Source organism: Microtus oregoni, unplaced genomic scaffold, assembly GCF_018167655.1.
Source record: "Microtus oregoni isolate MIOR12 unplaced genomic scaffold, Mior012 000004F_ref0000308, whole genome shotgun sequence".
Taxonomy (NCBI): domain Eukaryota; kingdom Metazoa; phylum Chordata; class Mammalia; order Rodentia; family Cricetidae; genus Microtus; species Microtus oregoni.
Genome location: NW_024543063.1, coordinates 49,564,450 through 49,636,538, shown reverse-complemented (window position 1 = coordinate 49,636,538; position 72,089 = coordinate 49,564,450).

Below are 72,089 nucleotides of genomic sequence, written 5' to 3'. Positions count from 1 at the left end.
GTCTACCGTAGTTTGGTCATGCGCATGACAAAAGGATTCCTACCTACGGTACAAATTTGTCACAAGGAGAATACAGGCTCCCAAATCAAACTTTCTGCAAAAGAGTCTCACTTTTTCTTCAGTTGTCCTCAATTTCCATATTCTCTGTCTCTCTCTGTTTCTCTCTTTCTGTTTCTCTGTTGCTCCCTGAGTCTCTTTATCTCTGTGTCTCTTTCTGACTCACTCTCTATGTATCTCTCTATCCCTCTCTCTGTTTCTCTCTCTGCTTCTCTCTCTCTCTCTCTCTCTCTCTCTCTCTCTCTCTCTCTCTCTCTCTCCTACTTGCAAATCAGGATAAACTACTGCACCAGTGCAGCATCCCTCCCTGCCTGCAGCCATATTCTCCACCATGATGGTCATGGACTCCATAAACTTTTTCTTCTGTAGACTATCTGGGTCATTGTATCTCATCATTGCAACAGAAAAGCAACTAAGACAAGTAAGGAGAGCCCAGAGGGAAGAAAACCAAAGGCAAGCTAGAGATAGATCACCACCTCGATACCAGGCACTCCTGCTGAGAGACTCTTCCTGTGCACAAACCCACGGTGTTCTGACCTATGTCTAGACCGTATGACACGTCATACTTCCAACAGCCTTCTGGGACAGGGTTGTATTATATTTCCTTACACGCGGTAGAACTTCTGCACAAAGCCTGTAAGCAGTGGATCTGGGATTTGAATAAACCTATCCAGATGCAAGGATTTTTCCTTTGGCCAAGACTCTGTTCTTCATTTCCATGGAGAGATTATTTGATCTACTTCTTAATCCTGAGTAAGAGTTGATGAATTGCGGTGCTGTGTATGGGAAAATAAATCAAAGTCCCTGAAGCTCAGCACGTGTATTTTTAGCCATTCAGTATTTTCTTAGAACCTACTGGTATATGTAAACCAAAAGGGACGTTAGAACGACAACAACCCTTCAGGCTGCTCAGACAGCAGTGTGTTGGAAGGCCCAGCCCTGGTGAGTGCGATGAATGGGGAAATGGAGGGGAAGGCAGTATAGCCATCTCATTGCTCTTCCTTTCCACAGTGAACCAGGAGGCAGCTTTTTCATCTCCGTTTTCCAGAAGTAAAAAGTGAGGACAGTGAGGACAGGAGAGCTTGAAGTGACTGGCTAAAGGATGCCTCGAACATTGTCTAAGCACCAGAAGCTAGCTACCAGGTCTATTAATATGCACAGAGAAACTTCTGCCAGGATATCAACACCCAAGCTCGCTGCTAAGACAGCAAATCCTCAAAATCATGTCCAGAAGAAGCCGCTCCTTACTTAATAAAGCCCAATGAGCCTTTAAAAATAGTGCTGCTGTTGATTGTATTTCTGGCGCGCAGGGCAGCTGAGCAGAATATTTTAAGGCGAACTTCCGAGGAAGGTGCAAGCTTTCACCAGCACTGCAATAAGCAAGACTTTAGAACAGGTTTGCCTTGGAATGTTGGGGCATATTCATCCTGCTTTCTTCTTCGGAAATTTTTGGTGTTCCCTCCCTGTGACAAGGGATAGAATAGGTGGGGTTTGCTGCTTGCTTTGTGGAATTTGCATATTATGATTAAAAGGAGTCATTAATTATCAAAGTCAGGACCAGCCAAACCACCCTCAGCCACTCCATCAGTTAATCCTGACCCGATGGAAAGCTCCCCTGCTGACTGCATCTTCCTCAAAGTTCCTCCGGAGCACTACCCCAAGGCTCTTCTTAGGGTGCCTGGGGAGTAAGAGGAAAGCAAAAAACGTTCCCCTTTTCCTCTTAATTCTGTGAGCAAGGTTACAGTCTAGGTCCAGAGAAGAAATAACAAAGGAACACAGATCAGCTAAAAGAGAGCCACAGAGGACCCCGTGGACACAGCCTAAAGTGGACCTTTTGCCTTTCCCATGACTCTCTCCATCGTGAATTAATTCCAAACAGATTCATTCCCAAAACAAAACGGAGCCAGGATCTGATTACAATATAAAGAACAAAGTTATTTTGGACTGTTGCCCATTGCCATTACGCGGCTAATTGATTTGTCCCAGCTTTGCTCCCTTTTTATAATCTGTGGACAATAAAAAATGTCACCGCTGACTTTTAATTTGTACAGTATAAAATGCCTCTTGGTTCCGCTGGTATTAAAAGATGGCCTTTAGAGCCAGAGGTAACTTTTCGGATAGCATTGCTCTTTGTCAAGTCTGTGACACTCTCTTCCCTTCTCTGGCGCGCCCATACTTCCCAACTCCCTTGATCTTCAACCCTGACTGCTCTCACATTCAGGCATAAGATTCTGACATATAATAACATGGGTCTCAAGGTGGGACATGCAGAGGCCAGAGAATCTCAAATTGAAAGCCAGCCATGGTGTGATCCAGAGGTGTGGGGGAGGGGAGCGGCATCCTTCAATTCCCCCAAAGAACTCAAACCCCAACTCTCTCCCAAAAAGCAAAAACTGCAGGGCTTCACCTTCATTAATTAGGATCAAATCGCAATCCCTGATAACCTAAAGAAAAGAAAAGACAGCCAATCATGCTAAGAGGCTGTAAAAGAACTTCCTATAATCCTCCCAAAGCACTCAAGAGAAGACTTTCGGCCAAGTCAGGGTCATTTAATGTAGTCTGCTTTGGAAAAGATATTAAAACCGGTTAAGTTCATTAAAAAAAGAAAGAAAGAAAAGAAACCTTGTCTAAAGCGATGGCCTCTGCCCAGCAGTCTTGTTAAAACAAGTACCTTTTCTCAGGATCTGAAATGTGTTGGAAATTTCAACAAAACTCTGCAGAAAGGCAGGGCACGCCCTCACCAGGGAGCAGATCTGTCTGCCTGGCCAACGGGCAAACACTGCTGTCGGTCCAGTACTGAAGAGGGGTGGGAACGGGGAGGACAGTCTCTGTTTCTCAAATATTGCAGCCTGGGCAGAGATGACATTCAGACAGAACAGAAAGCTGCCTGACAACACAGAGTGACGATCAAGAGCATCCCCCAGAGAAAGGATTCCTGTATGGGGTCTTCACTGAGGATTCAAGTCTAGACAGCACAAAGGAACATTCTTCAGGCAGGAGAGTATCTGCGGTCAATGCAAGTAATTGACAACAGGGACATACACAGTCCAGTGGGAGGGTGGGAAAGTGGGTTGAATCCTTCAAAGCTTAGGCACAGACCAATGAACTGTGAGTTATCCTAAACATCAGTGTGTACATTGGTCACCTTAGCTCTTCTCTGGGACAAAAGCCTTTACAAAACAGCTTACAAAGGGAAGGAGGCTTTATTTTTGGCTCATGGTTTTGGGAGATTCAGGCCATACTTGTTTGGCTTTAAGCTTGAAGAGATCATTACAGCCACAGAAGTTCATGATGAAGGACCTCTGTCATGGTGGAAGGGAAGCAGAGAGAGGAGGGGATTATAGGGAGAAGGCAAGGAAATGACAGCCCATGGGAACACAACCCTGTGACTCACTTCCTCCAATTATGCCCTAATTCCCTATATTTTTTATCATCTTCTTAATTTTTACCACGTCCTAAGAAGTCATCACACTCTGAATGGATCAAGAGATTTATCCATTCATTAGACCAGAGCCTTTATGATTTAATTTTCTCTGGACACCTCACCTACATCCCCAGAAGTGTGCCTCATTGATCTCTTAGGCCCTTCTCCCCCGAAATGGCCGTGTTTCTACTCATATCCTCAGAATTCATTTTAATGTCTCCATTATGCTGTTTCTCTTACTTTCCTCTATACATTATCTCAGGAAGTTGTCAACTAGGGGCAGTATCCATCAACAGAACATTCATTTGGAGTCATAAATACAATTAGGGAACATGGGTAAGAGACAACGGCACAACGTGATTCCATTGGTCAAAGAAGAACTGCCCTAGGTCAGCAGGGACTTGATTATACCCTCTGTAATAATAATTATGACAGTAATAAAACAATAACAATAAAATCATACATCAGTTATATGGATGAAATCTAAACCTATTTGCTCATATCACAGTGACAATGTTTCTAGGGATTTGTGAAGTATCTGGGTTCCTATCATGACTAAATTGTACTCACCATCTTCCTGTCACTCTAATAGGTATATTAACCATCAATATAAGATACCTTTCAAAAAGTGGAAAATAGAAACAAAGAAGATGCTACTGCTTCCTATTCTAGGAGTTCCCAAACTAATGAAATCCCCATGTATTCCAAAGAATGAATCATGGTTTGCTGTCATGGCCCAACAAAGAACCAATATACCTCTTACAAGTATGGACACCCAGTAGCCAAGCACTGTGCATCATGGAAGATACCTGGGTTCACTTGCCCGCCTTGAAAAGCCACTGAAGACCAACATCAAAGATAGAAAATATTTTAGGCATGCTATTGCTATATTGACCATTATATCTCTCAGAACTTCAGATGGCTTCTGGCACAATGTAGCTGAATTTTCCAAAGAAGAAAACAAAGAGGAAATTTCCTTTGTTGTGTGTTGTGAAAATGTGATAGGCTATGTTATTTCTGAAAGAATTTCAAGGACACCTCAGATACCTCATGCAGCTACTAGCATTAGGATAACACAGTTAGTTCTACATGATGCATTTACATGGAGCAAGAGCCTGAAATAATGCTTTGGTTTTGGAAAAGTTTAGCACAACCACGTAGACTTAGGCAATGTTTTGGACTCCCATTAAGAAAATTCAAATTTTGAGCAATGTTACCCTGCATGCACCCACTTAGTATGTACTGCTGAGAATCTACCATAAGACTAGGATCTGAGAAAATGGCTTGATTGGTAAAATGTTTGCTCTACAGTCTTGAATACCTGAGTTCGACCCCTAGAACTCTCATTAAAACCCTAGGCATGGCAACACATACCTATATTCTCACTGTCTGAAGAGGAGAGACAGGAAGATCCTTGAGGACTGCTTAGCAGTTGCTCTACCCAAACATGGTGTATATCATGTTTTGTGAGAGACCTATGGCAAATGACTAGGTGGAGGCCAGTTGAGGATGACATGGGATATGAATGCCTGGCTACACAACTACATTCCCACACAATGCAGACATGCAGACAGAGAGGCACACACACATACATGAAAATGAGAACTAGATCATGATTCTTACATTCTCAGCAGGAGTTTACTAATTTAACCCAAAATCTCAGGCTTCTTTGCAAACCCTTAATAATGATAAGGGCATGTGAGGCTACAATTGAGAAGGTAATAACAATCACTGTACAGTCTTTTCACCAGAACTGACCTAGTACTCAGGTACCAGGCAGTGGGTGGTGCAAGTTGGAGTATGGCAACCTACTGTTTGTGTTTGCAGGGGCGGAAGGTTCTCTGGGCCCATGGCAACGCCCTAGGTAAGTTAACTGCTGTGGGTGAGAAATGCCATCTTTTGAAAGTGGGTAGGGATGAAGTGCGCAGACGTGCGGTGCATGAGCCAGGCCTTGGGTTTTTGTTCCATTCCAACTCCCATCTCTTTCTGCTGGTTTCTGGCATCTCTAGGCCCCCTCTCCCTTTATTCTGGTCTCCACCCCTATAGTCCTTTAGTTCTAATGGTCCGCTACATGAGGATTTTTAGTGTGTGTGTATGTGAGTGCACGTGCATGCAGTGGGAGGTAGACATATTGTTACATGCGTGTGTGGGGATCTGAGGACAACTTTGCAGAGTTGGTTCTTTTCTTCCACTTTTACCTAGTTTCAGGAACTAAACTCAGGTAACCAGGCTTGCTTCTATGGCAAGAGCCTATCTCACCGCTGCAAAGTTCTCTGAGTCTTGTACAGCCATGATTACAATCTGTAAGTACCAATACCAGTACAACCACTGACACACGTTAGCTCTACTCTGTAGATGAAAATTCTCATGGTAGAGATTATAAACTGAGCCGTGGGAGATTCAGTGCCCATGAGACCCATTTCTGATCCCATGTGAAAATAAGAGCTTGGGACCCTGCAGCGCCTACCCACCCAGATCATCCTCCAAGTTCATTTAAAAAAAAATTCACAGCAACACCTAAATAAGGACTTCATGTTAACCCCATGCTCTCCTTAGAAACCAAACCAGACAAGTAACTACATTCTGAAATAGTCCTATGAATACTGACAATGTTCACCTGTTTACAACAACCGTGTGTGTGTGTGTGTGTGTGTGTGTGTGTGTGTATCCCTTAGGAGTCGTATAATCAGTTCTAGTGATTTCTATGGCTTCTGTGGATGTAGCTATTGCTATAGCTTTACCAGAATCTCAACCCTCTGGAACAACATGGAGAATTTCTAAACTACTCTTGTATCTGGTTTTAAGAAGTGACATGGTACAGCCAGCATCTGGCACCTCCTCCTTGAGGGCACCCTAATCCTTATTCTACACCTTTGCCTTTCTGCTGTTCAAAATAAAGTAGAGAGAGAGAGGAAGAGTGTCAGAAAGTTCATATCCTTCACCACTGCCTTGTAAGTAACATTAGCTACTTACAAGTCAGAAGAGGGTTTAGGTACTTACAAGTCAGACGAGGGTTGGCAGGTGGAAACTCGCTGACTAGGGTCCTAAACTAATCATATAAGAAGCTGCTGGACTGGGCATTTAGGTCTCTGATCCAAACTGGTTGCACTGTTTTTCATCCTGACAATCCTGCTTATGGAGAGGGTGGAGGGTGGGAGACAAGAAAATAGGGATGTCTTCATAAATTCTCCAGTCTCAGCTCTGCTGAGGTCCTTCTCCTGGAAGGCTGCCATGATCTGCATTCATTTCACGTCAGAGAACTGTGGACTTTGAAAAGCTTCAATCATGTGTTTGCTAAGGTTGCTTACATTCCCCGTTGGAAACCTGTGCGTGAGACCATTCAGCCTCCCAGGCATTGGGATTCAGGACCGGACTCCATAGATGACTATCTCAGAAGAGCATGACCCCCCTGAGAGACATCAAGCACTAAATGCCCAGTCACAAAAATTTTTCTAGGAGACAGTCCATAATTTTCCTTAGATTCTCCAGCTAATTTCTAACTCAAAACAAATTTGGAGGTACCTCTTTGCAGAAAATGTGTTTCTTATAAAGCAAGAACGTGAGTTCCATCCTTTCCAGCCTCAACGAGCTCGGACACATGCAATTTCAAGTCATTACTCAAGCTGCTCACTAGGCTTGCATTTAAAAGAATGATGTTTCCCTAACTTAATGCAATATGGCTATTGGCAAATAGATCACTTTTAGAGTTATCGAACCTGCCACCTTTTATAACCACCCAGGTAAAAGCGCTCACCAGGTTTTGTCTTTTCATTCTCTCAACTGGCTTTAATAGATTTCTGTCTAGGACCAAAAGGTTGGATGAATACCGGCCATGCATAAAGTTCTGTGGGTTAATTAAGATGGTCATTAGCCACTCAGCTTCATGCTTTGCATCATGATTTGTAGGTAGCCAATTGGCATCTATCAGACACGGTTGCTCCACCAGGAGTTGAGTGTACACAGAGAATGTTGAAGCAGAGACAAGACCCTCGCAGAAAACCCAGCTTCCTGTGCGCCAGCTTTGCTACCTGCCGCCCGAATACTTTGTTCTTGACTTGGCTCCTTATACCACCATGGTAGGGGTTTTCACTTGAACATTTGTGAGCAATGCTTTCACTCTCTGGGTCACTTCCTTCTATTTTCTGCAAGTGTGTTTCTGTATTGTGTACTGCAAGTTGAAGTCATGTATCTATCTCCTCCTTCTGGGCCTTGTATCCCTCATTGAAATACTGCTTGAGTACTTAGTGTGCTCAACTCAGACCGCTGTTTGCAGAATAAAATAAGATGGTATATACAGTCTGTGTCTTCACAGCCCAGTAGAAAGGAAGGGGAAAATTGACACAATGTAACAACAGATTAAGTGGAGGTAAACCACCTTCACAATGTAGCTGTTGTATCTTGAAGGACCAGAAAAACCAGAGATGGGTGACTGGGGAATGATGGGTAAAAGAGGCTATTCCAGGTGGGAGGAATGGATCCTGGGAGAGCAGGAAATAGGGCAGCAATAGGGTGCATCCACAGCAGCTGGAGTCAGCCATTTGAGAGCTCTGTAGGGACCATCATTTCTCTTCTACAGATGTGACCAGTCTCATCAAGGTTAGCTGGTTTCTTGCTGTTCCTATTGGCCAAATGGGAAAGTCATGCTGGAACCCTAACTGCAAATGTCACAATTAGGTTTAGATACCATCATAAAAAATAGCACCCTTGTGGTAGGAGTAAAGCCCTCATAATAAGAGAAAGACAGAGAGAACATGAGCATGCACCCTAGAAGGGTCCTGGGATCTCTACAAAGCCAGGAAGTCCTGCTTCAGTAGGAGTCAAATCTAGGGAATCTTGATTTCTGACGTTACGCATGCAGAGCTACAAGAACTAAATACATGCTCTCAAAGCCGCCCAGATCACGCTGCTTTACTGTATCAGGCTTGCTAACTGAGAGTTGCTGCCTCAGGCAGCCTGAGAATGAACAGTGTCTGAGATCCCAAAGGCCATGAGCCTGGTTGAACTGTCATGCCTAGAACGGAGCCATTTGGAAGCATCCAAGCAGGAGGAGAAGGAAAGAAGAAAGGGGTTTCACATTTCATACGGCCATGCCAGAGAGTCTCCTTGTGCCTTCTTATCTTGGCAGTAAGAACACAAAGCTCAACAGAGTGAAAACCTTATCCAGTCTTACACCATAGTTTATTGGTAACCACTAAAGTCTCTGCACTTTGAAGATTTCATGGGATTAACTCTTTGCTAGCCAAACACAATGCCAATTCATAGTCACTGCCTATGGCAGAAACCTAAGAACTCTGTGCTAAGTAGAACACTCTAGAGACCATGACCATGAATAAACAGAACCAGAATCTTAAGAATGTTAGAAATGAGGATGTGGGGGAGACAGACTGGTTACCATTAACTGCAAGCAAAGTACAATGAGTGTGAGATTTCAAATACAGCACTGTTCATTTTGGTTGCTTTTCTTTATGAAAGGCACTATTGAATGCAAATATATCACTAATAAATAACAACCATCCTCAAGTGCTTTTTATGTGTCAGATGCTCTGCTGGGCACTTCACACACAATGTGTCTAATTATGGCAGTAACCCAGCCAAATACCTGTCACTTCACCCTCAGACAGAATAGTTCAGGGACAACTCCAAGCCTGCAAAATCACATGTGTGGAAATCAGGGCTGAAAATCTGCAAGGGAAAGTTGTTGCAGACGAGAACTTATTTTCTTTAAAGTGCACACACACACACGTGCATGCACACAAGGCACACACACAACAAAAGAGCTTAAATAGTGTATTAAAAACCTAATATTCAAAATACCTTAAACAAATCAGTGGTCTAGATGGATATATCTAAGAACCTGTGTTCAGTGTTTTGTTGTTGGTGGTGGTGATTGTTTTTGTCTTATTTTGTTTTGTCTTAATAAACTACACAAAGATGATTCATACAAGATGGCCAAGGTGCACATGAAGGGAATGTTGAAATGCCCAAAGATCTTAGAGGGACCTCTCAAGTACAACATAAGAAAGAAGATTGTTTTGGTTGCCAATGTGAATCTAGGCCACCCTGGCAGAAGTAGAATGGCACTGGGAAAGAGTGGCCTATTTTGAGGACTTTGGGGTTCCCATTTGCTCATGAATATGGTAGAACCTGTGAGCTTTCAAATTATCTGGAGCTGAGAAAACGATCTCCAATTCCAATTCTTATGCCTGTGAAGTGGAAGCAATAGCAGGCCCAATCATCTGGATGTAAAGAAAGTACAAGATCACAGAGAGAGTGCTCGGCCCAGCATTTATTGATGAAATTGCCTCTCGAAACTGGATCCTTGAGTTTGAAGGGCTGCGAGAGGACTGCGGGTAATTGAGCCTCAGCAAAATGAGACCTGAAATGTTCATGGGGAATTCTTTAGGTGCGGACCCGATGTAGACGTATCCATTGCCCTCTACAGAAACCCAGAGCATCACTGGGATGCACCCAGGCACTGATAGTGTGAACTTTCAGGTATTGTATGGGTCAGAACTTTCATCCATCATGAAGTAGACTTGCAAAAGTAAGATAAGGAATTTTGCAAATGCCCAAGGTGTTTTTCTGCTGAATGAAATCATCACCATAAAGAAAGGACATCCCTAAAGGATAGTTATATTAATGACTAATCATTCCCAAAACTTGACATATCTTCTCCTCCCGCAGCACTTCTACAGATCTTGGTTGGTTACATTTTCTCAAGCAGACCTTATGAACTTTGCCACCTAACAAGACCTTGTCTCAATACAGTAAATCAACGTTTGGGGACACCATTGGGTGGAAAAGAGCTTCCCTACCATATACACAGGCTTAGATTCAATCATGACCACAACAGAGAAGAAAGAGGAAGAGGGAGGGAAAGAGAGAAGAAGGAAAGGAGAAAAGGAAAAGAAAGGAGGGATGGAAGGGGAATGGCAACCAACTCCCATGTCCAGTGTACACTTGTTGGCACACACTCCCATCAGACTCCTAGGAGAAACCTGTTCTCAAGGAAATTGACATCTGGACAGGGAGCAGGAAACAGACTCTCCACTTGTGACCCCATAGGTCAAGGCCACAGAGCATGTGAGGATGACTCTTGAATTTCAAGGGAAAGGTAATAAGGGTAAAATAACCATTTCTTGCTCACTTATTGGATTTTTCAACAAAATAAATTATCTCATTTTTGTAAACCTAACATGAACAACCAAGAGATATGATGGGAGATTTACACCACGGACTACTTTATATACATGGAAAATTCTTTTCAACGCTTGGCCTTTCTCCTAGTAGTTTCCCCTTAAAAGTCTTGGGGCAGAAATGGGGCCCATCAGGAGGCATGGAGTAATTTATCATGGAGCTGTCTTGTTTCATTTCCCTTGCTGTCACTCAACGTAACAGATTGAGTTGTTCGTAAAAGATAAAATCTGATTTGACACCATGCCTGGTGGCTCATCCCTTCAAACTAAGTACTCAGCAGGCTGAAGGAGGGAGATCACAAGTTCAAAGGCAGCCTCGGTTACAAAGTACGTTCAAGTTCAAATAGAGAACTTGGGAGAAACTATCTAAAAATAAAAGTAAAGGTTTGGTAATGCATTTAAGTCATGGAGCACGTGCCAAGCACATGAAGACACTCTAGTCTCAGTCGCTAGCATACCCAGCCCCAAATTTGTTTGTCCTATGTTTCTGGAGACTAGGAGGTCCAGGGCCACATCCGATGTGTTAGCTATCCTGTTGCTATGACGATATACCTTACAAAGGCAGCCAAGGGAAGAATGAGTTGAGTTTAGCTTACAGTTTAAGGGTAAAATACATAAAGGTGGAGAAGTCATGATGACTGGAGCTTGAGACAAAAGGGTCCATAAAGCAGGGGAAAGAGTCAGAGACAGCCCCAGTTCCCACTATTTGGAGCACCACAAAAGGACCAAGCTACACAACAATAACATATATGCTAAGGGCCTAGGTCAGAACCATTTAGACTCTCTGATTGTCAGTTCAGTCTCTGTGATCCCTTAAGAGTCCAGGTTAGTTGTTTCTGTGGGTTTTCTTGTGGTGTCCTTGACCCCTCTGGCTCCGACAGTCCTTGCTCCTTCTCTTCTTCAGGATTTCCAGAACTCTGCCTAGTGTTTGATTGTGAATCTCTACATCTGTTCCCATCAGTTGCTAGATGAAGCCTCTCTGATGACAATTAGGCAAGATTCCTGTCTACAAGTGAAACATAGTATCATTAGGAGTCATTTCATTGACTTTTCTTCTAGTCCTGTTTGGTTCTATTCTAGATCTCTGGGCTACTTAGTCTCTATTCCCTGGCCCTCCAGACAGCGTCAGAGGTGGGCTCCCTCTCATGGCATGGGTCTCAAGCTGGACCAATGGTTGGTTGGCCACACCCCAATTTCTGTGTCATCTTTACCTCAGCACATCTTGCATGTAGGACATTGTAGGTCTAAGGTTTTGTGGCTGGGTTGGAGTTCCAAACCCTCCCCTGGAAACCTTCTCTGGTTACAGATGATAGACAATTCAGGCTCTATATCCTACACTACTAGGAGTCTTGAGGTCACCCTAGAAGATTCCTGAGTTACCATTAAAGTAGGTTTCTACCTCACCCACAAGATGTCCCAGAATTCTGGTTATCTCTCCCAGTACTCTCTCCACCCCCCACCTGATCCCTCCTGTTACCATCCAATTGTTCATAGTCGACCCTCAAAATCTCCCCTTTATCGGGGAAATTCAAGCATTCCCCTGCCCCAAACTCTCCTTGTTACTTAGCCTCTCTGGGTCTGTGGATTGCGGATGTTATCCCCTACTAAACAGCTACTGTCCATTTATAAGTGAGTACTTACCATGGTAGTCTTCCAGGGTCTGGATTATCTCACTTGGGATAATTTTTATAGTTCCATCCATTTGCCTGCGCATTTCATGATATTATTTTATTTAACCATGAAAAATACTCTATTAGGTATCTATACCACATTTTCTCTCTCCATTCTTCAGTCGAGGGACACATAGGTTGTTTCCAGTTTGGGATATTAGGAATGTAGCTGCTATGAACATAGGTGAGCAAGAGTCCTGTTGGTATGATGGAGTGTTCTTTGGGTATATGCCCAGAAGTGCTATAGCTTACACATGAGGTAGATCAGTTCTCAATTTTCTAAGAAACTACCATATTGATTCCCAAAGTGGCCATACAGGTTTGCCCTCCCACCAGCAATGAAAGAGTGTTCCCCTTGCTCCACACGCCTAATCAGCAGGAGCTGTCACTTTGGTTTTGATCATAGACATTCTGACATCTAAGATGCTATCTCAGAGTCATTTTAATTTGCATTTCTCTGATAGCTAAGGATGTTGAACCCTTCTTTAAGAGCTTCTCAGTCATTTGAGATTCCTCTGATTAGAATTCTCTGTTTAGATCAATACATCATTTTTATTTGGATCATTTTATTTGGATCTAGTTTCTTGAGTTCTTTATATATTCTGGATATTAGCCCTCTGTCTAATGTGGAAATGATGAAAATCTTTTCCCATTCTGTAGGCTGCTGTTTTATCCTATCCTATTGATAGTATCTTTTGCCTTAAAGAAACTTCTCCATTTCTTGAGGTCCCATTTATTAATTGTCCATCTTACTTTGGTAACTGGTGTCTATCGAGGAAATTGCCATTTCTTTTAAATTATCCAATTGTGTGGAGCATAGGATTTTTTTAGTATGACCTAATGATTCTTTGAATTTCCTCATTGTCTGTTGTTATATCCCTCTTTTCATTTCTAATTTTATTAATTTGGATATTCTCTCTCTGCAGATAAGAGCTTGTATATCTTGCTGATTTTGTCAAAGAACCAACTCCTTGTTTCATTGATTCTTTGTATTGTTCTCTTTGTTTCTATTTTATTGATTTCAGCCTTCTGTTTGTTTATTTCATGCCATCTACTCCTCTTGGATATGTTTGTTTCTTTTGTTTGAGAGCTTTCAGGTGTGCTGTTAAGTTGCTAGGATGAGATCTCTCTAATGTCTTTATGTAGGCACTTAGTGCAATGAAATTTCCTCTTAGCACTGTTTCCATTGTGTCCCATATGCTTGGGTGTGTCGTGCATTCATTTTCATTGACTTCTAAGACGTCTTTAATTTCTTTATTTCTGCCTTGACCCAGATATCATTCAGTAGGCAGTTGTTCAGTTTCCTTAAGCTTGTAGGCTTTCTGCTATTCCTGTTTTTGTTGACATCCAGATTTAATCCATGGTGGTCTGATACAATGCAGGGGATTATTTCAGTCATCTTGTTTCTCTTGAGAATTGTTTTGTGATCAAATATGTGGTCAATTATAGATAAAGTTCTGTGAGGTGCTGAGAAGAAGGTATATTCTTTTGTGTTTGGGTGAAATGTTCTGTAGATATCTGTTAGTTCCATTATTCTGTTAGTTTTTGTCTGGATGACTGTCCATTGTGAGATTGCAGTTTTGAAGTTTCCCACTATTAATCTTTGGGGTTCAATGTGTGATTTAAGCTTTAGTAATGTTTTCTTTACAAATGTGGATGCCTTTGTGTTTGTGGCATATAGATTCAGAATTGGGTGGTCATCTTGGTTGTTTTTTCCTTTGATGAGTATGAAGTATCCTTCCCCACCTCTTTGGGTTAATTTTGGTTGAAAATCCATTTTGTTAGATAGTATAATGACCAGATTTCTTCTTGGGTCTCTTTCCTTGGGAAATCTTTTTCCAACCATTTACTCTGAGATAATGTCTGTCTTTGATAGTAAGGTGTGTTTTTTGTATGTAGCAAAAGGATGGATCCTTTTTCACATCCATTCTGTTAGCCTGTGTGTATTTATTGGAGAATTAAGTCTATTGATATTGAGAAATATTACTTATCAGTGGTTGTCAATTCCTGTTATTTCATTGTTGTTGGTGGTGGATGGGTGTGTGTGTGTGTGCCCACATGCACGAGTATGTGTGTACTTCCCTTCTTTTTGTTTTGCTGATGTGTAATTATTTATTTTCTGTATTTTCATGAGTATAGCTAGCCTCCTACAGATGGAGCTTTCCTTCTAGTACCTTCTATAGGATTGAATTTATAGACAGATATTGTTTAAATTTGACTTTGTCATGGACTATCTTGTTTTCTTTATCTATGGTGATTGAGAGTTTTGCTGGGCCTAATAGTCAGGCTTAGCACTGGTGGTCTCTTTAAGAAATCTCTCCATGCCTTTCTAACTTTTTGGAGTCTCCATTGAGAAGTCCGGGTTAATTCTATTTGGGCTATCTTTTGTATGTTTTGTTTCTTTTTTTCCCTTGCAGTTTTTAATATTCTTTCTTTTTTATGTATGTTTAGTGTTTTGATTATTATGTGAAGTGGAGATGTCTTTTCTGGCCCAATCTGTTTGGTATTCTGTAAGCTTCTTGTACCTTTATAGATACCTTCTTAAGCTGAGGAAAATTTTCTTTTATAATTTTGTTAAAAATGTTTTCTGGGTCTTTGAGCTGGAATTCTTCTCCTACTATTTCTATTATTCTTAGGTTTGATCTTTTCATAGTGTTCTAGATTTCAAGGATGTTTTATGTCAGGAATTTCTTTTTTACTGATACATCAATTTCTCTCGTTGTATTGTTTGTACTTGAGCTTCTCTCTTTCACCTCTTGAATTCTATTGGTGATGTTTGAGTCTTAGTTCCTGTTTTCTTACCTAGATTTTCCATCTCCAGGATTCCCTCAGTTGTGGATTTTTCTTTTTTTACTGCTATATTCTATTTTCAGGTCTTGTACAATTTTTTCCATTTTCTTCACTGGTGAGTTTGTTTGTTTGTTTTCATGACTTTCTTGGTTTTCTAAAGACTGTGGTTCTTGTTACTACTGAAGGCTGTGGAGATGCCCAGGGACTCTGTTAACACCTGAAGCCATGTTGGTATCCAAGGGTCATGGTGCTGCCCCTGTCATACAGATTGCAGTGGCCTGAGCTGCCATCCAGGGGCATAGTGAAGTCTGGGCCTAAGCTGTGACTGGGCATCACTTTTGGGGCTATGGCCCTACTGCAGCCAAGATCTATGTTTATGTTCATGGCTCCTGTTACCATCAAAGGCTATGTGACTGTTTAGGAACCAGGTCACTACCTGGGACCATGTTGCAGTTCAGAACCATGCTTCCATGGGTCCCATTTGGATCTGAGAGGCCTACACTGTCACCTGGGACCATGGTGGCAACTGGAACCAAGCTGCTGCTTCTGGCCATGTCTGGATTATTGGTCCTGATATAGTTGGGGGTCTGTGTTGACGTCTGTTGCCTATGTTACCACAGGGGCCCATGTGAACCATGTGTTCAACCATGTGTTGAAGTATGAGGGCCATATTGAACTTGTCGCACACCTCACTGGCCCAGAGAGAGCTACACACCCCCTCACCAGAGAATTGACTCTGAACCCCACTGGTCCCACCTTTCCTAGGAGAGCTGCTCCCAGACACACACTTGGGAAATGTGACCCTAACCCTCACCATGGGATTGAGAGAGCTGGCTCCACCCTTCACCCGAGAGGGTTGAATTCAGTAGTCAATACTGACAAACTCAACTACTATCCAGACACACATCCAGGACTTTGGGTGGGTACTCCCCAACATCTACCCTATCTGTGACCTACTGGAGTGCATGGAGGGACTGACCCTGCAGAACCATAGCTACAGGCGCTCCATGACTCGGGACAACAGCAAGATGTCTGAGAGAAGATTCAGTGAGGATCTAACATTGATGGTGTATACTACACAATGAACAATTGCAAGAAAAGTTGTTTGGGCAAAAGAGTACACTGCATGAAACACCACAGCTCCCAGTACCACTAAGACAAATGCAAAGTCAATGGAGAAGCAGGAAAGATGGAGGAGGGAGTGGGTTTTGTTTGCTTATTTGCTTGTTTTGGTTTTTGTTTTGGTTTTTGTGTGTTGAATTATTATTCGTATTTTTATTATTTCCTTCCTTCTAAGTTTTTCTTTGGAAGGCACTATAAGCATGAAGGACAGATGCAGAGAGACTGGAAAATGAGTGGGATTGGAGTACATGATGTAAAATTCCCAAAGACTCAATTAAAAATCCTGTTTAATAAATCAATAAATAAAATGAAAGAATGGAAGCTTAGCAAGAAATAGTTGTTCTAAAGCAAGACTAAACATCACCAAAGAAAGTACCAAACACAAACCTCTATGTTCAGCATCCAAGGATCATGATGGAATCGTTTACATCCCAAATGGCTTAGGTAGACTCACCCTTCTTACTTAGACTGGCTCTATTCTATGCCTAAATCTTTTCTCGTTAGATGTCTGATGGTTCTAACAACTACAATATTCTGTAGTCACAGTTGTAATAGGCGTGACAGTCATGACTTTAAACTGTGTCCCCTGAGAACCTCTCTATGGGGGCTCCAACCCTCCCACCCTGCTCTGGTTCTCTGGAACGATGATGCAAGACTCCATGACCTCCTCAGTCTGCATCCCCTTTCACTGCAAACCTCATTTCCAAGCTCCACTGTGAGCTTGTCTTGCAGCCTGACCCTCTTATTGTACAATTTCAGGATAAATACTTCCTTGGATAATTGCTTTTGAGGAACAAAGAACAATTTTAGTGGTACTCTGTTTTGTCTCTGCTTTCAAATTAATTTGCATTCTTAGCTATGGAGTCTTTAAGGAGTAAGATTTTACTCCCAAGACATCTTTCCTGGTGTCCCAAGGCAGAGTGCCAAGTTTATCATTAATGGCACTAATCTCTTTAACAATTACAGTTGCTTCCAAAGCTAACTTGTCTGTAATATTAAACTTGTTTATAGTTGGTTCCTCTGAAAACTGCACATGTTAGCATCTTTCTGATTCACCTTTTTGTTCCTTCTCACCATAGATTTGATGAGCGCAGAAGCAAGAATCATAGCACAGCCTCAAAGCTTTCCTGTCCTGAAATTACTTCCACCAAACAAATAGTCAGTTATTCTTGTATTCAACCTCACCCAAGTTCTCAAGAAGTGTGAATAATGCCACCAGATTCTTTATCAGAATATTGCATGAGTGTTCTCTAGTCCAGTTTCTAATACAGGCCTCATTCTCCCCTGAAACCTCATGAGCTGGGCCTCCACTGAATACATTTCTCTCAAAATTCTGGTAACTACCAGAATACCCACAAAGAACCTCTGCTTACAGTATGCTAGGGCTTTTCTAGCCCAAAGTGTCAAACTCTACAGTGTCTCTTCCTCAGGCAGTTTCAATTATCTAAGAACCACACAACCAAGTATACTGTATTATTTACTCCACTTCTGATAACAATTTCCAATGTTAGTTATTTGCCTTGTTTCTATAACAGAACTGACAAAATCAACTTAGGAAAGAAAGTTTTTATTTTGGCTCATAGTTCGAGGGTATAGAAGATCACAGTCATAATGGCAAAAGATTGAGGAGTCTGACATATTGTACTACCAGGCAAAGAGCAGAGAGCAATGGATGCTTGTTATCAGCCCACTTTCTCCTTTTTAGTCATTCCTGGACCCCAGCCTATGGAATGTTGTCACCCATATTTAATGTGGGACTTACCATAGGAATTATAGTAGCCAGTATAATTACTCATAGACATCACCAACGAATTGTTTCCATGGTGATTCTAAATCCCATCAAGTTAAAAATCAAGATGAATCATCACAACTAGCAAGGCCATTCTTCTGAGTGGGGACTTTCTGCAGCATCCCTAGTCAAGGTAGATCACCATGTGATAAGGAAAGACACATTCGTGAGACAGGGCCAACTTGTTCCTAGAGATAACCACTCTGAAGATAATCTATTAACCTTCTAATCCACAAACTGATCAATGCATCCATTAGGGGAAAACTCTCATGACCCAATTGCCTCTTACAAGTCTTACCTGGGCCTGCCTCTTAATCTCCCACAAAGAGGATTAACCTTCAGCATGAGTTGTGGTGGGAGTATTTGAACCATGAAACCATAACTGAAGGCATTGAAGAGCCCCCCCCCCCCCTCAGATGCATTTGTTATAATGAGTACCCATGAGAGCCTAAATCCTTTAAATGAATATTATTCAACTTAGCTATGGCATTTTCTGCAGATTTTTACTCTGGATAAGTTTTGCAACATACCCTTTGTATTGCTATTCTTTTGAGCTTTTTTGCTGTTGTTTTTGTTGCAAAAATATATAACTTCACAAAAAACCAAGGTCTAGAAAATAGCTTAAGTTGAGTGCCAAGAGCTAGATGCCAATAGTCACATATTCATTGGTCAAAAATGAGAGAAATGTGACCGTGAACAGCTATTATCTTTATGTAATGCATTTCCATGTTATTTCATATTTATACCTTTTTGGATTTCTAATGTACCCAAATAGAATATTTTACTTTCCTAATTTAGAAGAAATTATTTCTTGGTTTGCAACCAAATGAAGGACTATTTATGGCACCCAGGGACATTCTTTACTCACTGCCATTCCAGATGTAGAAATTAAAATTATTCCTTACAAATATTCGGGAGTATTTTTGAATAGTCTGAAGATGCCGAGATACGAAAATGGACAATTTGTAAGCAGGCTGTCGTTCCTCCTGTACCAGAAGCCTTACAAGTATAATTCCTAGGTCAGTAGCATCACATCAAAACAGAAATATGACATGTGCATTCACAAACCCGGCTACTGACTCAGAGATCCCACGGGTGGGGAGTTTTAGCAAAACCAGACCAAGAGCCAGAAAAACACTCGCCCAAAACTTGGAGACTTGTGGGCGGGCTCTCGATGTCAAAGGTAGGTGGCAGTCCTGATTTCTTCCTTCCAGGTCCACACCCTGTCAATTTATTGTTCTTCTGGTCAGTGGGGAGTGTGGATACAGCCTTATTGCCTACGTATATTCTCCCAGGTGCCTGTAAATCTAGTCTCTTCCTAATCAGCCTTCAGTTGTTACTGTTGTCATTAGTCAAACTGCGTCAATCAGCAAAGGGTCCTACAGCTGGATTCCATGAAGCTCAAGATGAGGAGTCTCCCTACTTTTCCTAGCTGGGCTGATTCTGCTTCTCCTCATCCCTCATAGGGGACTTTGGTCTTGCAGGTGCCTTGCCAGGCTTCACAGTGTACTATGCCTTGTACCTGTGCTACCACAGCAAGTTGAATGACTTACCTGGGGTGTAAACCCGGGATCTTACTTCCTGAACTCTGAAGAACTAAGTATGTGAGAGCAATAGAAGAGAAAGACAGGGCACATGCCACATTGTAATTCTGTGTTTCTGCTCTCTATTCCTACCCCTTGGTACTATACCCTAATGGAAACAGAATATTTTTATGAAATAAATACACATAGCAAGAAATCAATCATCGTCTTGTTACTGCAACAGATATGATGGACATGAGTAGATGTCTGTCCTCTGTCTGTCACCATTTAAAATGAGCCTACCAGGGAGGACAGATTGCAAATTACACACAATGGCTCTAGATGATACTCTTTTTCAGAGCTGTTTGAAGAATCCCAATCTGCCCTTTCTCAAATCATCACAATCAGTAACCATTTTGCTTTTGGTCTTTGCAGCTACTGCCAATCCGTGATTGAGGCAGTGGGAGGTACTGGGGGGAACTGACAGGCCTCCAGCGGTCCCCAACACGCCAGCTCACTCTCAGCCTGACCTTGAACACATTCCTCATGGCCTTGGGCTCCCTCTGTAACACAGAGACTCACTAAGGAATTTCAAGGGTCCTCCCATTACAGGCAATATATAATTCCAATGTATTGCCTTCAGGCAAACAAACATGTCTCCTGCAAGCCCTTTTGAGACAAATCAGTCAAATTTGTGCCTACATTCCCTTAGTCACCCAACCAGCATTTCCATCCAGAGGCTCAATCTGGTTGGAAGTTCCAGGAGTTAGACATCCTGACTAATTTGCCTGACCCCTACAGCCAGTGAGCAGCCTTGGCAGGCCCATTTGGCATTCTGGTGACATTTGGCTTAACTCTGGCTCCAGCAGGACTTGTCCCAGACTCTGTGCACGCCTGTCTTGGGTGTTCTGAAATTAGAGATTAGAAGCCCAAATTGCTGAGACATCCCCAATCCTATCTAGTGAATCTTGAAGACGCTTCTGCCAATTATAACTCCCAGAAGAGTCTGTCCCAACTTGGGCAGCAGGAGTCAGTCTTAAATTACCTAAAGAGCCCAAGGGCTGGGCCTGGGTTCCATTTGTTTACAAAATAGGCACTTTCAAAGGTCCTTTACTAGGGACTGGCAATTCCCAGGTCCCCTGCTATAGGCTGATGCATAATGCATAAGGTGCTGGGAAATGTGTATTCATGAGGGCGGCTTGGCTTTTGTCAAAAAGAACTGTGAAATATTATGATGGAACAATTTTCATTTCTGCCACATTGTTTTTATAGTGCATTCATGACTGGGGATTGAGGGCTTTTTGAGTTTTGTCTGGTGCAGATGTTGCGGTGCGGAGAGCTGCTTCAGACATCGTCTGTATTTTCCAACTTTGTTGCTGACAATTACATGAAGTGGGGAGGGAGGCTCGCCCATGGAGACAAAGGATGTATGTCCTCAAGTGATCTGGCCTTGATTTATTCAGGAAGGTGGGGTGAGCAGTAAATGATGGAAAGAGGAAAAGAAGGCAGGAGGGAGGGAAGAGGACCAGACGAAAGTGCAGGACAAAGAAGCTAATTCTGCTGCCACGTTCTCTGAGTGTCAAGCCTGGGCTGTGGCTTCCAGCTCACCCTTGTCTCCCGCACATTCCTGCTGTTCCTGAGGGAGCATTATTTTCACTTTAGGAGGAAGAAGGAAGCAGAGGCCTGGCAAGAATAAGCTGTGTGTATGAACTTACACAACCATGAATGCACATTTGTATAGGAGCATGTATGCATTCTACCAGAGAACCAGGAGAACTGAAGTCAAGTTCAAGTGCTGTCTACAGCCATGTGAGCAACAGTCACAGACAGAGGGTGAGAGAGAGTGAAGTTACCACCGTGATTGGGCACTAGTGTCCATTGGCAAGCACTCAGGAGCAATCATCACCACTGTAGGCATGCACAGGAACACTGTGAAGCCAGTGTGTGCCCACACACCACACACACACATACAGGCAGTTTATCTCAGGAGACTCAGAAACTTGCCTGAGGTTCAACAGCTCCTTCATTTAAAAGAAAGTGTGTGTGTGTGTGTGTGTGTGTGTGTGTGTGTGTGTGTAACTCACTCTGTAGACCAGGCTGCCTTCAGACTCATAGAGATTCGCCTGCTTCTGCTTCCAAAGGTTGGGTTTAAAGGCATGCTCCCCCATGCACAGCTACTTTTTTGTTTTTGTTTTGTTTTGTTTTGTTTTTTGAGATAGCTTCTCACTAAATCTGGATTAGGAATTGGGCTAGATGAAGCATCTTTATGCCTCAACTTCCCAAGATCTGAGACTAGAGACCCAAACCACCAACCTGGCTTTTACGTTGGCACTGACATCCTAACTTAGTTCTACCTGTGTGTCAAGCAAGAACTTTACAAGCTGAGCCATTTCCGGGAGGCTTGCTCCTATAGTTTTTTGTGCCAGTACTCTAGTTCCAGATTCTCTCTGAATCTGGGGCCTGCTTCCTAGCCTTAGGAATACTAGCTCCTTCCAGCTCCTGATGAGTTCCTGAAGGAAGAAGCTGCCTTTGTTACCCTAAATCTCACTTTCATGAGTTGAGGAAAGCTCAGAATGTAGATAAAATATATTCACCTTAGAGGAACCTCTCGTGAAAGAATGGGTTACAATCTATGTAAACTGGAAGGCAAAGGGGAGGGGCATGCAGTGCAGGACAAAAAGAGAGCAACGCAAAAGGGGAGATGCATAAGAGTCTTCTTCAGGCCAATATAGGCTCATTGCCTTGAATCAAGGTGAGAGCAATGCATATAACAGAAAGGAGACTGTGAGAGCAGCCTACTCATGAATAGGTGGATCAGCTTACACTGGCAGAAGTCAGAAGTGGAGTCTAAAAGCCCAAGCAGTATGGCTAAAAGGCAAGTCCATCGTGACACAGAGCTGGGAAGGAAGGGTCCCTGAGGCAGTGCTTGAAGAAGCTGTTCCAACTCCAGATGTGTACATGTGCATGTACACTTGAAGCCCCCAGTTCCATCCCCAGCACTGTGCAAACCAGGCATGGCTAAGCATGCCTGAAATCCCAGCACTAGGGAAATGGGGGCAGGAGAATGGGAAGTTCAAGGTCATCTTTGACTATAACATAAAATGAAAAGCAAACTGGGTTACAGAAACCATACAGAAAAGAAAAAAAAGGAGGAAGGGAGGAGGGAAGGACTGACAGAGAGACAGGGAAAGAGGAAGGGAGGGAAAAGACAAAGAAAAAAGGAAGTCATGAGATCATCCTCCTTCTTTCCCAGGCTAGAACATTCATTGTACTAAAACTCTGTACATGGAATGAGTGTCTGGAATTTCTGATGATTACCACTTAAGGTTAGGATGGAAAGATCTCTACAAATCCAGCCCCAACACACCTTCACCTTCCTAAACAGACCCAAGCTTCTTCTCATCTGAGGCTCTTTACACTGGCTCTTCCCTCTTCCTGAAGCATCTCTTCCCTACACAGTCACACAGCCCTGCTCAGTTCACCTCTCCTGTCTCAATTTATCCAGCAATTTCCCCCACTCTGGGTCTCTGGTGTGCTCAGTGCACCTCCATGGCAGCTTTGGTGGTGGTGACCTTGCTGCTGTACTTGCCTGTCTCCAGAGCTGTGGGAGTCGGGGTGTCATCTGTTCACCCTTCTGTCCCCAGGACTGAGGTTCCTGGGCAGAGCATAGACAGTGGATGAGTCTGCTCACAGTTTGAGACACGTGAGTACTCACAGGGCGTGCCTAAAGGGATTAAAATGCAACACTTTGTGCATGTTCTGCACAGGGCACTTCTGTCTGACTGGCTAAAGTGCACCAGCCAAGGGCAAGCAATAATTGGCATGAGGGAATAGATCAAAGCTCTCCCCAACCCAATCCAAGAGGCTTCCCTGGCCCACCAACCCCTGAGCAATAAGGCAGCCTCTTACACAGACGTGGAACAAATGTGATTTCACAACTCCACGTTCACTGCCACCAATGTTGCAACCGTTGGTGCTCCAGTTTCACCACCAGCAGAGCGGACAGCAGAGCCCTGCTGGCAACAACGCCAAGAATATTGAGTTGGAAAAATATTTTAAACAGAGGTGATTTTGCCCCTGAGGTGTGTTTGGTAATGTCTGAAGACTTTGCATTGCTGTTGTCATTTTAGGGTAGAGGATTGCGAATCTTCCGCAATACACAATACATGAGCTAGCACTCACAATGAACGACTCAGCCCAGAATGTCAACAGGGTTGAGGTCCTGAAGTCCTAGGGGGGCGGGCTTTTCAGGAGCTCTGTGTCAGCAACTTGTGCTCTTAAGCATTTGCCAGTGGCTCATCAAATTTCCCAGAAGATTTCTTAAGCTAGCTTGGGCTTGACCCACCCATGTGTCTTACCAGGACATGCGTCCTCTCTGTAATCTTTATGTGTGTGTTCATTGTATGTAGTGTGTGTATGTCTTTGTGAGTATAAGTGTGGTCATGTGTGTGCCACAGTGTCGTGTGAACTGTGTGTGTAGATCCTCGCTTTCTCCCTTGAGACAGGGTATCTTGTTTACCACTCTAGTGAGCCTAGCTGGCCTGGGAGCTTCAAGGATTCTCTACCTCCCAGGTCCCTATAGAAGGGCTTGACTACAGACACACCCTACAAAGTTTCTCCCTCCCTCCTTTCTTCTCTCCCTCCCTCCCTCCCTCCCTCTAGTCTTACACGCCCTTCTATCTCAGCTCCATGAGGTCTTGGTTGTGATGAAGGAAAACACAATGTAGGAGCACTGTTGGCTTACTCTAAAGATCCTGATGATTTGTGCCACTGCCAGCAGAGAGAAGCGTCTAGACTTCAACCTTCAGAGGCGGAGACTTCCAGGGCCAGCTGACAAAGCAGCTAGAAATATTTCATATCAATCATTCAGAATTTGGGCACTCTCAAAAGGTTAGTCACAGCTAATTCTGACCAGACTATCTGTAAAGTGTGTCCCAGAAGGTATTACACACAAACAGAAGCCATCGCCACAAGGTTGAGTGATGTCAGAGATGACAGCGTACACCAAAAATGGGGTTCTATTGACTGCCCTCTCTTGGCCTCTCTGGGCTTCACTGTCCACATCTGTCACATGGGATCAGTCATGTCTTCCCCTGCACATCTGCTGTGGAGACCAGAGGACAGGAGAAAAACGAATCTGTGAGACACTGAGGAAGCCCAAAGATTATTCTTTGCCAGTAAAAAAACCCTATTATAAATTATTTCAGTAGCCTCCCCAGACATTACCCTGGCCAAGTCACAATTCTACAATATTTTAGTGGCAAGTTAACTATTGTTCCAAATACCACGTGCCATCTTAGACTTTCTTATGTGGTCCTTGAGTGTTTTCTTGAACATTAAACTGAAAACACTGCAAAGATAGTGTCCTTTGTTCTGGTTCTGGTTGTCATTTGGTCGCCTATGTTTTCCCAGAATGTGTTGTGATACACACACACACACACACACACAAATAAATAAGTACAAACTTCTAGATGCTGCAAACAAACTGATTCAAACATTTCCCCACCAGCCACTCCTGGTATGTCACAATGAAGGTGCCCCTGGGCTTGATAACTAGCTATACCTCTGGAAGAAGCTGCTCTATCTCCCTGCAATCTAGACAGTTAATAAAGGTGTCCAGCATTTATTCTATTCCTGGGATGACAGAATCCTTCCTTATCTGTAAGTGACTTTTAAGCACAGCTCAGGCATCCTGAAGCATTTAGTGGTTTCATTAAGAGTTTCTCCGAAAGAGAGGCAAAAGCTGGGTTTGCCATTCAGTTTCCAACCACCGCATTTGTGTAAGCAGAACCTGAAGTAGACAGTGCCGGGGATAGTTTAGAAGAAATGCAAACATGGGAAGTTACATGTCACTTGGTGCTGGTGACAACAAGGCATGGCTCTTATTAAACCTTGACGATGCAGAAATCTAACGATCTGCAGACTTCTAATTAAGAGTCCATTGGTGTCCAGCACCATGTGCCCTGCAGCTGTATCACTGGAGAAAATAAGAAAGGGGCACTTGTGTCCCATTGCTGTTGATGCTAGGACCGACTCCGCACCCCTCTCCTCCCAGATTTTGTGAGGCTAAAAACATGCACAAAATAATACTTTTTAAAAATTCAAGTGTCTTGTTTGTTTTTGTTTTTCCCTTTTTGCTCCAGGCTAAGTGTCCCCTCTTTTTATGTGATCTTTGGCTAAGTGCCTCAGTGACTTGATTCCATGCCCGTTTGGCAGGGGAACAGGTGAGCAGTTCCGAGGTAACGGTGCTAGAACGAGAGAGCAGTCACAACTGCATCGCTTGAAGGCCCCGGATGATCCAACAATTACTGTCTTCATCGTTCATATTTTAGAGCAAGTAGCGTTTACCCTAGACTGCGCTTTTCATCTGGGAAACTCATCTGCCTCTGCTGGGGGTGTGTGGGTCCCCCTTCTCCAAGATAAAATTTCATTCCCCTGGTACTCCTTAGTGGACAGAGGCTTCTGGTGACTAGCCAAATGGAAAAAAAAAAGGCTTGTACTTTCTCCCCCCATTATGCATCAATATCTAATTTTCAAACACATCCTCCTTCTCCTGATAGCCCAGTACACTAGTGGCTTCTCTACCCACACTGATCCTGCGGCTAGAACAACTTTGCGTCATAGCATATACTGAGAGAGAAATGAGAGTGGCTCCTCATCTTAATGGATGTTTCCAATTTTCAGAGATCATGTTTTCAGATCCAATGTAGGGAACCTTGGGGCTTTCATATCACAGTGAATACGAAGCACAATACACATGGTTGAAGCCATGTGCTCCAATTCCCTTCTGCTGACAGCTTATGAGTTAAATTCAATTCCACTCTCTAGTTTGCAGCTTGGGTGTTTGAATATGGAAGTGGCTCCCAAGATGCCAAGGGAATCCGGAAGAATGACACTTACCAACATTTTCATGGATGTGAGACCATTAACAATGAAAGCGTAACAATATGTTTTTGTTGAGATACACGGACAAATGCATGGACTAGGGGGTTGCACCTGAAAGCATGAGATGCTGGAAGTGTCAAGTTGGACTAAGTTTAATGTTCCATATAACTAAAAGCTAACCCTTAAATCTAACAAAAACAGATGGTTGGAATTCAACAAAGGTCTGCTACAGAGCCAAGACTTGACTTGGATATGCGGAAGACTGTGTCTCACCCTGGTCCTACTCTAAACAGCTGTTCTCAGCTCCGGCAAGCTTCTCAGAGGATGCAGATAGCTGTTGAGCATGGCCAATTTGAGTCCATGGAGAACTGGACTTTAAACATTGAAAAAGATGTTCTGAAAGAAGAGTGTGACCAGCCACAACAGTGTGACCTGGGACTTAGAAGATACACCATCTTAGCTCTGCTCCTTACTTACTGAATTTGAGTCTGCATCCTAACAAAACCCTTGTTTGAAAGCCAGTATTCCCAGCATAAGCTCTGGAGAGGATGTGGAGTAAAAGGAACTCATCCATTGCTGGTGGACCATGAAGGGTTCATCCACTTAAACAGTTTACCTGAGCTAATGGTAGCTCACCATCCAGCTGGACTGGGAAGGAACAATCATAGGACCAAACTAGTCCCTCTGAATGTGGTTGACAGTTAGGGCAGACTGAGGGGCTATTCACAGTGTCACTGGGATTTATCTCTATTGCATGTACTGGCTTTGGGGGATCCTATTCTCTTTGGATGTACACTTTGCTCGCCTAAATGTAGTAGGGAGGGCCTTGGACCTTCCACAAAGCAAAGTGCCTTACCCTCCCTGAGGACTAGATGGGTTGGATGGGTTGGGGAGGGAGGGTGTGTGGAGGGAATGGGAGAAGGGGAGGGAGTGGGATTTTGGATTGGTATTTCTAAAAATATATATAATAAATTTAAAAAAGAACAGAAAAGAAACCCACTGTTCCTGAGAGCTACAATGGTCATCTCTGCGATACAGCATTCTGACATGCGCACAAGGTAGTCACGCTCACTTGCTGTTCTTTCACCGTTCTGTTCCCTGTCATCCCTGAGTAGACACAAGGGGTCAGAAGATTTCTTGTTTGTCTTCTTTGCCCTACTGAGAGGTACAGAAATCCAACAGGAAAAGCATGGGTTTGGTAATGAGATGCCAGTAATCTGAAATCCCAATCCTATTCTCTGGTTTCCTGATGACTTGAGATGTTTATTTATTTAGCATCTTTCTAACTCAGTTTCATCCTCTTTATAATGTTCCACACTGGGTATTAGAGTTGGCACCGCAGTGTATAGCATTACTGCTCTTCTAGAGGACCTGGGTTCTGTTCCAAGCATCCACACAAGGCAGCTGTCAATCACCTGTAACTCCAGCTTGTCTGGCCTCCATAGGCATTCAGGTAGTGTGTGCATGTGCACACACACAAATAAAAATACATTTTTAAAATTTTAAAAACAATAAAAATGTTCTCTATCAGGTGTTTTTAATGTTTAAAAAGCTAGTTTTGGAGCAGGATGGATCAGGTCAGTGATCTTAATTACAAAATCTGTATATGCTTGATATACGTTTTCCCAATCTCTTTATCCGTATTTGGTTGGATCCACCAATGTGAAACCAACGGGTAAAGAGGGCCGACCTGAGTCTCTGTTTCTTACCGTCTGTAACTCCAGTTCCATGGGATCCAGCTACCTCTGGATACTTTTTGGCCTCTGAGGGTACTAAGTATACATGTGGTACAAAAGCTTACGTGTAGGCAAAACACCTATGTACATACAATAATATGTGTGTGTGTGTGTGTGTGTGTGTGTGTGTGTGTGTGTATACACACACTAGTCCCTATATGGCACATAGGGCGATGATTAGTACATACCAACTGTTTCCCATTTCCCTCCATAGGCCCTTTTCCAGTCCTTTCCATCTCTTCATCACAGAAAGCACACTTGAAAATCAGCCAGTGGAATCAAAAGTCCAAATCAAAAGGAGCAAACATGCAACATTAAGGTGAGGGAGTGCCATTTTTCAAGTCATCTGAGAGCTGAGTCGCACCATTTCTGGGCTATTGTTTCCTCAGCCACGCAGAGGAGATAGCCATGGCTCCATACAGAGTTTGGTAGAGAATGGAAATGACGTGTTAAAACATTGAAAACAGGAGGTGAGTAAGTGGGACAGTCTGTTGTCTCATCTTTTTAAAAAACAAATTCAGAAAGAAGGTTGACATCACTACCTGCTCCCTAAGCAAAAACACAGCCACTCCTAAGCCATCAGCTAGGTGATCAGTTGAGCTCTCATTAGCATAAATATTTCACAACAATGTCATTTTAATACTCCCCAAGAGCGCCTGTTATCTGTCCCACAAATGGGAGCCTCTATGGCATAACTCATCAAGAAGCACTTCCCATGTAGCTTAAGTGAAGGAGTGCCATTCCACCCAATAAAGCAGATGCTAAACAAAACAAAACCCACGCTGTGACTTTAATAGTTGATCAATTTGCAGATAAAGAGCTTTAATTCTTCTCAGCTTTGGCCCGACAGCAGGAGGTGAGTTTCCACTTAGAGATGACTGCTTTGCCAAGAAGCAGAGGTTCAAATTGGCCCTCTTTCCCCTTAGGTTCCAAATCCAGGAATCCAACCAAATATGGATAAAACATGTATCAAACATATATAGACTTTTCTAATGAGTCTTTAAACACCATAGCATATAGCATAGAACTATGTATATTGCACTTATATGACATTAGATATTACAAGTACTTTAAAAAATGCCTTAAACAGTGTGGGTGGATTACAAAGGGTACATGCAAATGTTCTACCTTTATATAACAGGATTTGAGTATCTGTAGGTTGTGGTGTCTGTGGGTGTCCTGGGAGCAAACACTCAGATACTGAAGGGTGACCATAAATATTCAAACTGTGGAACATGCATAGGAAAGCTAGACCATGGTACAAGGCGATACAGAAGAATCTTCAAGTCATCGGGGGAGGTGGCCTGTTTCAGGCACAACTAAACAGCCTGGGGCTTGGTGGAAGAGTTTTGTTATGGCTCCACGTGCTGCACAGTTTGTAGAGACCGGCCTTCTAAGTCAAGTGTGGAGCTGGCCATACACTCTCTGTTAGTAACTTGCATCAGACGAGCAGAGCGAACAAAGCAAGGAGCCGGGGTCTGGGCTCCAGTTCAGCTGCCTGCCTGCCTTTCTGTGCCTTCTGGAGGCAGCTCCCAGGAAGTACGCCTTTGTCATGTTGAGTTTCCCTCAAGAGTCCTTGTGCTAAAACAGTATTGGGAAATGGCAGAACCCTTAAGAAGTGAGGCCATATGTACATCTCACGATTGATGTACGTATGATCATATCTATCTCTCTGCTCCTGGACAGCTTGCCCTGGGAGATAGAAAGGGAGATGACATGAAGGTGGGTATAGATTAAATTGTGTTCTCCTCCACACTCATGAGCTAAAGTCCTCCTCCGTTCTCAGTACTTCAGAAAGTGGTGTGTGTAGAGAGGATTTAAAACAGTTTATGAATTTATAATAAGGCATTGGGCCGACCCTTATCTAATCTGCATCCTTCTAGGGAGAGGCAGTTACCATGCTGGGATGTATAGAAGGAAAGGCAGCTGTCTGCGGACACAGAGAGAAGGGGCTGTGTGCAAACCATGAAAAGATGACTCAGAAAAAACCAACCCTGCCCACACTTTGACCACACTCCAAAAGCCTTTGAAAAGTTTCTCTGCACGAGCCACCCAGGCTGTACTGCTTTATGATGGCATCCACACACATACAAGTGACATGATCTTTATCCATGTTTGCAGCTGACATATTGGAATACTCTCACTTTGCAAATGTCAAGTTTTCTTTGGAAAGAGACAGTCATTTTCCTCTATCTTTGGGGTGGAGAGAGTAGAGTTTACAATGTAGGCTACAAAATACTTTGCTACTTTAATGGTTTCTCTCCCCCTTGTTTAAAATTAGCTCATAAAAAAAAAAATCCTTGCTCATTTGGCCTAAGTAGTTAAATTGTTCATTTGAGCCAATGGCTGTTAATAGTTCATATCAAGAAGTTTGACCTTCAGGACAACAGGGAGGTCCATAAAGTGGTACAGACACACCGTCGTGCCTGCTATCATTGAGCTCAGCTGTCTCTGAGAGCTTGGGACACGTATGACATCTGTGGTATGGCTAGGACAATTCCCTGTGCCCCTCTGTAACCTGATGCCTGTGTCATACTGAAAAGCTCCAGCCAGGAGGAAAGGTACTAATTGAAGGCCTGCGGTTTGCAGGCCTTGAGGGAGTGAACTCTTCCAAGGGCCCTCCCACACCTCCCTGCATCTATCAGTCAATCAACACACAAGTATTGGCAGCCAACTGAGCACAGTGCAGTAGCAAGAGTGGTTGGAGAAAAATATAGAAATCTGAAGAAACAAAGACCCCACTGGAAGCATTACAAATTAACCAAAAGAAACAAGAATGGAGACAAAAAAAGGACCATTCCTTCCAGGGAACCCCACAGTGCCGTTTGACCTGCACTAATACACCCCTTTCCTCCATAATGAGTTTAGGGTTTCCCCTCATTTAGCACACAATACTACCTGCATTCCCTGCTTTCTTGTTGCCAGGGCACTGATTCTGGCGGACGATGTCAGACATTAAACAAAACGCATATGGACACACACAGGCACGCACGCCCACCGAAAGCTAATTTCCCTGCGGTTGCTATAGTCTCAGTTATTTTCTCTAGCCCTCCTTCCAATCTTTTTCTCAATTGCCACAGAGCGTATAGTTGAGGACTTGACATTTCCTTTGAATTAAGGCTGCGAGTTAAGTGGACATTTTCCCTTAGATGGATGGCTATTCTGCGCCTCCCTACCGCTAATCACACCATCGCCTGGATCTCACCTGTTCCTTTCATATGCACACTCTCTGCTTGAAATTCGCCAGCAGGTCCTCAATAACGAAATAGCCCTGATTGCTCATTAAAAGCAAGAGAGAAAGCAATTAAAATACAAAAGGCAGAGCAAAACTTAATGCTCAGTAGTTGAAAGTTGGGCAAATGTTGTTGAATGCTGGGAACCCATATAAAACGTGCGAGGGAAAGCAGGAATTGAAGACCCCAGTCAGCAAAACCAAGTATGCAAACAGACTTGTGCCTCCCTGACTCAGGAGGAGAAGACCAAGGAGGCAGTGGAACCACACAGCGAGCCTGGTGCCCAGCATTTAGTTTTTCAATTTCGTTTCGATTCAATTACATTCATTCAGTTCACTGAAGTGAGCTAAACGGGAAGTATTATTTCCTTTAAAAAAAAATTGTGTCCCTTTTATTTTATTTTTTTTCAGCAAAGCTCATAGTTTCGACAGGGCCAGCTTTCACCAGGATGTAAACTGCAGAGAAACAGGGCCTTGCTTGTAAGGCTCCCAAAACTTGATCTCAAGTTCTATTTATTGCTTTCTTGAAATTAACCTCAGAGCAAGGGGCCCGGCATGTTCGTTTTGCACTGGCCAGCACAAGTTATTGATTTTTAGACCACAGACCCTCTAGATGCCTCAACCCCACTCTCAGGTGTCTAGCCACAACCTCCTTACATGTGTGTTTGCTCTCTTCCTCTCTCTCTGCCCCTCTCCTGCTTCCTCCCCTATCCGGCTCTGGCAAAGAAAACTGAAGTTAAAGGAAGCCATGCTGTGACCTTGCCACCCTTCCCCCTTGCAGTCTCAAGACAAGTCAGTGGTCCTACCTGTTCTGGCCCCCATTCCCATTAGCACACAGGCTGTGCCAAACTAGATTACTTGGTACGAAACTTGCCCACCTTCTGGAAAGCTAAAGGAGTCAGCAACTCCCATTGTTCTTGGGGTTTAGATGAAAGGTCTTCTCCTCCCATGGATGCTCCCTATGGCCATAGTATCCTATCTCTCCTGATAGTCCAGGAATTGTGTCTCTCCCTTCAAGATCTTCATCAGCTATACATGGTAACTACCTCTCTGAATGCAGCTCCATTTGGCCTGATCACCCTCTTCAGGTTCTCCTATCCTCCACAGAGTTCTTCTGGGGCCAATCATATGTCAGCTCCTTTCTGTAAAACCACATGTTAAGTTACAGTATCAAAGGATTCTTGCCTTCAGAAAATTCTGGGTAAACTACAGAATATTCTCCTAGGTCCACCTTTGAAATCTAGTCTCACCCACAATGTTTGCTTAGTCAGCATAGCAAGAGCCATTTACCTGATCATTCTTGGTGTCTGGTCAGGTCTCTAAGCCTATAGCACTGTGTCGGGGATAGAGTAACGGAGCAGCGTATTAGAGAAGACAGTTGACTTCTTTAGAAGGAAATTCTTCTTCATCCAGACTACAGGCAAACAAAACAAACAAGAAACAGCATGGGAGAAGGCAGATGTCGTGTGTATGACTTATACATGGGCATGGAGCTCATGGCCCAGCGCTTTTGAACACAAGCTTTTTCCTCAGCTCACTCCACCCACTCTTGTTCTCAGAGTGGACTGCTTTTTTCTTAGAGAGTTCTCTATTTCTTCACCAAAACATGAATCTTTGGTGCAGTTCTTTGTCCTGGGACCCAAGAACCTCAAAACTCCAGCAGATGCCCTTGGAATTTGGCTGGGCACCTGCAATAGCATCCCTTTGGTTAGTGGCGATTGCCCTGGGCAGTCTTCAGCAGGAATTCTACTAGGAAAATTTAGCTAGAATCCCTCTGTTACAGCTCACTTTGGTTGTCAATTTGACACACCTGGAAAGAGGGAATCTGAATTAAGGAACTGCCTCCATCAGATTGGCCTATGGCTGTGTCTATGGGGACTTCTTTTTTTTTTTTAATACCTAATTGATATGCAAAGTTGGCAGTAGCATCCCTGTGCAGGAGGTGGTTTAGGCTGTGTAAGAAAAGTAGCTAAACATGAGCTTGGGAAGGAGCCAGTATGTAAGTGGCCTTTTCCCATGATCTCTACTTTCTTTCCCTCCTTGAGCTCTTGCTCTGGTTTTCCTAGGTGTTCAAGCTGTAAACTAAAACACTTTCTTCTCCAAGACATTGATTTGATCAATGACTTACCATAACAAGAAAGCAAACCGGGACCTCCTGTTACTCCTCAAATTTCCACCTGGTAATTTTCTAATCAATGACCACTCTATCCCTTGGTTATTAATTCCTTGCTGTCTATGCTGTGTTTGGAATTGTACCCAGTATCTCTCTTATACTGTAAAGCCCCATTGAAGTCATCCCTATCGATACTCCAATAGTTCGGAATAGTCTGTTTTCCTGAGCTATAACAAACACCAGTAGCTAGAAGTTCTTTAGTATTCTAGTCTGGCCTGCTATTAGAATCAGTAAGCATTCCAGCTGAATATATCCTTTCTATACCTTGCTCCAGAACCCAAGATGCAAGAAATGCCTTTGCCCTAGCCCCCTTCTTGGCTCTGTTCTGTGTACAGATAGATCCTCAGTTGGTGCCACTTGCCAATAGGATCAGTTAGCCCAAAGGAAGATGGATGATTGATCAGAATTAAAATAAAAATCCTAGGTGGAACTTCCCAGAAAGATTTTTGCTTGACCCTGAGTAATTGTGCAGAAATGAGTCTCCTTTCAAATCGTTCTGCTCCTGGGTAAGTAGTGAAGAACTACCATCACCACAGAACAATGTACCGAGCAATAAAATTCATCCTAGGTGTTAATTAGCTCAATATTTATCTCATCTAATATGCAAATTAAGACACTGTGGTCTCATTAGCGTCATCTGAATTTCCTTTAAGCAAAACTAAATCTCCTGCCAATGCAAGAAACAGAGAAAAAAGGAGGGGAAAAAAACAAACATCAGTATTTCTTTGAAGCTAATGAGGATGTGATTTGGTTCTCCCTTTGTTATGAGGTAGCAAGTTAGGAAAAATACATTTTAAATATGCAAAGTGTGGCCTGACCTCATCTATCAGAAGCGAGAGCATAACCTTGATGATATGTGGTTATTAGGCTTCTGCACCAAACTTGTCCACTGGATCTGGGTCTCGGGAGCAGACGGTGAGTCTGCAGCGAGGTTGCAATGGGGAGCTTCACAAAGAAGGCCATGCTGCCTTTAAGAACCTCTCCGAGAACAGATGTTACCTCCACGGTGAGAGGAGCAGGAGACTCTTGTTTTTAATGCTATGAATCTTAAGAATAAGAGATTGTGTCTCAAGTTCAGAAAGAGCAGAGACTTAGTCCCCTAAATTCTACCTCCCCATTTTAGGATTTTAAAATTTATACCACAAGAATGAATCATCAGATATCAAATTGTGTCCCTAAAGGGCGGCTACCTGTACCGAAGAAATAGCAATGACACAAACTGATAATTCTAGAAATATCTCCAACATTCTAAGTCTTTGGCGAACTACTAGGAATTCCACAGTAATCAGGCTCAAGATATTACCCCAAGATATTGTTACCAGTATTAAAATTGAGGCTGTTACATCACAGGTGGTGGGGCTCCACAAGCTGGAAGTGCTCTCTATATCTTCTGAACCCTTCTACCTGATGTGAGGAGCTGGCAGAGGACACATGCTATTCCCATGAAGTCTTTCAGCTTTCCCCTGCTCCTGGGAATGAGACTCAGCCTGACCATAGGCTCCGACTATGGGTTATTTGCCAATTTAGCCTGCTGCCCCCAGGCACAGGATCTCTCCTTTCTATTGAAAACCAGTAAGAAGAAGAACAAGCTTCAGTGGTAGAACTGATTCTCCACTACCCATTCTCTCCCTCTCCATATCTTCCTCTGTGTTATAGCTTGCCTTTAAAATTCTAGCCTGAAAGACATTTGCCTCAGCACCCCTTTCTTTCTTCCCCACCCCCCGGCCTAATATAGGGTGTAGACAAGTTAGTAGTAGATAATCGGATTGATTCAAAGGGCCATCAATTTGAGAAGATGGAGGTTGCTCAACCTCCAATCTGCATCTTGGGGGTCTCGGGGCTACAAAGACCTTTAGGAGGAACGGGAAGGGTGTTAGGAATTTTTCCTAACGCAAGCTCTCTGTCGGCGCAAAAAATCCAAATCAAGCCAAATCACAACAATCCAAATTAAAAATTATCCAGGTTTAATGAGATTTCTGCACTCTCAGGTGGCTCCAAAGGGAACCGGGAGGCTACTAATGCCCCGAAGGGGAACCGGGAGGCCGCTAATGAGACCACCAGGAGGAAGGAAAAGAGACCATGAGGAAACTTTCCAGGGAAGCAGTTTAAATAGACTGAGGGCGTGGTCAAGATTTTGGTGGGCTCCTCTTGACCCTCCTCCAGGGAGAGTTCGAGACTTGGCAGGCAAAGGAACAGGGCCTTCAAAGATGGAGGCCAGAGACGGGGCATACAGGGAAGAAGAGGACAGTAGGGCCACTTGCTGATTGAAATCTTAGTTAGTCCAGGACTTGCGTCAGTTTTTTGGGGTTTTTTTTTTTTTGATTGTTGTTTGTTTTTGACAAGATGAAACATTATAATGGACCTTCCCAGCCAGTTCCTATATTTTCTTAAATCAGCGTTCTACAAGTCAAACCTCACAGATTTACAGAACCAAAGACTAAGCAAGGAGTCACAAAAGCCATCGCGTGTTCTAGGTTCCACAAAGCTAAGGGCTACTTAGCAGTTAATGTCTTCCTTAGGCTCTAGCATTCCACCCACGGAGGTGCCAGGGTCACCCTTGCTAAGCACCTATGAAGGGGTGGCAGATGAGGAGACAGACAGAAAGTGAAAGACAACGTTAAAGGCGTGCTCGGTCACAGTATGGCTACAGGAGACTCTCCAAATAAACTCCTGGCAGATACGGATTATTTTGTGCCGCTGTTTTGAAGCACAACAGCCACATAAGAGGTTCTGAGAAAGTTACCCTTTTGTAAGAGATATTTACAGTATAAAGGGCATCACTGTGAGGTTGCTCCCCTCTCTGCACCAGAGAGAAGACCTAGAACACTGGGGACCCTGAAACCATGAGGAGTTACCAACTGATGACTGTCTAACAAACCTCACTTTTCTTTTATAGGGCTTCCCTGGCCAACCCATCTCAATCAGGGCTTGCCCTTTCCTTCTCCCTGCAGTTCAAAGAAAAGTGTATTCAAGCCTGAAGGCTAAGGCAACTCCTTGAGATCTATTCTAGAGTTTTACTTAATTCACTGAGTTATTTCCCATGCATATAGATCACATTCTTGTATTAAGCATGTATTTTCCATATCTTAATCTATCTTTTGTTCAAGAAAGTTTCTGTACAGACACAAGCAAGGTGATGGCTGAAATAGCTTCCCTTCCCTTACAATGTGCCTGACTTAGCTCTTACTTCCCCACGACCTCAAAAGGACCTTAGTGTCTCTCTCTGTCTCTGTCTCTCTCTTTTTCTCACTCTCCCTCTCTTTCTCCCTCTCTCCTTCCCCTCTTCCTATTTGGTTCCAGAGGTGGTAGGTCACTAGTCCAAGGTCATGCAGTTGAAACTTTGCCCAGTTGGAATAGATAGATCAAAGGAAAACAGTAGGCCACAAGGAGGCAATCTAATTGGTGAGGCATCCTGCAGGTGGCAATAGAAAGGCTGAAAGGGTAGCAGACGCCAAAGTCCCTGCTTGCACCTCGTAGAGGCTCCACGTCCTAAGGCCACAAGCCCCAGGTGGTCCTCCTCTCCTGATTTTGACAAGTTATTTGAGATCTGTGTTGTGAACACAGACTGTCTACTCTCCAGGGCCAAGGGAGACCTGTCTGCATTCCGAAACTTCCTGGACCTGAAAACTGAAAACCACTTCTGAGGCAGACAGAAGCTGATTTCCATATGTCGCCAGGCGTGTCAAGTGTCACAGACACGGAACAAGAAGAATTCTCTGCTCTGGTGACCAGGGAGCAGCAAGAGAAGCAGGAAGATTGCCCTCCGAGGCTTTGAGAGGAAGCAGTGGAGAAAGAGGCCACGACCTTCTTGTGACCTTTGGCTCATAAATGACAGACTCCCAAAAGCACTTCTGTCTAGCTGGATTCTCCACCTGTGAGCTCAGTCTTTCCCAATAAGCCAAGCCACAGAGCAAAAGGCAAGGTAACTGGATGTATCTAGGTCACGGTGGGGACCTTGTCACACTTCTCTCACTGCCAATGAATCCAGAACCAAGTGAGTGACACATTAAGCTTCTGTGGAAGGAAGGTCCGAGACTGTGGTCTTTATGTCCCATACTAGACCTTCAAAGATGCTTCCACATTCAGAAAATATAATTACACACTCCCCTCTCCCTTCCCTCCCCCAAGCACTTCCCATGTCCCTTCTCTCCAACCCCTCTCACGTACCCCCACCTCTCAAATTAGCCTCCTTTTTTGGCTTACTTTTGCTTTATATAAATATGATATATACATACAGATATATCTATATAATAAGTATAAACAAACATGCAAATACAAGCTACTGAATTCATTTTTGTTTGTTTGTGTACAAAGGGTTTCAGGACTGAATATTTTGTCTTGAATAACCAGTCAGGGAGCTCATCCCTGGGAGAGGCTAATTCTCCCTCCTCGAGCAGTCATTGGGGGCCTGTAGTTCCTTGTCTAGAGATGAGACGCCTGAGACTGTCACCCTTCTATGTTTATTGGCATTGTCCTTGTTTCGATCTTGTTGGCACATCCATTTCTAAGAGCATCAGTTACACAGAAGCTTTTCCCGTGTTCTTGTGCTTAGAATCCTCCTGCCCCCTCTTTTGCAATGTTCTTAAGGGTGCTTTTCATATGGTCTCGACACTTCCTCATCCACTGAGCTCCACAGCATGAACCAAAGGATATATGGACCCATAGGCTGGGAATCTTGAAGGAACCCAAGGCAGAAATGGCTTCTGAGAGCCAGAGAGTCAAGAAAGCATGGTGGAAGGTATGTGCCACCTCATTGGCTCTCTCCTCACGTTATAACCATTAAACGAGCATTGTCGTTCCCATTTTTAAGGACTGAGGAACTGAGACTAAACATGCCAAATCAAGGAAGAATAATGGAGCATCTGTTGAGTACTTACTGTGGCAGGCAGGCCATGGGGGACACATGTAAGGAGACCCTGAAAAATAGAAACAAAAAGGAGAGAAAGGTTGGTGGCTTGGGAGTTCCACATACAGAAAGGACAGGGTGTTCTTCTTCTCTAGGCAGGAAAAGTAAATATTACATGATGCCTGTGAAAATTACACCCCTGTCACAGGATCGTCCTGGGAACAGAGCAGAGGCAAATTTAAGCTGAACTCAAACCTAAGCCAAGGTGGGAGAGGTGGACACAGAAGCCCCAGCTCATTGCCCGCTCACTTGAGTGTGAATGGAGTGGAGGTAGTTTTTGTTATTATTGGCTGGCCTTGAACTTGTGGTCATCCTGCATCATCCTCCCAAGTTCTGGGATTACAGGTGCATGCCACCACACCTGGTTATAAATGAGTTTTGAAGTCTAATGTTGCATGGAGTTTCTGTGTCTTTTGCTGTTTGTACATCTGCTGATTGATGATATATTTGCTTTCTTTCTCTTTTTTTTCCATTCAATAAACTTGTTAACATAAACTTGCTCTCAGAATGATTGCCTTGGGTTCCTTTAAATTATGTAATAGATTTTATTCTATTACATAAATATACATGAGGAATAGGCAAGATCTAATACAAAATCATAAAACGCAGATCCACATGAAGACCACTTGCCTTGAGAAGTAGATTGTCATTAACTTCCTGGACTCTGAATACTACTCTCTCGGAATCTGACTCCTAGCAATATAGTTCGTGTAACTAATTTTAATGGAATTCATTAAAAGTTATACTTCATTGAATGCTATAGATCTTAGTGATTCATTGACGCCTGTCCCCATTTCACAGGCAGAGATGTCAAACCCAGAGGGATTAAGATGAATCAGTTTGCTAGAAAGTAGTTTGGAGAGCCAGGATGTACCTGGATCATCCTCATGGATCTGGGTCATCCTCACGCCCCCTGGAGGTGATACACTCATTGTACAATTCCAGGACCCCACTGCTTCTACTGGCAGGATGGAGATAGGTGTCCTCTTTCTAGGGTTGTGTGCTCTGGGACCTATCATACTCCTGCTTCTACCTCTTCGCTTTGCACATCACATCTTCAAGTGTGTGCCAGGTCCCAATGCCTACATTATAGGAAATCTGACACTGCTATTTGTTTTATTTCCCATTCTACTAAAAATTCCTCCACACATAGTACCATCCTGGACAAATTCCACTTCACACTACAGGAAAAGTGTCTCTCTTGCTTTATTGTCCCAGTATCCAGAATGAAGCATAAGCACTGAGTGATACAAGAGTTTGGAAGATGATGGTGATGAAGCCAAAAGGAGATTTCAACAGTTAACGAGGGCTGCTGTGTGGCTATATTACATGGAATGGGATTTAAATGTAGCAAGAGTAGGGGAAGGAAGGAATTGTGCTCACTGAGCACTGGAAACAAGCCCATACCCCCCAAAAGGTCTACCATACATGCTTCTGAATTCAGCTGTCATAGCAGCCCTGGAGGCAGTGAATTTATAATCCTCACTTTAGGGATGGACATACTGAGAATTTAAGTACCAAAGGACACAGGTTTAAGGACATGGGCTGGTAAGTTTGTTGGTTGGCAGTTCAAACAATTTTCTTCTGAGCCAAGCTCTTTGCTCTTTCAGAATTATGGGTCAATTACAAATGCCTGCTCAGAGGAGAACCTCATGGAGCATCTTCTGAGTCGAGTGTGAACTTTCCAGGTGAGAGAAGAATCTGAGTCTGAGGACTTCCTACCAGAGCAAACAGTGTCATGCCCAGCCTACTTGTCAGTATATTCCTGAGAAGGGGAGTGTGGATTCAGGAAAGACATAGAGAATAGACAAGAGACAGAAGATAGAGTCATGAGGGCTTCCAGGGAATACTGTACCAAAAGCCCCGAGTTTATCACTCACCGTCCTTATACACCCCAATCAAAACGGGGGGCACAACTGAAAAGCTTCTGTAAAACAAAGGACACAATCAACACAAGAAAACAGCAGCCTACAGATGGGAAAAGATTTTGACAAACTCCACAACAGACAGAGGTTTGACCTCCAAAATATACAAAGAGCTCAAGAAACTTGACATCAAAAGAACAAATAATCCAATAACAAATGGGGTACAGACCTAAATAGAGAACTCTCAACAGACAAATCTAAAATGGCTGAAAGGTACTTAAGGAAATGCTCAACATCCCTAGCCATGAGAGAAATGCAAATCAAAACAACTCTGAGATTCCATCTTACATCTTTTAGAATGACCAAGATCAAAAACACTAATGACAGCTTATGCTGGAGAGGTGGGGTAAAGGGAACACTCTACTATTGCTGATGGGAATGCAAACTTGTACAGCTGTTTTGGAAATCAATACAGTGATTTCTCAGAAAATTAGGAAACAATCTACCTCAAGATCCAGCAATACCATTGTTGAGTATATACCCAAAGAATGCTCGATGATCATACCACAAGGACATGTGCTATCAATAACAAAGGTTCATAGGCTGCCGTGGATCCCTAATCCTAGCCTACCTACAGAGTTAAGATGGTGACTGATAAACCTTTCTTTAACTCTGCATAACCCAGAGACAATAATGACTCCGTAACACCTCTCCTTAGTCTTTGGCACTCTGAAGATGTCTGTTTGAAAACTACAGGACAGAACTTCAAGAGATCAGGCCCCTTCATCATATCCTGGGGAATAAGGAAAAAGGGCCTGTGGCTCAAAGCTGAAGAAGTCCCCCTGATGAAGATCACCCATTCAGTTCACAGCCTTCTAGTCTGTTGTTTAACTATATCTCCTTTCTCTCCCAACCCTTGGGATCATTAAAAAAAAAAAAAAAACCAGAAGCATGAAAGCTTTAGAACCAGATAGGAAGAGGATCTGCATGAATAGGAGGAAGATAAGAAAGTAACAAGAAAGTAATTTGATCAAAATACATTATATATACATAGATAAAATATTAAAACAAATACATCATCTTAATTAATACACACTCTTAAAAAATCCCATCAAACCCCTAAATTACCTTGAACATATCTGATTCCTTTCTATCAATCCTGTCTCTTGAATATTGACCTTCAAGTGGCATATTACCATTTACATATTACTAACAATACAGACTTAGCAAAAATGTGTGATAATCCATGATGCTTAAAAAAAGGCACCAATACTACAGCACAGCCTTCACCAATCCCCTATATACATTTCTGCTATAATTGCATCACTAGAATGGACACACAAAGTCACAAGCTGTGTATTGTGATGTTGTATATACATACTCACACAATCCTTTTATGTAGAAAACACATACAGGAACATATTCCATTACTAAGGATGTGTTTCAAATCAACTCAGAGATGCTAGACAATCCAGTGAATGATTGAGAGCCTCTGGCTATTTGTTTGACATAAGTTCCTGCCTAATACTATTCACAAAGTTCCAGGATTACTAAAGTGCCAAATATTGAACAAGTTAATATATTGAATGGCTAGAAAGAAAGAGGAATGTATTTATAACATTGAATAACATCAGACCTTTAAACACAAATATTATGAAAGGAAAGAACAAAACATTGGATTATAAAATTAGATGAAAAACTGCATTCAAAATACAGCAGTCCAAAGATTGATAATGGAACACCTAAAACAATGCCTGATCGATAATAAAGGTCTAAAACACATCAACAGAAAAATGACCTGAGGATTCTTATTGGCAATTCACACAGAGAGAAGCATAAATAGTCAGTGATAACGAAGCATATTTTTTCCCCACTGGTCATCAGGACAAAAATTTGCAAGCAACCGTGAGATGCTGTTTGCATTTTTGTTGCCATGAATCAAACAAGTATTAATATGCATGAAATTTTGGTAGGGGATGGGGAACAGGGGTCTCTGCCTGGCTTCGAAGAGCTTCAATCGACTAGACTGTCAGAAAGAAGAGCAGAAGAAGCAGGCTGCCCCAATGACAACACCTGCTTAACCTCCAAAGGCAAATGCCACAGCTGCAGACAAGAAAATGTTGGATCACATCCCCCACCCCCGACCATGTATAAAGGCTTAGCCTCCAGCTGGGCACTACTGTGAGGTGGTAAAATCTTCAGAAACATTGGGTTTTGCAGGGGCTCTTCTGATCATTGAAGGTCTGTCCTGTCCTTGAAGAGAATTATGAGAACGAAGGGGTTTTTGTTTGTTTGTTATGGGGGGTTTTGGTTTTTGTTTGTTTGTTTGTTTTTGCTAAGTATTGGATCTGGTATGTTAACTCCATCAAGTGCTCTTGTGTGATAGACTGCTTTCCTCAATGCCAAAGCCTAAAGGCAATGCCTCTGCCTGCTCTGGGATCAGAACCTTTAAAACAGTGTGCCAAACCAATGCTTTCTCCCCAGTCGTTGATTTTGCCGGGACTAACAAAGGAAACAGAAATCTGGCACAGCTGTTACATTCCCGGACTCTAACTGGGTCCATGTGGCACCTGAGAGCTTCAAGGCTCTCTCTCTGTGTCCTGCAAAGCAGTTTGTTCTGGAGTCTAAAGATCCAGACATGGGGGTATTAGGCAAGAAAGCAACTCAGAAGCTGCAGCCCCAGGTCAGAACATTCTCTAGAGCACTGACTAGTTCGATTCAGGAGGAATGAACTGGAAACAGAGGAGGGTCATTAGGATGTTTTCCTGGTGGGTACCCCATCGCTGTGTGCGCACCACTGTGCCCAGGTGTTTGCTGCTTTCCTGTCTTCACTCACTACCATCCCCACATTGAGGACAAACCTCCCAAATGAGCATAGGAGAGATTCAGCAGAGAAGCACTGAGTCTTGCAGCTTTAAGCATGCTGCAGCTGCTACTGCTAGCCCCTCACCTTGCCCGGGTGTCTGGCGATTTATAGTCCAGCCTCAGAGTCCTTGCTGAGAAAAATCTCCCTCGGTGAGTTCCACAGGGCCAGTTGTCAGGTTCTATCCTCAACCTGGAGGAAGTTACCTCTAATGACACTTCCAGGAAGGACCGCCCTCCTTTGCTCTTCTGAACCCTTTTCATTCATTACAGGGCCTGAACACCCAGAGGCCCTGACACAGCACCTGCGGGAGCGGTACTTTGTCTTCTGCAGGAGCCAGTGTTGCTATCCCCGAGAAAGGCCAAGCATTTCAGACTCCGTCAAGGAGCCTCGCATGACTTATGAGGTTTATTTAGAGCCTAGGAGTGCCTTCCCTGTGTGGAGAGAAGCTAGGCCTCCTCCTGGCTAGAGGCCTGGGCAATTATGTGTTGGAAGACTGGCTGGCAAGAAGCTGTGAGGCTCTCTCCAAACTGCAAAGCAATTTGCTCTGGAATCTGAAGGCCTAGGCCAGGAGTAGGGGTGCTGGGCAAAAGGGTACTGAAGACATTTAAGATATTCTTCAGGAAGTAACTTAAATGCCTAAATCTGTGCGGGGTGAGAGGTGGGGGGCCAGAGGGGACATAATGGGGATCACTCAAAGAGGTAGTACAAGAAGAAAATTCTTTGACCTGCAAATGGCAGTAACTTAAGTTAGTCAGAAAGCTTGGTGGCTGAATGTTTAAACCCATTTTAGAGATAAGAACATTCTGTTGTTGCTGTTGCTAAATCCCCTACAGTTACTGTATTCTCTTGTCTGTACTGACAGTAGGTCACTCTGACTGTCCTGTACTGACAGTGGATCACTCTGACTGTCCTGTCCTGACAGCGGGTCACTCTGACTGTCCTGTCCTGACAGCGGGTCACTCTGACTGTCCTGTACTGTATTTCTTCCATTTGAGACTTGCTCTAAAAACAAGATAAAATCCCACTATTGCTGATTCAGTAGCATATGGGGCAAGACTTTGCTGTCCGCTGTTTGACTTGAGTGTCAATGTGATTGGATTGTTGGAGTCATAAGATGGTGGCATTATTGGGAGGTGGTGAAGAGGAAGTCGTGGTTGCCTAGATCGGAGAAGCGATCACTGGGGTTATACGCCCATGGGAGCTGTATCTTACCCTGCCCTCTTCTTGCATTTTCTGTGTTTTCTGTCTGCCTATTCTACCACATGATTCCACTGCCATGATGTCCTACCCAACTATATGGGGCTAAAAACCAGGCATGTCCCATTTCAGGGTAGTCTCAACAATACTCCATAGTTCCAGGAATCCTCTGATGGGGCAGTTGTCTTATGCCAAGTTCTCACTCCTTTCCTGGGCAACTCAGCCCAGCCCACCCTGCAGGAAGAGAAATTGTAGAATCTGTGCCTTTATTCATGCTATTTCCTCAGGCTCTGGCCCTAACCCATCACTCTGGTTTCCTCTACTGTGGCTTTAAATTCAACCCATGCTCCCAAGCCCCAGATACACAATAGTACTGGGCTCCAGAGGTGCAATTCAACCACAATCTCCTGTTTATCTGAGTTGTTTTTACGTCAAATCAGGCCACTAATGTGCATCTCAGGAACCCTTTGTCATCTTCAAACTCCATCTTTATTGTTCCTTTCCTAGAAAGCCTTCCAACCCCATATATATATATGCTCTGGGCATCCCTGCCTCAATGAACTGCTTATATACCTGCCCTACCTGCCCTACTAGATGCCTTACCACCTGGAGATCCCTATGTCTAGATACTTCCTAGGCTCAGGCTCACACTCTGTGAAAGAAAGAAAGAGAAAACCACAGTTTGAGCTTTCTAATTCTTTGGGCAATTAAAGGCATCGGGAAGGTTAAAGACATAGTCAAAGGTAATGATCAGGGCTGATTTGTGGGTGGGATTTAATGAATGACAGAGCAGAGCTTCCAGGGTCTCCGCTCTTGGTTGTGCAAGCACAGAGGGGACCTTCTCTGGAGTGGGAAAGAGTCGAGACTGTCCATGTCTTGGGACTGACAGCAAAATCAAGAGTGGGAACCCAGTACACGGAGGCTAACAGGCAGAAAGCTACAGGGCCATTTTGGTCTGCTGTAGTCTACCTCATTATGCCATGGAAAAAAAGGGTTGGTAACAGAAAACCTGGGCAGAAGCAGAGCAGAAACTTTTCAGGGCCATAGGTGATCTCTACTGTGTGCCGATCCTGAAACCAGACAGCCAGGTGCATGTCTGGGGTCGAAGATTAGAGTTCCTGCTCAGTGTCTGTGGGGATCCTGCTCACACCAGCTCCTTAACTTCCCATCCATACCCGTCTGGACAATACCTCATATGAGAACCTCACCTGAACCAGGTAACTGCAGAACAAACAAACGCACGCATCCTAATTGGTTCCCCATATCATACTCCCCAAGGTGTTTCTTCAAATCATGATCCTACACTTACTTTCTCTGTGGCAGAGTGAAGTTCTTTCATTTTCTTTTCTTTGTTTGTTTTATTTTAAAAGGCATGTGGTGTAGGGGTGAGTCAGTCTTCCAGCATGATTCCCATATATTTCTGCCAGTCTGCCTCCCACCATAGTACGACACCTACCTATGTGGATTCTGAAACTCAAGTGAAGTCGATGGGAAAGGGTGATTGCAAACAAGAGGTAAGCACGCGTTTCCCCAAATGGACTTGGTTGAATGCGTTTTCTGATGTTATTTAAAGGAAAGAGAGGTAGTTCATGTGTTTGTGTAAGATAGCTCAACTTCTCAGAGCCTTTAAGAAACAAATAAATGTTGTTTACACGTTGTCTGTAAATCATCGATTCTGAAGGGCTCACTCTGTACCATATCCTAACCTCTCCCAAACTTGGACTCCCTCATTCCCTCTAGAAGACATCCTAGGACCAAGGTTCATATGAAACACAGCGTCAGAAATCCAGCTAGGCCTGAAAGGACACTGACTCTGGGCCAAATCCTTGCTTGCTGTTTAACACGGGTCTTTGAATAAAAATGTAAACGTTAATCAAATCTAATTTGTGGTAGTTTTTTCTTCCTTACCTTTAATACAGACTTCTTGAATGTATGAGTCAAGTGCTTACAATGTAAAATAAAAATTCAAAACCTCCTGCCAAGCCCCTAGCCTTACCTCTTAAGTGTAACCTTTAAATTTTTCCATGTGTAGACATTTAAAACCTCTTTTTTTTTTTTTTTAAACTGCAGTTTGTTTTGACATCACGGTTTTGGTGACTGCCAGATTTGGTTTTAGCTGGGAAGGGGGTGACAGCAGCCCTATGCATTAATGGCCCAGCCCAGAGCTTGGCACATGATGGACCATAAATATTGGTTAAAATTAACTTCTTGCTTTGGGATTGGCAAGCTCAGGCTGGAGCCCTGTGCCAGTTGCTTCCAGAGACGATGACTTCCAGAAGTTGCTGCTCCATGCAGATTCAGAAAGAAATTTACACCTTCCTGGTTCCTCGGAGCCTCTAAAAGCAAACAACGGAGTAAGATCTGAATCTCTCCTTCAAGAAATCTTAAGGCTCCCAAAGAGTCCCTTTGCCTGTCAAGGGCCAAAGTGCATTCCTGATGGCAATGCCAAGAGAAATATCTCTGTTTAGGGGAGCAACGTTTGCACTTGAAAGAGGAGCGAGAAGAATGGTGTCTCCACATCCCACAGGCAAGTTCCCTTCATCTCTTCCCAGCCAAGCTCAAAAGCTCCTCATGGATTTCCATCATGGTCAAATCGTTCATTTACAAAAAGTGCTGCTGCAGATGGGTAAGACCCTACAAAACCATGCCAGGGACTCTTTAGGGCAGATCCTGCTACTTGGCATGAGGAAGCCCTGCTTACTGCAGCATCAAGGGGTGTCGGGCTTGCCAGAGGCCTGCTTTTAATGAACTTTACCATCCAAAGTTGGCCCAGAGAAGACGAGTTGGATTTTGCCAATCAATTGGAATTGATTGCTTCTCGAAATTTGGGCCTTAGCTTGCAGGAAACATAGACAAAACACACCCAACTTTTGAGGGTTAGTTTGATTTCTTGGAGAAAAAGGAGTGTTCCTTGCAGCCTGAGAGAGTGCTGGAACACATTCCCAGAACACTGTGTGCACATGGTGTTTCTTATGGTAACTTGGGTGGGTAAAGAAAGCTTAGGCAGCCTCAGAGTTCAGAAAATTCTTGGAGTATATTTCACTGATTCATTCTTAACCATCCACCTGCCTATCAAAACTTAACAATACCTACTATGAGTTTAATAGCACCCAGTGGTAGAAACCCTGACTAGTACGTGGTTTGATCCCTGACACTGCAATAAATAAATCATCATCAATGCTTCTGGGCTCAGAGGACTTCTTGAAGAGCTGTGTGCGGTGGGGAAGACAGGGGGTGTTAGTTAATGGGCAGCCATAGACCTAGAAGTTCTCTTCAGAGGCCCATATGTGAGATTTCAGGTAGCAGCTACTACAGGACTTAGAGACCACAGTGAGACAGGCCTGAGGTATGATGGATATGAGCCTGCCAGGGACAGCTGAGTGGAGCCAGCTACCCTGAGCAAAGGAAGAAACAAACTGGACAGGGGTCAATGACAGAAGTGGAGAGTAGAACAGAAAGATGCAAGACAGAGAAAGATGAAGCAAGAGAGTGGGAAAGAAGAGAGGAAAAAGACAGGGAGGGAAAGAAATATAGACGCAATTAGAAGGGAGAAACTCAAAAGCGAACAGAATCAAAAGGGATAAATGAACAAGGAAGGTACAGGCCAGGGGAGAAGAGAAATGAAGGCAGAGAGAAAAGGTGCCAAGAACCATGAAATAATATGGGAAAGCTATACAGCGACCTCAGCCCTTGCTGGGGCTTTGAGCCACACAGCCTTCTTATTCCACTTGGGCTGTGAAGGTTTTCCTTCTCATAGACTCAACCCTGCTGAAATCCTCAGATAGTCTGCTCTCCTATGACACTCCAGGCTATGGTCCAGGGAAGCCAATGTTGAGAAGAACAGATTGGACTGAGGACTTCGAGTTTCAGATGACAACCTCTCTATTACACCTGTGAGATCCTAGCCATTCACCACCTCTTCCTTGGCCAATGAGCACTGAGTGACGAAACACTGGCTGTCCATCATCAGGCTGGCCCATCCCTCTGCCAAGGCACATACAGGGTATCACATGTACTATCCATACTGACAGAAAGGCTCATGGGGGTCTAAGATCCCAGACACTGATGTCATGCCAGGTTCCTCCATTTTCATAAGTAGCTTTTTCCTAACAGTAAACGGAATGCTGTGTCACATGGGCAGCTTAATCCTGAGTGGAACACATGTGTGCTCTCCATGTCTTTCCTTATCCCCAATGTCTCTAGCTCATCTTTCCTATAAAATAAATCCATTCTCACACAGCCTGCTTGCCAAATGTAGCTCCCTGCCTGTATCTTTCCTGACGAGCACACAGAACTGTCCTGAGCAGGATGGCTAGTCTTACTTATTTTTCATTTTCTGAATTACTGTTTTCCTAAGCTAGGGGAAAGCCTGTCATTACTCTCCATTCTATTTAACCTATAGATATCTATACTGTTTCCTCCAGAGCCTGCCGAAAGAGCTCTGTTTCAATTAACTTACATTTCTTTTTTAATGAGCAGTGGCATGAGATAATAGGCAGAGAAAGTTGGAAAGGGCCTTGGAGATCTTCTAATCCAACCAGAACATTCTATAGCCCAGGAGGGACATCAGACCCAGACAGCCAAGGTCAAAAGGTATATAAAGTCGTCTACATTTATAGAGACATGGAGACATAAACTTGATTCTCCCTATCCTCACATTTAGGTTGTTTGCAAAAATCCACAATCATCAATTTGTGTGCTTTTTAATTCATTTATTATGCCATGATTGTGCTCTTGATGTGCAACTTTTGGTTTTAAATTCCCAAGCATTTCTTCCTTTAATTAGTGCTAGCCACTTAAGTCTGTGGAATGTGTCTTTTTTCTGCTTTCTGGAGTTCAAGGGGACTAGTACCCTTTGCCCACACCTACCACCTGCTTAGAGTATCATGGTGGAAACACTGGGAGAAGATACTCTAGTGTGAATTATCTGATCTCCTCCCCACAAAAATCCATGGACTCAAGTACACCAACCAGCCTTCCTTGAAACTAACACACAAACCCCTCATTATCACATGAAGCATGCTCAAAGACCCCAGCAGATGCCTGAAACCATCTGATACCCAAATCTATAGAAAATGTGTTTTCCCCTCCATATGGTGAACTTTAATGTGTAAATTAGACACAGTAAGAGATTAATAACAATAAACAATGAAATAGAGCTGGGCGTGGTGGTGCAAATCTGCTGTCCTAGCATTTGGGGCAATAATGTAAAATGATTATGAATAACCAGCCACTCTGGGATACATGGTGAAAGCTTGCTATGTTATAATAAAAGCTGTATGAATAGACTCTCTCAAACATCACAGAGGCTGTAACACTCTTCAGGGAATGAACAGAGATGATTCAGTGTCCACATGATCAGATGAGGGGAGGTGAGTGGCATTCATTGTTGTATGATTTGACTACCACTGACTATCTGCCATGGTCAGGAGGAAGATCCTCTGCTTGGGTGGTCCTGGATCATGCAAGCCTGACCATGCTAGTCAGGAGTATACATGGTATGGATACAGTCAACAAAGATATGACTCATATGCTAGGTGAACTGATGAGCATATCTCAGACGGGATGGTACTCAGAATGGTAGCAATGTAAAGTTTATATATTGACTGAGTATGGTGATACACACCTTTAATACCAGCACTCGGGACGTAGAGGCAGGCAGGTCTCTTGAATAAGAAAGCCTAGTCTATATAGCCAGGGCTGTCGTAAGACCTTCTCTCAAAACAAAGCAAAACATGCACACACACACACACACACACACACACACACACACACACACAGAGAGAGAGAGAGAGAGAGAGAGAGAGAGAGAGAGAGAGAGAGAGAGACCAAAACCACAATGCTACTTGCTGCATCCTGCTTATTTATTGAAATTTCCATTTGGTGTCTTTATTTAGATCATGATTGTTGGTTGGGGATAAGAGAAACTAGGACAAGCAAGACTGCAGGGAACGGGGTAGGGGACATTTACAGGAGAGACAAATTCCTTCCTTGTACCCAGCTCGTTGAGCCTGAGGATTTGATTCTCCTTCAGAGTTGCCACCTTCCCTCTCCCTAGCCATTAGACAGGGCTGTCTGCAGCAGGGAGTCAGCACTCAGCAGCCAATAATAGAGGCTAGAGTTGGACAGTCTGGGCAGCCAAGTGGGAGAGCTGTATTTAGCTCTGGCTGGCCCCTCAAGAAGCCCCGGCTTCAAAGAAGACAGCCATCAAAAGAACATATGATGCCACTATTAAAAATGCAAACAGCAGCTGAGCATGGTAGCACTCTGCATTGTCCGAACACCAGGAGGTTGAAACAAGAGGCTCCCAAATTTGAGCCAGCCTCAGTTACCTAGCAAAATCATATCTCTAAAACAATGATAATGGTAATTGAAAAAATAATAAAGGATTATGGATTTAGTGTAACACAATGTAAATGACCTAGATCCAATTCTTAGTTCAAACAAACAATACTCATTTATTTTCCTTTATTCTATCGGCTCATTCAACTCAAAAGCAATTCTCAAAATCAAACACACTCATGGCATTTGCCCATTAGATTGGTGAAACAAGTGAGCCTTTAAGAACAAAACTGCCTCACCCCTAATTCTAAGTCACATATTTCAGATAGACTCCTAGGTCAACTTCAAAACCAAGATGTATCACTCCCCTGCGTTTATTTTTCTGGGATAGAAGTTTGGATGTGGGTAGCATATGCCCAAAGGAGACAAATGGAGGAAGAGATGCTTTTTTATGAACAGCAGTGGGCTATTGAGCAGCATCTTGAAGAAGATGCTACAGTGAGCAGGGCCAGAAAAGAAGGCTGTGAAAGAGAGTGGAAAAAGAGATAGATAGATAGATAGATAGATAGATAGATAGATAGATAGATATGTGTGCACATGCGCGTGCGTGCACACACACACGCACATACATACATACATGAAAGAGAAAGGGGGAGGGAAAGAGAGAAGGGGGGAGAGAGAGGTGTAGCTCATAGTACAATGCTTACCTAGCATGCTTGAGGTCCTGGGCTCAGTCCCTAGCATTGCAGACATCCAACCAATCAATCAAAGAGGCCCATGGGTTGCTTTTGATACACGCCTTCCTTATCATTTCCTTTTCCAATCTACAAAGCCTCTCCCATACCCGGAGAGTAGCAGCCATCAAAACTACTCCGAAGTTTCTTTACAAAGCAGCTTCTCTCTTGCTCGCGCCCCTCTCTCTCCTCCTGTTTCTCTTTCTCCCGGATCAATCCCTGCCAGAGGCAGTGAAAGTTTGGAGTCTGAGTCCCTGGGTGATCCGAGGTGACAGGCAAAGGCGGGAAGAATCTATCTGTATTCCGCAGAGTCTCTCGGCAGCATTACTGAAAGGCATTCCGCAACCTTTCACCGGCTTTCTTTAAAGGCTTCAGCAATTTCGATATTTTGGTTCAGTGTCACTATAGAAAAGCTTTACAATTCTAGCTCGGGAATTAGAAGATATATTTGTAATAAGAATTGCTAACCACTGTCAGCTGGCAGGCCCATGTCCATGCATGAAAATGATGCCATTAGCTTTTACGGCTGCGGGCGAAATGTAAAGAACATATAAGAGACCCAGAAGAGGGAGGGGGAGAAATCCACCACCCGGGCTCAGCCGCAGGGGATTTCGGGAAGTCAGGATGTGTGGCTAACATGTGTGCATTTAGCCCCCTTGATGAGGTGGAAAGCTCAATACTACTTGTCTTTGCAAATACTAATCCCCCCTTATTGTGTGTCTAACTGCTCTCTCCAATAATGCTGATGAATCAAGCAACTGCATTCTAATGGGGAGGCTGGAACGTCCAGAGACATTCCGTGGGAAAGAAGAAAAACAGAGCAAAGAAAGGACAGGAACAGCCATCGGCACCAGGTCCCTCCCTGCAGGCCAGCAAGGCCCAGCCAGTCCCGGAAAGGAGAGCAGAGCTACCCACACGCGTGCATGGTGTGCACAGACTGCAAGGGGCAGGCAGGGCCAGGTTTCTGCTCTGTCATTTCCAGTCTCTATGAGCTTTTGGGCGGAGGGTGGTAGTCTCAGACCCATCATTTCCAGTAAGGTCCTTTCCCAGACAGGAGAAGACAGTGCGGCTGCATATCTGCCCATGTCGGGGGCTCGGCGTCCTCCAATGAGCGAAGGAAAGGACGTTCCCGCATTTGTAATGTTTAGATTTTAGTAGGATGAAGCCACCACCAAGAACCCTGATGTCTGGCTTCCATGAAGATCCCATAGGCTAAGAAAGCCGAAGGGCCAGGCAGAGGGGTGTTTAATGGCTGCCTGTTTCTTCTACTTGTTCCCATCTATTGCTATAGCACCTAAGGGCACGTGGTATTCTCTTTAGCACCTTTCTAGGCAAGGAAGAGGATGAAGGTGAGGCTGTGGGGATTTATTGAGGACGGAAACTCTGAAGCGTCAAGCTTTGCTGTCTGCTGTAGAGATGGTGGCCCCGCCTGTCATCAGTTCCTTTAAAATCACAGGCTGTGCCCAAGGCTTGAGTTCCAGAAAAGTGGGCGTCTCCCATCAGAAAGAGTCCTGTGGCAATGGCCCAAGGAAAGGCTGGGAAACACTTCCTGACTCATTCTAGAGGGTAAGCAAAAGAGGAGGGACATGTGTGAAGAGATTGGAGCCTGGGATCCCACACTGGAGACCAGGGTGGAGCACGTAGCAGAAGCAGTGCTGGACAGAATTAAGGAAGCAGAACCCAGAACGCAGACCTCACGTCTGTCACCTGAGAGCTCAAAAGGAGCCTTAGTAGCCTTGCTCCTTTTCAGTGCTGACTTTGCGATTACAGTGGTCCCTGTAGCAGGTCATCTTAATTCAAACCCCCTATAAATTACCTTTTATTTTTAAAAAACTCGTTCTTAAACATTTAATGAGGAGCTTGTTGGAAAAACAAGAGCAATACATTACTTTTGAAATGGAGCATTCAGAAGACATTTCATAGTTTGCAAGGTGCTTCTCAGTTCTTCTCAGTAGCTCAAGACATGCCTAAGCTGCTCCCTTCAAACCTGGATAGAAGGGCTAGGGAGTCAATACAGTGGTGTAGAGCTCTGGCTGATCTTTCAGAAGACCCAGGTTCGATTCCCAGCACTTATAAGACAGCTCCCAGACATCTGTAACTCTGTATCTGACAATCTCTTCTGGCCTCAGAAGGTACCATACTTGCACATGGTTTACAGATATACATGCAGGCAAAACACTTATACATAAAATAAAATTCTCTCTCAAAAAACAAAATCTTCTTTGCAAGCACAGAAAGAAAGAGTGCACCTGGAAGATTGAAGCCATTTTTTTCTAACCTCCTACAGTTGCTTTTGGGGAAATCTAAAGTTCAATCCCAAATTTCTCAACCTCAAATCTAGCAGGTTTTCCCACCACTGACGCCTCCCGGTGGATGAATCAAACATGACTGAAGTCTAGCCATGTGTTTTGCGCACACAGCCAACAAACACAAACAGAGTATTTCTCAAAGTGTATTCCTCAGGACATCTACATAGCATCCAGGCTCCCTGGGAGCTTCTTGGAACATAATTATCAGATCCCATCCCAGACCTGTCGGATGGGAAGCCCTAGGGACAGACATCAGACTATGGTTATTAATCAACAAGCTTCTCAGAGAGTCTCACACTGGGGATCCACAACAGTCAGATGGGTGTCATTGTCCATGCTTACAGATGACAAGAGGGAGGGCCATGGAAGCCCAGCATCTTACCTAGTTTCTCTAGCTAGCTCCGGTTCATGGATTCAGTTTCCAGTCTTTATTTTTTCACAAATCTGTGAGCCAACAAATAGATTTACGCAGGTAAAAATGATATACTTCTAGAGAGCCAAGCATTGTTCCGGCTCATCCCAACAAACCAAGCTGAATTCCACCCCCTCATTTCTCTAGGTACCAATTAGAAGAGGAACCAGAAAGGAAAAAGAAGAAGTTGGGACTGGAGCACAAATAAAGAGCTTATGGAAATGTGTAACATCTGGAGCTCTTTATGGACACAATGGTAGGTATTTCTCAAAAACAATGTGCTAAATTCTATTATCTCGTTTAATCAGCCAAACAGCTGTAAGGGAGCATTATCACTATGCACAGTTCAGAGAACTGAGTACCATGATCAGGAAGTTTAAGGGAACGGGCCAGGCTCTCCCCGTGAGTGAAACATGAGCCAAGTGCCTAATTTCTCATTACTGAGTCCTCTCCTGGGAAAGTCCTTTGTCCCGGTCTAAGCTCATGAAGCAAGCATATACCAAGCACCAAGATACTAAACTTAGTTTCTTCAGCAAGTGTGAGTAGTTGATTAACAACATCCCATAAAACAAGAGTGTGTTAATACCTATAAGCTAATGTTACAAGGTAATGATCGTTAGAACAGCGATTAACATCATCTGAAGATTTTAATGAATTACTGATGACTTTTCATTGCCTTAAAGGAAAATGCATCTCAACAGCCTGTCTCAGGCGGACATAGAAGAGACATATTCTGATTAATAAAGCCCACATTTAAATGGGTTATTGTGCCTGGGAAGCGGTTGTCACCACCCTCTCAGCTCTCTCACCGACTGCAGAATATCCTGTACATGCTACCCATGTCCCGTCTGGCTGACAGTGGAGAATTTCAGAGCTGAGCCAAAATCCAGATCCAGAAGACAGATCGCCAATCTACGCCTTTCCCCAAGGCCCCCTCTGCCCTTTTCCCCCTTCTCAGTAAAGGTCCAGTCTTAAGACAAAGGCCAGATTGGTTTGGTTAGTCAGTTTTCTGTCCTTGAGACAAAATACCTAAAATAATCATCTTGAAAAAAAGAAAAGGGTTGAATGGGTAACAGTCTTTGAATTTCAGTCCATGGTCAATTGCCCTCATTGCTCTGGGTCTTGGTGGCTCCACTTACCACAGCAGAGTGCACCGTGGAGGAGGACAGCATGCTTTATGGCAGCCAGTAAGCCAAGGATGGGTAACCATGAGATGGGGTTACAATATCCTCCCATTCAAAGTCCCCAGTTACCTAACTTCCTTCCACTGGACCCCTGCACCGAAGGTCTCACCACATCCCAGCAGGGCTGGTTGCTGGGCTCCAAGCCTTACACACCTGGGTCAAGAGCTTAGCTGCAACACTGGTTGCTTGGGCTGATAGGATTGGACTCTAGGAACAAAGTTGCTAAGGCACTGAGTCAGCTTCAGAAAGCAGTCGCCACTGGGAGAGAGAAGAGGCAAGCCTGGCTGCTTCAGACTGAAAAGGCCATGCTCACCTGCATGGATAGGCATCTCAGGAGGGCGGGGTGGGAGCATTTCTGCAAATCCTAAAGAAATTGCATGCTGTACAGGGCTTGGGGGGGGGGGAGTGTAGCACGAATAATAAAAACCCAGAGACAGATGTTGGGGTTTGACCAGAAAAGCAAAGCAGCCAGCCACTGGCTCTTACCTCTACCTCAGACAGAAATGGGGATTTTGCTTTCAGAAATCCTCAGAATGAGACTGAGCTGAGAGCTGTCTCCTCCCATCTTATATTCTTCTCTAGTGCTGAGATTAAAGGCATGAACCACTACCACCTGGTTTCTATGGTGAACTGTGTGGCTACTGGGATTAAAGGTGTGTATTACCACTACCTGGTCTGTATGACTGACCAGTGTGGCTGTTTTACTCTCTGACCTTCAGGCAAGCTTTATTTATTAAACTTCAAATGAAATATCACTACAGAGGGGCTGCTGCATCAGGGGAGGATGTAGGACGGGATCAGGGGCAGATAGGAAGCCAGAGGAAGGGGCCACTGGAGTCTCTTCTCCTAAAGCATTGCTAGATTAAATGTTGTCTGTTTCTCTGCAAACAGACTGGGGCACGAGCGAGCACTTGACACTTTGCAATGTGCCAAGTCTGAAATCACAAACAAACAATACTGCTTTCACACATCTGAGTACCTGTTCTATGCTGATGCACCTGTTACCTCATTCAGCTGTTCTCAATGCCCCTGATGATCATTTTCACTCCAGTGTGGGCAACTGGCTTTCCCCTGGTGACGGGGAGGGGGCTAAGACTGCCCAGAGTTATCTCATTCCTGCATGAAACTTCTTTGGGATGCTCTCACCCCAGTTCATACATAGGTCTTGACAGAAGTTGGCGCCTGGCACTTACCAGGGGATGTCTACTGGGCATGATGCTCCAGTGCTCCTGTGTCAGTCACTTGGTCATAACTGTGGCCAAAATAGCTGAAGGAACAGGTTAAAGGAAGAAGCATTCAATTCTGCTCACTGATCAAGGGGCTTTAGTCCACATTTTCTCGGCCCCATATATGTCAGTAAAACACCATGGAGCAGGTAAGAGAGGGAAGCCTTTACCTCATGTCAGATGGAAAATAGGGAGAGAAAGTTCACGGAATGGCCTGCCTCTCTCCTGTTTGCCTTTTGTTCTATTTAGAGTCTCGAGCCTATGGGGTAGACAGGGTGGGTCTTCTTTTCTAGTTAATGCGCTCTGCAAATGCCCTCACTGACACTCTTGGAACCATATATCCAATCAAATGGTTTTACAGAATTGGGCTAAGGAGATGACTCAGGAGTAGATTCAGAGTTCAGATGCCCAGCTACGTGGGCTTGGCAACCTATTAAGATCCCAATGCTTGAGAAATATAGTCAATGGATTCCACAGAGCAAGCTGGGAAGCTCATCTAGTAAATTTGGTGAGTTCAAGGTTTAAATGAGAGACCTTACCTAGATACATAAGGAGAGTAATTGAGGAAGATATCTGACATCATGTTCAGTGTCCACAAGGTTATATATATATATATATATATATATATATATATATATATATATATATATGTGTGTGTGTGTGTGTGTGTGTGTGTGTCCCCATCGGCACATACATGCATCTGCACACACACAATACTCATCCATACACTTCAAACTTGCACACACTACATACGTATAGAAACACGCATATGAAAACACTCAAATTGTCCATCATATCCTGCACGTACAGAAGGCAAAGATAGTCCTCCTCCGCCAAAACACATTCCAGAAAGCACATGAGGCAGCTGTCAATGTGTATCCTTGTTGCACGCTTCACAACAAAATGCCCGAAGCATCTTCTATAGTGATTGCTCCTAAGAGATACTCAAGGGAAAAGTCCTGTCTTGTCAAATGCATCTGGGAGATGCTGTACTGAAGCCATCCCCTCTTGGACTGTCACTTAGCAGGTTGGCATAACAAAGGCTCTAGGAGGAAAACAATGGCCTACAGTGGAAAAAGGTTATTTGATTTGTTTCAGGTAAGTGTTTTACCAACTTATGCCTCCACTTTTGTCTGCCTACAACATTTATTAATATTCTGTATACACAGTGTTTTGTATTGCATACTTGGTGTTATTTCCCTATGGGAGGAGAGGCTTGGGTGGGACAGACAGAGGAAAGGGCACTGTCGTCCTTCTCTTGAGGAGACATAGGCCATGATCTCTGAGCTCAGAGGCAGGGAGGTGGGGGATACTCTGGGATGCTGGAGTTCAGGGGGGAGCACCATCACTGAAGAGGGATGATGTCAGTGTGTAATTGGATGTCCAGATCCGAATGGAGAGAGCAGAGACAAGGAGACAGAAGCACAGTGCATCTGGGAAGGGCTCACTAATTATCTCGGACAACAGCTTTTTAACCTGATGCCCTTTGAAATGCTTGTTGCGTGGCATCTTCAAGTCTCACTCAATGCGTATAACTGATGAAGAATTAATATGCAGGCTTCTTAAAAAGTCATACAAATCAATAAGAAAAGGAAAAGCAACCCAATGCAGCAGTGGGAACAGGAAAGGAGGGAGCAAATGGGAAAAGGGAAAAAAAAACCAACAAACACAAGAAAAATACAAAATAAACTCATCTTGCCTATAATTAGTGAAGTGTAAATTAAAATATATTTAAAAAAATATTTTCATTGGATCATCTGAAAACCTAAATTGGTTCTTTATTGTAAACCTGATTGGATTAAGAAGCAGGAGGAGATGGATAAAGCACACCCCTGCGTGTGTTCGTGCGGGCATTCCCAGAGATGTACTGAAGAGAGCAGCAAACCTGAGTGAAAATAGGCCTTCTCCATGCCTTGGGAGATGGGGGAAATAAATAAGAAGCTTTGTATTTAGAAAACCTGACAATGCTTGCCTTTCTCCTCCCTTCCCTCTTTGTGTTTCCTGGCTGCCATGATGTGAGCTGTCTGGCTCTACCATGCTTCCCACACGGTGTGATGTGAGCTGCCTGGCTCTGCCATGCTTCCCACACGGTGTGATGTGAGCTGCCTGGCTCTGCCATGCTTCCCACACGGTGTGATGTGAGCTGCCTGGCTCTGCCATGCTTCCCACACGGTGTGATGTGAGCTGCCTGGCTCTGCCATGCTTCCCACACAGTGATGTGAGATGTCTGGCTTTACCACATTGTCCATACCAAGATGACCTGGAATCTCTGAAAATCCTACCTTTCTTATTTTATTTTTCCACAGATATTTTGTCACAGCTACAACAATACTGACTAGCACTCTACTGAATAATGGTAATGTTGTAAAATGATGGCCATTTTGGAAACTAATGTGTTCATTAAAATGTAAACTGTGTGTACCACTTCCGTCTCGACAGTTTTCTTTACTCAGTTCTATTATAGATAAATGGACGCTGATATATACGGCTGTTGTGTTAATTTTTCATTACTGTAACAAAATATTTGAGCTAAGTCAAATTTAAAGAAGAAACATTCTGTTGGCATATTCTCTTACAGGTTTTGGGTCATAGTACTTGGTTCTGCTCCCCTTGGTCCATAACCAGTAGGATCATTTCAGGGAACTCATACTGAGGTTAGATACTCATCTTGTAATAGCTGGGAGGCAAAGACTGATGGATAGTTCAGGGTATAAATACGTCCTTTAAATGCACACCTCTGATCGTCTGACTTCTCCTAGGTACCACTTCCTGAAGATCCCACTGCCTCCTATAGCACAGCAGACTGGGGATCAAATCTTTACAATATGACTCTTTGAGAAACATTCACAAGCCAAACAAGAAAAGCTGTTCCCTTAGCATTGCTTGTGATTTTTCTGAGTAAGAAATGACCCAAAGCTCCAATACTATGAAATGTCAAGTTACCATTTAAATGGCTGGATTCCAGGTGTGCATATACTAAGAGTGTAGAGGAACACAATAACCCATCATCACGTTCAAGACACAAACGTGTTTTTACACACAAAATAATGATGGTGTCGTAGTATAAGAAAAAGATTGGAGGGAAAGCCTTGTATGCTGAAGACTGCCTAAGGATGGAGTGGTTTTAGAGTTACAGCATCAAGGAAGACCGACACTTTATCTTTGATATTTGAAGCTCTCTAACGAGTACAACTTTGCATGTGCTAACATTTATAAAGCAAGGAAGTTGTAAGTGAAACAGTAAGTCAGTATATTTTGTAACAGAGTCAGACTTCTTTTTCAGCTAACAGGAACCACAAGAGTAGACATCTGTGGATGGGTAGAGGCCAAGCCTGCATGTGGAAGAAAAACATCTTTACTGATGGATACACTGTCTACCAAACTGAGTGCAGGAGAATTTGTAAATAAACACTCACCTATTCTTCTCCAAGACCTCAGGGTCCAGTATCACTACAGTCTGCTGATGAGGAAGCATCAGTTTGTTTAGGGGAAAAAAATCAACAAACCCTTGTCTGAAATTAAGTTTGCTTGGAGACATACACTAAGATCCAAAAGATACTGACCTAATATTGCAGTTGAAGAATATTAGCTTAAGATGAGCTACATGTGTTTGTTCTGTGGGATATTTGTTTAATGATGCAAAGATGTGTTGCATTCTTTTATGTTGCATTTGTTTAACTCTGTGAAGCTGTGTTATTTTTCCTGCCTAAAACACCTGATTGGTCTAATAAAGAGTTTAACAGCCAATAACTATTGGAGAGGAATAGGTGAGTCTGACAGGCAGAGAGAATAAACAGGAGGAGAAATCTAGGCTCCAGAGAAGGGAGAGGGGCAAAAAGAGGAGAAGTAGAGGAGGACACCAGGGATCAGCTACACAGCCAACAGCTAGCCATGGAGTAGGGATATATATATATATATATATATATATATATATATATATATATATATTAATATGTATAATATATATATATATTAAAGAAAGGTTAAAAAGTCCAGAGACAAAATGTAGTTAAAGAGAAAGGGGATAATTAAAGTTAGAAAAACTGACTAGACACAAGCCAAGCTAATGCCAGGCATTCGTTAATGAGAATAAGTCTCCACATATTTATTTAGGAGCTGGGTGGTGGGGCTCCCAAAGAGTTAAAAGGAAAATCAACTATATTTTTTCCAGGAATATTCTTCTGTAACAATTGTAACATGTTTGTATATAGAAAGTATCAAACACAAGTCAATAAAGAAAAGGAGAATAGTCCTATATGGAAAGAGGCATGAGAAAAGAGGTAGCAAATCTAAAAACAAAAAAATCAGTCAATAAGAATAAGAAAACGTATTCATTTTAACAGTTATCAGTGGGATGCAAATTTAAGCAAGAAAATTGTTGCTTTTCGTTTTATTAGATTAGCCAAAAATAAATTTAGCCTGGTGATACAGAATACTGGAATGCTGTAAAATGGAGAAGAACAAACTGACATTTGTAATTAAAATTCAAAACATATGTGTCTATTTCCTGACCATTTCATTTCTTACAACCAGTTATAAGTAAGTAGACAGTAAAATTTAAGGCTCTCTGATCATGTGCCTACCTAACCAGGCTAGCATCTAACATCTACCACCTTAACTAGTTGTATCTATATGAGTGACTCTTAACTTGAAGTGAGTATGTTCCCTTGGGGGATGTTTAGCAATGTCTGAAGACGTTTTTAGTCATCTAAACTGAAGGCAGAGGGATACTGCTGGCATCTAGTGGGTAGAGGCTAAGGATGCTGTTAATATTCTGTCGAGCAGAGCACAGCCCTTCACGGCCAGGATTTGCCCAGCCCAAATGTAGAAGCACTGATAGTGAGATTCCCTAGACTGTACCTATAGGAATTACAAGAAATCAGATGTCTGGGAAGGCCCTGGCAAGGTCAGCATAAAGTATCCAACTTACGTTTGCTCTCTAAACTCAGATTTGCCCCGTTCATACAGTCAGGTAATATAAGAAGTGAAAAATTATTGCTCACTGCCCTTTGGACCAAAGTCACTCATGTTCTCTCTGCAGTTTGTTGGGAAAATAAATAGGAGGGCAGAAGAGCCTAATTCCGTGGAAGATAACATTGCTACAGCTGAGGCAATGCTTAAAGAACGGGGAAACAGTCTCTTCAACTGTCTTTTCTTTCACCAGAGAAAAGGCTTATGACAGTCCTAACCCATTAGATGAGGAAAGTGCAAGGAATATTAATAAGTAAATAGAAACAGCCCGTGTTGTATTTGGAATCTGTTCTTTTTCTCTGATCAGATAGCATTTGGATGTGAAGATATGTTTGGATAAATATTCTTTCTGAACATTTATCAACTCTCCTTTCAGGATGGATTCTTCTCATTTTCTGCCTTTTAAAGTCTATTTCCACTAGTGAAAAGGTGCCAGCGATAATTAAAGCCTAATTCTATCTCTGCATTCATTACGATGAAAAAACAGAATACGATCTGCAAAGCTTTCAGAAATAATAGTCTCCATATCTTCCCAGAATAACAGTGATTTCAGATAGATAAGGTACACAGGAGAGATATCCAAAATGCATGCAATTAATGCTGTTTTTAAGGAAGCTGTTTAAAATGCAGCCATTAATTGACCTATTGTTGGAGACAGTTTCTGCTCAGTTAATAGCCACTCTTTTTAGACACAAGAAGACAGATTTCTTGCATTTGATATTAGAACCAAGTAATGGAGAGCACCATGCTTTGGGTGGTGCCCAACATAGCCCAATGTAGTTTCACGAGCTGCTATTTAAGCGCTGTAAAGGTGGATCCTCATCAGTGGTTCTGAGGAATATGCTTCCAGGCTGTCCTGAGCTGGACACATCTCTTACCCAGCAGGTAGACTGGGTCTGGAGGGAACTTTCTTTCAGGGATTGATGTCTTTGGGATGCATAGTGATGTGGCCGACTGTTCCTATTTATTGGTCTAATGAGCAAGGTAGAAGTCAGCACTGTCTCTCCTCTGTCCCCTCTCACTAACCATCCCCTTGACTGGAAAGTTCATGACCTTGGAAGCTGGAAGTCTTAGTGTTTATATAAACTTCTATGTGACTTCAACGTCAGTATGGCAATGGGTTTTTGATCCTACTGCAAGTACTGGCTTTGGGGGAGCCTAGGCAGTTTGGATGCTCACCTTTCTAGACCCGGATGGAGGTGGGTGGTTCTTGGACTTCCCACATGTCAGGGAACCCTGATTGCTCTTTGAGCTGATGAGAGAGGGGGACTTGATCGGGGGAGGAGGAGGGAAATGGGAGGTGGTGGCGGGGAGGAGGCAGAAATCTTTAATAAATAAATGAATTAATTAAAAAAAAGTCAAAAAAAATGAAATACCAACCCCGTGCCCAACTACAGCCCCCTCTTTTATATTGCCTTTGTCATGTCAGGTTGACATATTTAAAGACTCTGCTCTTTCAGATTGAAACAAATTTGTGCAAAAAGGACCAATTGTGGAAGTTTGTATTTTCTTTATCATAGAGTCAGGAGTTTTCCAAAATCCCTCCTAATTCACAGTGTTGGTGCTGTGTGTCATATTCTTCAAGCCAGGACTAAGGCCTCAGAAATCGGCCTGCCAGTCTTCCAAACCCCAAAACAGCAAAACTTGTTAGCTCTTGTTATTTGTCCTTGTTGCTTCAGTTTTTCTACAGTCTTTGCCTAGGCCATGAAACAAGAGTGCCTGTTCTTTAAGTCAGAGTGTCTGCCTGATCATCATCGGTCATTGCATCCAAATTTACCCTCAAAGCTATATAATTTGTCTTCTTTCCTTTCAGTTGCTGTGGTCAAGACCTTGACCAAAAGTAACCTGGGGAGGGAAGGGTTTATTTCACCTTGTAGCTTATAGTTCATCATAAAGGGAAGTTGGGGCAGGAACTCAAGATAGAAACCCGGAGGCAAGAACTGAAGCGGATGCCATGGAAGAGGGCTGCTTGCTGACTTGCTCAGTGTCCTTTCTTGTATGTTCTAGAACCACCTAAACAGGAATTGTATTGCATTGCTCTCAATCAACTAGGTCCTTCCTCTCCAATCAGACATTAAGAAAGTATCCTTAGAGTTCTATACAGTAAGGAATATTTCCTCAATTGAGGTTCCCTCTTTTCAGATGACTCTAATTTGTGTCAAGTTGATCAGCACACATATTCTAGTTCTCTTAAGTCTTCTTTAAACTCTTTCCCTCCTCTGCCACAACCACAGCCAACACATCTTTCTCTCTTTCTTCTCCCCCCTCATCTTCTTTTTCTTCATTTTGCAGAGAAAATCAATAATGTCATCTCAATGATGCCACATAGTAAGCCACCAAATCAAAACATTTAGTCATGTGATTTTCCAGAACAAGTTCAGTTCCTCCCACTATTCAACATACCATGCTAGTTTATTTAAGGCTTATGTTGCTGCTGAATCTCAATTTGAGCTACATAAGGAAAGAATCAACTCCACAAAAGAAGCTCCCATTTTTGAGGTGTAAAAGCGTAAGTTACTAACTATCCCAGAGGCAGATCTTGAACTTGCACTACAACATTAGAAAGCAAGCAATTGAAATTGAAGAGTCTTCCTTATAACTGGGGCCCAGCAGTCTGGTTTCAGAAGTTTCCCCTGGGTCACTGGCATCTTCTCTTCAGAAGTCCTCCTACTTCCACCATGACAATTCTGTATAACCTGCATTACTGGCATGAAAAGGACCGAAGAGAGATGCTGTGCCTCCATCATCCATGGAACCATTTTTGACTCTGAGAAAGGAAGTTAGGTAGAAGGTTCAAACACAGGCTTTCCCCAACTCAGAGAACTCTGTAGGTATAAAAGCCATATTAGCTCCTGAGAATTACAAATAAATGTCCTCCTTTCTCATACCTAGTTCCTACAACTATTCCTACAAATGAACTATTAGTGATTGGGAGTTAAAAGCAGTTTTCTAACCTCTCTTGTGATTTGTTCCCAAAGAAATCCAGTGGTTTCGTAATACTGATATCAAACACCTCAAAGTTGGCTATGTGAATGTCTCCCTTGGTTTTTAATCATTAAGGTGATTTTTACATACAGGAACACTTAACAATTAAACCAATCTACCATGCAGAAGTAGAGTGAATAATGAGAGAGAAACCAAGAAAAATACAGAGAAACCAAGAAAAAATACACTTGAAGTATTAGAGTAAGGATTGTCACGTCTTAACTCATGCCCCAAAAAGAATTCTTCATAGTCTCTGACAGCACCATTTTTAAAACTTAATATCTGCTCTCAATCATTTTTCATATGCTTCCAATAAAATTTGTTGGTTGATTTTTAGTGCATATTGTAATATATACCATCCAAAGTCAGGTGCTAGGAACCGCTTGTGTGGAGGACTCTCCAATTTTATATTTCAATCTCTGGCTTTATAAAACTGCATAGTCCAAACTGGAGATCTGATCATGAGACAAACAATTATTTAATTTCTTACAACTCAAGGAATAAGAGGTCCCTTTAAGAAACTTTCTTTCCTCTTGTAGTTTCAATTGAGGTTTCTAAAAGGTATAAGCTTTAAATAAAATGACCCTAATCTGTTGGAACAGCAGGGGCTGAACTTTCTCTGAGGGTCACGTGTGTAAGCGCTTTCATTTAGTGCCTTTCTATATCAGATTGGAGGACCCAAAGGGTAAAGTTTGGAAGGAAAAAAGGAATGCAGAGCTAGCTTCAAAAGAAATGATGGTGGTTAGGGAGAGAGAGGGTACCAGGAAGAGATGCCTTAAGGTTGATGGAGGAGCTATTCACCAGGCTGGGCTATTTATACACGGAAGTAGCCTACACATGTGAAAACAAAGCAGGGGCTGGGGCATGCAGAAAAAGAGGATTCGGAATCATCAAAGAATAAATGTGCCTAATACTCTAGCAAGGAAAGTGTGAAAGACCCTGATGTCTTTCTTGTTTTCCCCTGTACATCTTTGATCCCGTCTCCTGTAATATCTATTCCGTTCTTTACTGGTTCCAATGCAAATTTGAAATTCTACCATGATTTTTAATATGTCTTCTGTTCTTATGCGTATGTTAAAATAGTTTTGTAAAATATATCCCTGTGACTTTTCCAGATATTCTTAGTGTTATTTATATCTTCTTCCCTCTTCCTCTGTGCCGACCTCCCTCCCCTATTCCCTATTAACCCCCCTCATTGTGTGTGTGTGTGTGTGTGTGTGTGTAAGAGAGAGAGAAAGTTTATATAAAATTTCCTACAATTATTATCTCTTTAGTCTCTTCTCTATTTATTTTCTATTTCAATTTATTTCCATTCTTATCTTCTCCATTTGCGTTTATCTGTTTCCCTGAGCTGGCTTTGGGTTCTCAGCCTTAAATTGACTGAACAGTTTACTTTCATTGCTTCCTAGTTAATACAGAATTACCTTGCCTTCATCCTTGAAGAACAGCTCAGCAGCACAGCATGTATCACTAGGAAACAGTGTTAGCTTCATTTTATACCTAAGTAATCGGTAATGGTAGCGTAGAGACCGTTGTTCTGCAACTTGGGTTTTGCTTTGAGTGAAAGATTGTATTTTCGTTGTTATTTGCTTTTACTTTTATTTTAATTATTTACATATTCATCATATAAAATATTGAAGGAATTTGTTATGTAGCAGGCCATGGAGGTTCACTGAAGCCTCCCAGCACTCTGAAGGCAAAGGCAAGCAGAAGTTTGATTTCAAGTCCAGCTTTGTCCAAAAACAGGAGCCAGGTCCAACAGAAAAAAAAACTCTCAAAAATAAACAAAACAACAACAAAAATAGAATGTATTATGCTTATTTCTGTGGCGTAGAAAAAGGTACACGTCTATAAATCTTGTATGAAACTTCATAGAACATTTTGCCTTATATAAACCCAGCTTGTTATTTTAGTAAAACGCATACTTGTAGTCCCAGCACTTGGAAGGCTAAGGCCAAGAGGATCATAAAATCGAGGCTGACCTGGGCTACCTACTCAGATTTTTATATAAAAAAGAATAAATAAATAATAGATTGACTCATTTACTTATTGCTTCCAGTCTCTCCCACCTGCTGAGGTTAAGAGGACTGTCTCATTCTCTCCTAAAATAAACATATTTCTGTAAACTCCTCCTTTTATTTCTATCATTTCTAGAGTTATATATTTTGATGTAGTCCTATTCCGCACATAAATTTTCATGACTGCTTGATCCTTCCTGGGGACTGTAAAATGACACCCTTTGTCTCTTTTAATATTGCTTGGCTTGGGATAAGTCTGAACTACTGTTACCAAACCTGTTTCCTGTGTTTTTGCATTTCCTTGATACCATTTTAAATTCAGCTTCCTCTGTTCTTTAGTTTTTATTCATTCCTACTATTTACTGCTGAGCATAATACAAAAATCTTGAGATGTTTAGCTGTTAGGAAATATTGTCAAATTTTAAAACACAGCCTAAAAAGCTCTCATGAGCAGGCACAACACTGTATCTGTATGGCCTGCTCAGGGAGGCAGAGCGTGAGCAGCACTCTTGGTTTTATGTCACTCCTGGTATAGGGTGGAAGACCCCAGGGAAGCCAGCCTCCAAGCTGTGCAGACAAAGGTAGCCTGAGAACACTAGTAAGTGAGAGCAAAGTCAAAGCCGTGTGCAAACATGGTGCCTGGAAGAGCAATATTATCTGTCAGATGGGCTTCCGTCTGTTTTTCTTCCAAACGCAGCTTCTGGTCTCTTGGTATAACAACAGGGTGGTGGCAGACTGGTTGTTGCAGAAAACTGAGAAGCCCCATATTAAAGATTTTAGGAGCATTCTCTGGTCGAGTACAGGCTCAGACAAGGACTTTGTCTAAAGTGTTGGGCACTAGTACCACACGTGAACAGACCTGCTTCAAGCCCTCGGTATTAACAACACGTGCCTTGGATTCCTCTTGTCCAATACGGACTGAGTGAGGTAACAGAGCCCATGGAAAAACTAGGGACAGTCCCTGGGCACATCACTCCCAACACAAGAGTCAGTGTAGCTACTGGCTGCCTGGGTCATCTAGTTTGACCATTTTCTCTCACAATTATATATTTGAATGTATTTATTTTCTGATCTACTTTCTTATTCAATCATCTGGAAGAAACTTGCTTTTTTAAAAGTTTGACCCTGGGTAAGTTTTTTTTTTATGTTGTAATCATTATTTTCTCTGGTTTTTAAGATTTCCTATTAACTCCCCTCCCTTCTAAGATGAGCATTTAGCAGGTTGTCAATTTCATTTCCCATCTCTCATTTCGTTTTGATTTGATTAGCACTGTAATATAGAGAAGCATCTCTTGAGAATTATCTAGACACTTGCATTCCAACTGGATGGGTATTTACCATTTCAATTGCATGGTCACTGTTTGATTTTCTTGAAAAACCCCTCCTGCCATGGTCTCTCCATTTTCGCTCAATTAATTCAGTTCCTTATCATGGAAAGTGGAAAACTCATAGTAGGGGTTTGTCTCCTTCATATAAGCAATTATTGAAAGCCTACTAACAAGGTTTTCAAGGTGCCGTTTTCATGGTGTGTGTGTGTGTTTGTATGAGTATGTGAACGTGTGTGAATGTGTGTGTATGTATGCATGTGTATGTGAGTATGTGGGGGTTATATGTGTGTGAGTATGAGTGTGTATGTGTGAGTAGGTAGGTATGTGTATATGTGAATGTGTGTGTTTGTATGAGTGTGTGTATTGTGAATTGTGTGAATGTGTGTGTATGTGTGAATGTGTGTGTATGTGTTCATGTGTGTGTGAGTATGTAGGGGTTATATGTGTGTGAGTGTGTGTGTATGAGTGTGTATGTGTGTGTGTAGGTGGGTATGTGTGTATGTGAATGTGTGTGTCTGTATGAGTGTGTGTATTGTGAATTGTGTGAATGTGTGTGTATGTGTGAATGTGTGTGTATGTGTGCATGTGTGTGTGAGTATGTAGGGGTTATATGTGTGTGAGTGTGTGTGTATGAGTGTGTATGTGTGTGTGTAGGTGGGTATGTGTGTGTATGTGAATGTGTGTGTGTGTGTTACCTACAAGGACTGTTAGTGTTACTTCTCTCAGCACTGTGATAAACTATCTGAGAAAAGCCAATCCAGGAAGGAGAGATTCAAACTGTCTTACGGTTTGAGGGGATACAGTCTGTTATGGCAGGGAAGCATGACAAGCCAGGAGCCTGAGGTGGCTGCTCACATGGCATCTCTATGTGAACAGACAAAAAGTGCTGCTGAGTGATAAAACTCAAGGTCTTCCCCGGCTGTGCACTTTTTCTGGCAACTCTCTTCAGTCTAAAGTTCCCACAACCTTCTAATACAACACCACTGGCAGGGACTCCATCCGAGTTCATCCACATGAACCTCAGTGGGACATTTTCTAATCCAACTAGAACAGCAGCATCGTTCCTATTAGTTGTTACAGCTAGCAGAGACTGGATAATTTAATAGCAAAGGTTTATTAGCTCACGTTTCTAAAGCTAAGGAAAACCAATAGCATGGGGTTATCATCTTCCCACTCCCCGGAGAGGACCTGCTTATAGCACTGTGTCACAGAAATAAAGATCATACATGTCAAGACATTAAAAGACAGTGCAATCTTGTTTTTACAATAGTACCAGCCCATTGATAACCCATTGATACCTGAGTGGCTGAATCAATTCGTAAGGATGGGTCCCCATTCAGGCACTGAGAACAAAGCAAGTTTATGTCATGTCTTAATCCATTTGTTTGTTTGTTTGTTGTTGTTGTTTTGGTTTTGGTGTTTTGTTTTGAAGACAGATTCTTCGTTGTGCAGTTCTAGCTATACTGGAATTCACTATGTAGACCAGGTTGGCTTTAAACTCACAGAGATTTGCCTGTTTTTGCCTCCCAAGTTCTGGGATTAAAGGCATTATGCCTAGTTCTGTTTTGTTCCTTGACACTTTGATCAAGGACATAATGAGACACAGGAGTACCTTTTATTACAAGCATTGGTGCCAGGGACTTTACTACATCTTCCAAAGATAGCCCTTTACTCTGGGCTCTGGCTCCTGAGATAGAGGAATCCTGACCTTGCTTGAGTTTATCTCAGATGCGTAAACAACCAGAGCACACACAACAAGAAGCAGGATTCCTGTTTTAGTTTCATCGCTCTAGCTGTGATAAAACACCCTGACCAAAAGCAAGTTAAGGGGGGTGGGGGAGTTTTATTTCCCCTTACAGTTTACACAGTACATCATCGATAGAGGTCAGGGCAAGAACTGAAAGCAGACACCATGGAGAAATTCTACTGATGGCTCACTAGGCTCATGATTATCTAGTATTTTTACACCTCCCCAAGTGCCTTCTATAGTAGGCTGTGTGCCCCCTACATCAATCATCAACCTAACAACTCCCACAGACATGCCCACAAGGCGATCTGAACAGAGCTGTCTCTCAGCTGAGACTACCCTCTCAAATGACTCTAAGTTGTATCAAGTTGATAGTTAACACTAAGTGGGACAATGATCAACAGCCCTTTCTAGAAATGTAAAGTGGAGGGGAATGATGGGAAGGAATGGGGTGGGGTTGGGACTAGAATGAGAGGCAATTTAAATAAATAAATAGTAAATATTTTATGGCTTTTACAGATCCTGGTTAGTTGAGATGCTATAAACTCTCTCTCTCTCTCTCTCTCTCTCTCTCTCTCTCTCTCTCTGTGTGTGTGTGTGTGTGTGTGTGTGTGTGTGTGTGTGTGTGTGTGTGCGTGTGTTTATTGCTCCAGGAAGGAACTAGTTTTGAGAATCTTTATTTTTTTTCCTGTATATAAAACAGTTTCACTACCTATTAGTTTTGTTTTGTTCAGATGCTTTTAAATTAGTATCTATTGATCCTAAAATATACTTATTCTCATAGAAAATGAATTAAAGATTCAAGCTCTCTGAAGACAAGGACTATGTGCTTAGCCTGCCAAGGTTCCCAGTGGCCCAGAGCATATACAATTTTGAGGGAATAAATGAGAGATTAAATAAAGGTTCAAATTGCTCAAACCAGATGCATATTTTAAAACATCAAGGGCAGTTTTCTCCATGGTGTCAATCTATCCTAGTGATATGGTTTGCAAGTCTATTCTTCTTACATTCACAATTAGAAAATCATTTTTCCCAGCATTCAGCATATGGCAATGATTTTAGTGAGAATTTATTTTGTTACTCCTCATTGTAAGTTTTGATGTTTTAATTTATTATGTGTGGTGACAGAACTGCTGGAGTGAGCAGAATTAGCCCCTGGCGTGTTTGGAGGTCAGGTTCGTACACATGAAGACGGCATGATTACGGAGGCTTTTGAAAAGGTGTTCATTTCTCGTGAAAATCCTTAAAGGACAATTTGAAGACAGGTCGTGGATTCTCATAATCCCAAAGCTGCACACAATTGCTGTCAGATACCTCAGCACTACTCCCTTTCAGGAGTCTTTTCACTGTGTGTTCTCCACGGCTGTGCGTGTGAAGCCATTCCCCAGCCAAAGTTCACGATGAGGGCTGGACTGTGAAACTTAGCAAAAGCGGTGGAATCTACAGTTGGGCAGCTAAGACATTGTTCGTGTTACTTGAGCTTCCCATTTGGACAAGTAATGGCAGCTAGGCTAATCCCTCCCCAGTGCCACACCTCCAGCCGCGGAGGACAAATATGAACCACTAGAGAAGGCAGAAGTCAGATGATTCCTCAGAACAAATGGGAGGGGAAGACAAACCTGGAGCCGATTAGAGTCAAACAGAACGCCCTTTAAGTATGGCTTTGTGTTAATGCTAATACTCACAATTTACAAATTTAGTGATTCCTCCTAGCAGACACCTGTGAAACTGTCCAACCCGTACTCATGGGCCTGACGCACAGAATGTTATGATGGGTGATTCCCCACATGTCCAGAGAAGTATAAGAAGAAGGCTATTGCATGGCAAAAAAAAAAAAAATCAAAAATCTAGCTAAGAGAAAACCATTGTCTTGGCAAGTAGAAACTGCACATTTTACCATGTTCTAGTTAGAAAGAAAAAAATTCATAGATTTTTATTAATACTCTGCTTTGTAATATTCAAAGGTTACACGAATTATGGGATTCCAACTGTCTAGAAAGCTCCAAAAAGTTTTCCTTTCAAATTAGGTTCAACTAGGATAAACCATCCTTTGATTACCTTCATTAAATCCTAAATTAGATCCCACCCTTCAGCCTCAGCTCCCATAAAATCTGCTGTTAATTAGGGGCCTAACCCACTGAGACATTTCAGTAACGTAGCAGAGCAACCGCTACCCCTCAGCATCTAGATAAGGGTTCTTCCTCGGTCCATTTCTGGGTGACTGTGTGAACTTCTAAACGTAACTAACTATGTGATGTGTTTTTCTGGTTTGGTTCCGGCACATACTAATAGGATTACAGAACCTATAATATTTATATTTGTCCCTTACTATGATATGCCCAAATTCACAAATATACCCATTGTATCAAATGGTCATCTCTTACAATAATGTGCCACCCTTTTTGGTCATACACCATTGGCATCTGTTTCCTTAGTTGTGGGAGATCTATTTGAGAGCCATC